Below are 72,089 nucleotides of genomic sequence, written 5' to 3' on the forward strand. Positions count from 1 at the left end.
TCCTTTTCTCTTTCAGAATGAAGTTAATCCCCTTCCTTGATGATATACAAAAATGAAAGGAAATATTAATAGATTTCTTAAAATCTTCCTTTAAGAAAAAACAAATGAATTGATCTACACTGCACTTTGGTTTGACATATTTGACATATGTTCTGTGAATTTGTACATGCTTCTTGAAGATATAACAATAAGCTGTTTACTTTTAAATGGTTTTTATATTGGGGAATTTTTGATATCTTATCTGTTGTATTTATATGTTACTATTATTTATCTGGTCATTTTGTTTCATATGTGACCATCTGGATGATTAGGGATTATGAATGGAAACAATATTAGCATTATCAAATCTACACTATTCAAATAATAGTGAAGACGAATAAAAGGAAATAGTTAATGGTCTACCCACATCCTTTTTCTTTATTCTGGAAATTTAGAAATGCTGAACTTTTCTTTCTCAATTTTGTGTTTAAAATGTATTAAGTTGAAGCACATTCTTAAAAAAGAAATTCTGTGCTTAAGAGGTAATTCAAGGACTTTAGTAATTTTCAGTAAATGTCCTAAAGTTGATCCCAGTCATCGTGGAATGCAATTTATCCTGAGAAAAGAATGACATATTTTAGGTTAAAAACACGGATATTAGAAACAGAATGCAGAAACGAAATGCAGATCCTGATTCCCATGTAAGTGTTTCAGGATCAAATCATGTTAAATATGTGCTCATGTATGTGTATTTGTGTTTTTGTCTTTGAGTTGTGTATGAGAGCGGAATGGCTCGTTTCAGTGTTTGGTGGGCAATGGAACCTTGAACTTTAATGTAACAAAGGGGACAGGAAGATATGGCTGCCCCTTCTTCTCTCTTTAATTCTTTTCAATGAATGGAGTAAGAGAGCTTTGTCTAAATTAGATAGAGAATAAAGCTTACTATATAATTAGAATGGTGAAGGGAAACATTATTCAAGAAGAGACTACTTTCAAGAACAATTAGGACAATTTGAGTGAGATAAAGTTTAATTGTCATTAATAAATTAAACCGCTAAGTTTAAAATATGCGGTTTTAATCTTCCTTTGTGAGCTAAACTGTGCATCTTATGATAGTAAATATATATTAAATCAGTTATGAGCTAGGACTCTGAGGTATGGACCGGCAAGTGAAACTAATCTAACCAAACGTAAATGGATGAAAAACAGAGAGAGTTTGGGATTCCTGCCAATTGCCCTATAAATATAATCTTGCAAGCAATAAGATCATTACTTTGTTCTCCTGATTACCCACAGTGATTCGTTCAGTATTATTTGAAGAGCTACTATATGTGGAAATTGTCTGTTATTTTAAAAGTCCAATTTGTAGAATTTGAATAAAATTACAAAAGAATAAAATATTACGATTGGATAAGCCATGATGTTTCCACACATTGAAAGACTTTTGGGTAATTTCCATCATTATTTTTGATATTTGCTTAATTGTATGAGGATGATAGATCTATCAGTAATTCATTTCAACCTCCATGGTAGTTTTTTTCCCAAGGAACATTTATTATTGTACCAGTTACTCATTTGTATTATGTTGGCTTGTGAATATCACTCACCTAATAAAATGAACTATGTTGAAAGAGGAAAACATCTAAATCGGAAAAAGCTTTAATTTTCTTAAGGATGCATGTCTCTATTTTATTAAGTGATTATATTGTGGGGCTTTTACCACAAAATGTTAACATTCAAGTCTGTAAAACAGTTACTGAAGAATAGATTTAGGCCTAATTGAATATATCATGAAAGATTCTTCCTCACACAGGTGTGTTTTTCTAATAGTGTAACAATTTATTTCCAATACCTGAAATCACTGATTCTTTAGTTAAAGGATCATAGGTGGTTTTCTCAAGTAGTGTGTTCACGGGAATAATGAAATGCATATTCACTTAACATGGGAATGTGGCTCAGAAAATAAGTTAGCAAGCTGTTTCAAATTTCGTAACACTTGATTCATCTTCAGACTTTTCCTACAGTGGTGCTTTAAAATTTGAAACAGAGGAAAATTCTATTTATTTGTGCTTTATTTCAACATTGTGTTACAGTGCTGGAATCTTTATTTTAAACTGATTTTTAGAATTATTTTCATTATATCCTTCATTTTGCCATACTTAGCATTGACTATTTCCTTTTTGATTCAAGAGAGAGAAAAAATAGACAAATTCTGTTTAAGGGTAGAAAGGGTCATGCTTAATTTCAAACCACAAGCTGTCAAAACCCTGGTTCTCTTTTAGCCTAGTCATTTTATACTTGATAAGTAAACCCACTAAAGGAATGTTTATATGCCCTGACGCTTTTGGACACGTTCGCTGACAGAACACATTCTTTGAAGAAATATATCACAACTGTTTATCTCCATGAGTGTTACCCTAAACCCTGCCAGTGCTAATGATACCAAGGCTGGATTAAATAAATCCTTTTGAGAGTGACTGTGGGTATTTCTGTATTCAAATCGTAAAGATAGGAACTTGGACTAAGTGGGCAACAGGTATTTCAACATATGAGCACAGCATTTTGTTTGTATGAAAAGTTTATTAATAGAGTAATGCTTCAGAAAATTATTCCTGCCATTCTTAGGTTTAACGTGCAACTTCTGTCTTCCATGAACAGTAAATTATGTACAGAATATACATGTGAGCATAGTGAGATTGTAGTAAAGAAGAAAAAATAATATGTTTTTTTAAAAATGATGAATATATAATAATATTGGTTCTCTAAGTCATAAAAATTACTGCAAATTGCAGATCTCTCCCACCTTATGCTTTCTCTCACCATAAATGAAGATACACTGTTGTTTACTCTTCTAATAATGGGATCAAGCCATTAGAATCTGTTTGAATTACACTGTGAATTCTAAGACTAATTCCAGCATCTTTGCTTTCAGCATAAGGATGTCCTTCACATTTCTTTCTGTGAAAATTGACTTTTCAGGGAACTGAAATTTTTCAACATCATTTTTCTTTTTTGTGTGTAATCATTTATTTTAAAAACAATGCCAAATAAATATTTTGGAATAAAATATACTGTTTTAACAATAATTTATGTGCCTTTCAAATCTAAATGCTTCCTGTGATAAAAATTATTATAAGAATCAAACGTTTATTTAGTTAGCAAAAACTGATTCTTATATGTTTATTGGTGGCAAAATATCAGCAGAAAATTGTTTTTATTATATTCCATGTGAAGATTAAATTTGAGAAGTAATGAAACGTATCATAGAGCTAGACAACGAATAACTTGCTTTAATTTCTGAAGGTTTTTGATATAAAAGTACCTTTTGACCTTTATTTCTCATATTTTATTTCAATTAAATATACCATGAAAACAAATTCTTAGGGCTGTTATATTTACTCTGAAAATAGTTCATTTATTTTTTAAAACCTTTCTGAAAATTGTAAAAAAATGTGTATTTCACCTAATTATTTTCAAGTTCACCACATATTTACTTGTGTTACCTACTTGAAGAGGTTTTTTTCTGAATAAAATTAACAGAATGACCAGGTTATCAATTTAAGGATTTTCTACTGTTTATTTGGTATTAACATTATAATTAAAAGTAATTTTTCATTGTTTTTCTACTCTCTGTATAAATTATTATGAAAAAATATATTTCTTTAATTCCCAAGAAAAATTTAGTATCTTTTTAATTTTAGAATTAACTTCACAACTAAGTTTCACTTTAAACTTGGAGTTATTCAGCACTGACAAATATTTTGTTTGCGGCAAAGTTTTAACTTGCAATAAACTGAATGAAATAATTATTCAAGTAATGGAAAAATGGATTCTTCTCTTTTAGCTTCTCTTTTACATTTGATCTTCTTAAACATAATGTGACCAAAGCTTCCCCTGTGGACTAGTTCACAATTGTTGTTAAATAAAAAACCAGATAATTTATTGGGATTACTTGCCACCCTGTGTCTAATACTATGAATAATCTTCCAGAATAGAATAATCCTGCAGAAAGATGGAAGACAGCTTGTGTGTGTGTGTGTGTGTGTGTGTGTGTATGTGTGTGTATACTCAAAATGTATGCAAACTACTTCAAAATTGTATTTTAGGTGTATTTGCTCAACATAGATACGACATAGAATTACAACTGTAAATTACTATTTTCATTCTCTTTCTAGCAGTTGCCATCATATTTATAAAATGGACAAGAAAAACCCATGGAAGATAGCTGCATAACAGACCATTAAACCAGAGCTGCCACATTGCTGTAACTGACTCTGTGAAAGTGATGTGACACAGACTGGCAGGCTTCAATTAAAAAAAAGGATTTCAGAAACAAACAGCATCATTAATTTTTTTTTTATTTATGCTACTCAGAACTAAGTTCTGAACAGAAGACAAAAAACTTGAACAGAAAGCTAATTTATTTTTGATTACCAACTTCAGTCCAAGCCATGCTAGCATCGACATATATGAGTTCACTTATTTTCAGACACGTAAATATGCCTTCTACTCTCTATATCCAGTATATGTTTTTATTAATGATTATTTTTATATTTCTAATAAGTATGAGTATCTACTACTTGCATATACCCAATAATGAACCAATAATAAGCAATAATGCATATATACATATCTTTACTCTGGTTAGTTCTACTTTAAATGGCTAGGCATTATCATATTTTTCTCACAATTTATTTCTCCTCTACTTGTTCCACTTGATGCCATTCTTAAGAAGAAAACTGCTAATAATAGTTTAGAAAACTATTTTCTATCACAAATAATTTCTTGACATGTAGTATAGTAAATGAAAATGAAAATAATCCTTTTTCTATATTTTTAAAAAGGAATTTTCTTTTCAGATGTTCTTTCTGTAGTTTAATTTTTAAATAGAATGTTGTATATTATTACTTTTATAAAAGATTCTTATGTTTTGAAAGTCATTGATATGGTAATATTGCTCATTGAGATTAGAAAAATAAACTTTATTGAATCAGAATTCAATTAATATTGAAGGCAAGAATAATATTGCATTTGCATTTCTGTATTGTTGGCATACTTAGAATTATTTTTAATGAATACTGTTTTTATACTCATTTTCTATTTTCATTGATCTCTTATGGTAAGATAGTAACACCAGTTTTCACACCTGATTTTTAGAAAGAGCTTCTTGGTAAATTTGCCACAGCATCTGATACAAATAAAGATTAACTGGCTAAAGTAGCAAGTCAAAAATATCCTGATTGTCTTAGTTTTGTCAGAGCTTCTATGAAAGATACCACACAGTGGGTTGGCTTAACAGAAACAATGTATTGGTTCACGGTTTTGAGGAGAAGTCTATAATCAAGGCATCTATCTGTAAGGCCGTGCTTTCTTTTGGAGTCTATCAAGTTGTGCTGACTTGCCACAATCCTTGGGGTTCTTTGACTATTTTCTCTACTTCTAGTTACATGGAGATCTCAGCCTCTGTACCTGCTCTTCAGGCTTCCACTTACTTCTGTGGCTCTTTCCTGTGGCTTTCTCTGACTTTTGGCTTCTACGTCTTCTTTCTCTGGGTTCTAGTTTCTAAGGACTGATTGTCTCCAAATTTCCTCTCTTTAAAAGGCCTCTAGTACTATTAAGACCCACTCTGATTCAGCTAGTCACACCTTAGTTAATAATACTATTTTCAAAAGGTCTTATTTACAAATGGGTTCACACCTACAGGAACGCAGAAAATTAAGAATATGTCTTTTCCTGGGATACGTGATTCAATCTACCACACAGATACAACTCCTAAAACACTAAAGAAGCCCAAATGTAAGATTAATCATCTCTGAAGTCCTAATTCAAAATTTCTTTTTTTCCAAAACAAAACAAAAAAGGAAAAGCTCTCATTGTTTTCATTATATTTAGTTACTTCCAATTTCTCTCTTAATAAGGCCCTTGAGTCCTGTAATAATGGTTACAGTTTAAACCAAGATAAATCTTGTGTACATATTTACACATTTCTGAATAGATAAGATGCTAATTGTACCTAGAGCATAAATATTCTAGATTAGCATTCTGGAATAATAAAGAAATTCCCCTTTCTTTTTAAAATAATAAGTAGTGGTTATAGATTTCTCAGTGAATCACAGAAGAGCTCTAGCTGATGATCTAAGTAGTTCTAATCACTGAAAACTAGTTAAGATAAGTTTTCTTCCCCATCTGATATGTTACTATAGCTTCCAGGTAGAGAATACATACGATACTACTGAAATAATTGGACTCAAAATATTTTATGCTACCAATTCCGTTTATTATTGGTGATTCAGATGTCATTTTCCATATAGAATCTGCCTGTTAATGGACTAACTTGTACTGAGTAGACTTCTCGACAATTTGATACATTTTAGGCTTCTCAGTAACTCCGTAGATTTTAAACTGTCAGTGTACAAATATTCCACCTCAAATGGGACTCAACTTCTTCCCACTAAAATGTGATTTGGTATACCATTCTTAAACAATGGAATGTAAGATTTCTCTTTCTTAATTTAAAAGTTCTATCCTTTTGCTTTCTCTGTGATTTATAATAGTTTTCCATATCAATATAAGTCTATGATGAACTATTCTGAAAGTGATTATGCATCCATGAATTACTTTTTAGAAATGTGTTGTACATTTATGTCAAGTAAACCAAGTTCATGTTTTTAAAATGTCCATGTCACAAAGTTGTGAATTTTTTAAAGTTTTCACTTAAAATATCTGACAACTGTCACAAGTTAGAAATAACACAAAATTCTGAAAGGGACATATATGCAAAAAAGTTTTAGTATAACTTGGCACATATCTGCATTTACTTTAATGATTACTCATGTAAATCATATGAGGATATTTAAATAAAGGCGTTCAGTGCTTTTAGGTTCCATGTCATCCACTCTAATGAATATCCATTCATTCAAAGGTTTGAGCAATCACATCATTCCCTTCCCTTCATTTTTCATGTGAAAAGCAAAGACTTTCTATTTGAAAATAACATTAATACAATGTCATGATGGAGTATTTAAATGAACAAATGTCAGGAAAATCATGTTTTAATTCTTCTAGAGTTGTAGCTTGACAACATAGTATGTATTTTGAAGAATAAGACTGGAAAAAAAGCATGAAACATTCTTAAATAAAAAACCCTTCATTTCATTTCCCTCATTAAACATTTTTGAAGAGAAAAAATGCAATTTCCAGTCATTGACTAATATTAATGGTGCAGCAAACCAAAAGAAAATCCTTAAATTCTTCTAGTAAATTAAATAAAGATTTGCCCAAGGCTTGTAAAAATATGGATGGTTGCAAATTGAAATAAGTAAGCCACATGGGTGCAAGGAAAATAATTGTAATCTAATGACCCACCTGGTCTTCCAAAGTGAATTATTTGTATTCAATATTTAGCAAAGATTGCCTGGTATTTTCCATGAACATTCAATATTTCTAAACTGAGCCCATAATTACACAAAATTAACACAATGATTGAAATAGCAAAATTCTTCAAGTTTTTCTATTCAGGTAATTATCCTCCTGATTTCCTTAAATCTTCTACAATGTAATTCAGAGTGACACCCCAAAATTGCACTGCTCCATAATTAGACATTTTACCTCATAACCTGGATTTCTTCAGAAAAGGAATAAAAGAAGGAACTCTAATTTTCATCAACTTAATGAATAAACATTTTTTATTTATTAAGAAAATATTTTTTTTTCTTAAAGGGTATGTGATTAGTTTTCTCCATAGAAGAGTTTAATGAAAAAGTTTGAAATTAGAACTTTGAATGACTTTAATTCTAGTGAAGATATATTAATGATGCAGTTGGCAATATAAACATATCCTGGTGATTTAGAAAGATTGCTTCAGGATTAACCAATCTTGCTATACTTTTGTGCCCTTTCTGTATGCAGATAGCCAAATCAAGAATGTGTGGCATAAGTATTTGAGATGAAACTATTTGGTCATAGAGTTTTGAAAAATGAGAAGAGATTGATAAAATGTTTGAAGCTGGATCATGCCAATCTATGCTGTATAAACACGTGGGTTCTGTGATAAAAAAGTTTGCTTATTAAATATTTTGTTTCATTTCTCTTAAAGACTAACAATATCCAGCATATTTTAGGCCCTCAACAATTGTGCAGAAATGAAAATAATTTAACATTGTTTAACCATCATATTCCATATTGCTTGGTCTTGAAAATCTTTATTTAAGGCAAAATTATAACTATCTCTTAGGATATTTTTGTTTTTTAGAAAGCATTTTGAGAAAAATAATCACAAAGTTGAGAGAGATTATCATTATTGAAGAATTGTATAGGTTGGTAAAGATGAGTTGTAGAATTGTTAGACCAATCATTGTGAGAGAAGAACCTTACAGAAGTAACTAAAATAAAGGGCCTTGAAAATTACTGGGTAAGAATTTATACATCATGCATAAGCTATGAGGAGTTGTTGAAGGTTTAAAACAGTCATTCAATATGATCAGATATACATTTTAGAAATATCTTTACCAAATACATCTAAAATTTAATTGGGAATGAGTTAGGACTGATAAAATGGAAATCAGAGAGGCCAGCTAAAAGTCTATTGCAAAAATCAGAGAAAAAGTAAAGGCCAAAAATATTGCTGGGATGTTGGGGCTGAAATGAGGATATTAGAAGTGGCAGAGATTAAAGGAGTAGAATCAACAGGATTAGGGACCAAATTGAATGTAGGAAATGAGTGAGATTTAGGAATCTTGGTGAAATCCCAATCATCATGGAAAGGTCAAAGTGGAATGGTAGCTTGTAGAACTTGGTAGAGTTGAAGCTAAACTTTTAAACTATTTTTGTGATTAATGTAAAAGGTAATTGACAAAAGAAATTAGTCGTTAGAAAGCTTGGTGCCCTATTTGAGGTCACTAGGGCATGATTTAATAGAGGTTATCATAGAGGAGTATGTTCTATCACTGTTCTGGCTAAGTAAGATAATTCAAGCTCCTTTTGTCTAGTTCTGTCTTGGAGAGAAATGAGGCTTTTCCTTATGCCACAGTCTTTCATCAACTTGTCCAACTCTTTAATTAGTGAGATTGGGCTCCTACATGGATTGCCCATATAAGAAAGGTTGCATCAAGCAGCCAGATGAAATCACTGGGTATGAGTGAGTGACACTGGGGGACCAGTGGGTTACAAGTTGACCTCTAGGGTTTGGTGGTTCTCAACAGATGGAGGGAGTGGGAAAACTAGGCACTGAGTTAGATTCTATGAGGCTTCCTTACATGGGTTGTACTTCCTCATAGCTTCTTAATCTCATCCTGTTGTGTTCTAGCTGTTCCCAACCTTCCAGATCTTTTCCCTGAATTAGGATGTGGTTTCAGGTGAATTTTAGGTAACAAATGGCCTCAGAAGGCAGGGGTGGGGAAGAGATTTAAATCTGTTCCATGCTTATCTTTAGTTCCTGTTAGCCTTGGGTTGAGACACATACGACTTACTTCAATTTGCGTATTGACATACCAATACTGTCCATGTGGCTGTTGAAAGTAACCCCATCTCAAACAGTTTTGGTCAGATCTACATTTTCTACCTCCCCACTTTTCCAACTAAATATCTATTCATGTCCACTCTCAGGTATTTCTCCCCTCTCACTGGGAAAGGGAAATTTTGTGTTATCCCCTTTGCTGCTCTTTGAAACCCAAGGGGACAGTGTCAGAAGCTCTCTGTGTGTACCCTAGTGGTCTCTAAACTATAGCCTATGGGTCAAATCTGACTCATGTATTCTTTGAGTATAATCTCTGCGCTAAGATTTTTTTTTTTTTTACATTTTAAAATGGTTGAAAAATACCAAGCAAAGGATAATAATTTATGATTTGTAAATTATGTAAAATTCAAATTTCAACATCCATAAATAAAGTTTTATTGGAACACAGACAAGCTCATTCCTTTATTGTCTATGTACATTTTCTCACTACAATGGTAGCACTGAATAGTTGTGACAGGTATTTTATGGCCCTCAGAGCCTAAAATATTTACTGTCTATCCCTTTATAGAAAAAGTTTGCTGACCCTTGGTCTAAAGCATTCTCCCTCCATTAATACTATATTATTACAGTTGTATTCTTGATGTGGAGCCTCTTTATAGGGATTATTCCTAAATTTATATTGCCCCTGGCACTCATTCTGAGAGAAAGCTGAGTGCAGCAACAAATTCAGCTGCCATCTTTAATCTCTCTTTTTTAATTTTTTCCCACTTTCTTCAAGTCTCTCCTAAAAGTCTAGGAAAAATTTTATATCTCCTCTCTTTCTGGACCACTGCTTTAAGTATTCTTGGTTGTTAGCCTTTTGAAGAAAATAAAACACCTTCCTCTGTCTCCAAAAACCTGGCTCTTACAATAGAAACTCTATATTCCAGGGCTATTATCTCTATTATGGATTTACAAATTCAGTTTAAAACCTCAAAACTTATCTTTATATAAACATAACCCTGAGCATAAGTTATTGTAGAAAACAATTGAATATGTGTGAAGTGTGGTTTAAGAATAAAAATTACACAGAAGTAGGGAGTGGGAAGGACAATCTAAATTTTCTCTTGCTGTAATTTATTGAGCACCTGCTTTTTTTTCAATGCACATTTTGATAAATGATTTTCCTGGGTTTTATTTGATTTGATTCTAATGACAATCCTACCAGTTAAGTTCCATTATTATATAACTTCAAAAATGAAGGAACTGCGACACAGTTCATAAATGAAGAATTGGAGACACGTTACTGTATTAATCCTGATTAAGAATTTAACCTGAATTGTTGTTTTAAAATGTATTCATGTTCTTTCAAAGTAGCCAATTTAAATTTGGGCGGGAGTGTAGGTTATGGATTGGATCATGACCCGCACAAAGACATGCTCAAGGTCTACTTCCTGATGTGAACTCATTGGTAACTAGGATAAGGCTAACTGAATCAAGGCTGGCCTTACTCCAATATAGCTGGAGTCCTCCTGATAAGCAGAGGGAATTTGGATACAGGAAGTAGGAGTGTGTTGGAGACAGGAGACAGATGGCAATCTAAGGGAAGCAGAGATTGAATTGTGTGTTGCCTACCAACTACCCCCAGAATCCAACAGGCTTCAGAGAAGACATGGTTCTGCTGACATCTTGATTTTGGATTTTTAGCCTCCAAAAAATGTGAGGCAATAAATTCATGTTGTTTAAGGCAACTAATCAGTGGTACTTTGTTTTAGCAAACTTGACAAACTAAGAACGTGCTTACAGGAAAGTATCTAAGTAGTATTTTAGAGAACAGTTTTCAGTGCTTCCATAGGCATTATAATAGTAAACTGTTTAAAGATTGTTAAAAGCTGTGATTATTCTAAAGCTGTTACTGACATGTGCAATACTGGATTGAATGGTTAAATAATTTAATTTAGAATATTCTGTAGAGTGTGTTTTTATGATGATGTGTTAGTGATGGCTGTGTGGGAAGAAATTGATTATCAGTTTGGTGAAATATATAACCAGAGAAAATTCCTGATAACTTCCATTTATTCATATACATTTAAATATTTTTGTTAAGCTGAGTATGTGATGCTTTCCCTTTATGTTGATGGCCTTTCAAAAATGTTTCCTTTTCATATCTGAATTTGATTTTTAAATAATATCTTAGTATTCTATAGGTCTTGATGAGGGAGTATTTTATAAATTGTTTTGATATTGAATGATGTCAGCTGCCTTCTAGGCTGAATCAGGCATAAAGTAAAATTTTTCCACAGCATGTTTTTGTTGAATTTGTAGTTCACAGTGTTCATGACTTCAGAGAAAATGTGAACAAAGCATTTTTAAATTTCAAAAAAAATTATATATAGCTGGTTGTAGATAAATAGAAAGATAGATAGATATAGATAGATGAAAATGTGATCTGCAAAGTCAAACATTATACAAATTATTCTTTTAAACATATATACATATAAGAAAAGAATAAATACATACATTAAAACAAAAAAAGAAGGGTTTTTTTCCCCACCATTTCCATTGAATACAGTATGGTAGTTTTAAGAACAGTTCCCTGTATTGTGTAACTGAAAAACAACTAGGGTTGCATATTATAGATGGAAAATAGCTGAGAAATGAAAACCAAAATTATTTAATGTGGATAATTTTGCTTCCTACATTGGTATAGAAGATTCTAGACCCACTGCATTTATGAGAATGCAGTAATACTTTAAGAATTTTTCAATCTAAAGCTATTAAAGTAATGATAGACATACAAAATTAGGTTGGTATTAGTAGCTACAAAGCAAATCTGTTCCATAGATGGGAGAGTCAGTTGTCTTATTTTTAAATTGACATTCTTATTGAGATAGTTGCAGTTTCACTTGCAGTTGCAAAAAATAATAAAGGATATCACAGAAGATGGTAGGAAGCTCCAGGCATCAGTCCCTCCACTAAAACAACTGTTGAGCTGGCAAGAATCTTGAGAATCAACTATTTCAGAACTCTGAATACTTGCAGCATCCAAGTCAGTGCTTGATGAAGAAAGAGGCTGGTAAATTTTGGTGTTTCACATAGTAGCTATCATCCTCCATCTTCCATACCCGTGGCAGGCAGCCATGGACACAGAGGACCATCTTTCTACTTCAGTTTGCTGGTGCCAGATTGGATGATAAGAACCTTGTCCTCCAAGATTCAAGGTTCTGTTTTGATTTGCCTAGTGTGTCACTAAGGGGCCCGTCCAAAGACTGGTAATTATTTTAGACTGTGTCTTGGTTTGACAGGGCTGTTGAAACAAAGAACCACAGACAGGTTTCAGTCCATAACAGTCTGCCTTATAGACCACAAAAAGCTATTTTCTCCTGACATGTAAACTGTATTCATCTCATCTAAACATTCCCAAACCCTTAAGCCATTTCAGTAACTTCTCTGCTAAATCTCACCTAAATCAGTTATGGGTATGGTTCATCCTGTAGCAAGATTCTTCTCCATCTGTGGACCTGTAAACCCTAGAGAGCAAGCCATCTGCTTCCAAAATGACAATGGTGGGACAGACATAAAATAGACATGCCCGTTCCAGATAGAAATGGGAACATTTGAAAGAAAAAAGTTAACAGGACCCCAAGTAAGTATGAAATCTAGCAGGGCAAACTCCATTGGATTTCAAGGTTTGAAAGTAATCTTTGACTCAATATTTTGTCCTCCAATCCTGCTGAAGTGGCAGTCCACTTTATCTGAACACTAGGTGAGACTACTGTCCACAAACATTGGGGCGGCAGCCCCTCTTTTTTGTCCCCAGGAATTCCCTTCAATCCAGACCTTTGCATCCATGGTTCTACCATTGGATTTAGTTTTCCTGCATTCTTCCTGCCTCTGGTCTTTTCAGGCAAGGCTGAAAGTGTTTCTGCTGATATAGAGTTCTCAAAAAATTTGTTCATTTTCCATTAAACTCATGAGGGTCCAACCCATAAGATAAAAGGGTCTTTTGTAACCTTCTCTGTATATTTGCATATGCATTCCTGATTTTCTAGGGCAAACCATATGGATAGGCTGAGAATTACCCAAATCAACAAATTCTGGTGCCTTTTTGCTTAACAGTTTAATTCTTCAATTTTTCTCTCCCTCCTGCATTTTGCTGTAACCAATAAGGAGAAGTCAGCTTGCATCTCCCAAGTTTTGCTTGGAAATCTCCTTAGCTAAATATCCAAGTTAATTGCTTACAAGTTCTGCCTTCTATCCAGCACGTGCACAGTTCAGTCAAGTCCTCTGCAACTTTACGATGAGGGTCATCTTTCCTCCAGTTTCCAATAACACATTTATTATTTCCTCCTTTATTCTCACAGAAGCACATTTAATCTCCATATTTCTATCAACATTCTCTTCAACGAAACCTAGACTATTTCTAACAAGTTTCTCAACATTCTTCCAGCCTCTATCCATTATCCAGTTCCAGCATCACTTTCACATTTTTATGTATTTGTTAAAGTAGCATCCCACTTTCTGGTACCAAAAACTGTCTTCATTTTCCATGGCTGCAGTGACAAAAACCACAGGCTAGTTTATTTAACCTTTTAAATGTGGGAATTTATTGCCCCACAAATCTGGAGGCGTGGAATATGAAATCAAGGTGTTGGCACGCTCATGCTTCCTCTACCTTTGTCCCATGGCCTTCTTTTTTAGTTTCTGCATCAGCCGCTGGCATCTGTCCGAATTTCCTCTCTTTTTAAGGGATCAAGTCATATTAGATTATGTCTCACCCTAATCCATTTTGGCTACATCTCAACTAATACCATTTCCAAAAATCTTACTTATAAATGAGTTCATATTCCAACGACTGCAAGCTGGGACTTAAACATATCTTTGTTAGGGACACAATTCAATCCATAGCAGTCCTCTGTGCCAAGGGGGTCTTATAAAGACCAAACACTTTAATTTCATTTTTAGTATTGAATCCAGGTATCCTGTCTCTTCACTAACCACACAAATAAAGGAGCAGAGACTTCAGTGATCACACACAATAAGGAATACAGAGAGACTGAAATGAATGGGCACAAATGGTAACTCAAAAAGCTCTATGAAGAAATGCACATCAGTGGTAACAGTAACCAGATAGATAAATATGAAAGTTAGTATTGTACATTGGTATGCAACTACTCTTATTCTTGCCTGTATAATTTAAGAGACAAATGCATAAAATAACAATTATAATTCTATGACAACAGACACAGAATATGAAAAGACATAATTTGTAACAGAAACAACATAAGGCAGGGGGAATGGAGTTGAAATGGACAGAGTTAATGTATGCTAATGAAGCTAAATTGGTATCATTTAAAGCTAGATTGTTATAAATTTTGGATGTTGACTGTAATTCCCATGGTACCCACTAAGAAAATCATTTAGAAATATATGGAAAAGAAAACGAAGAGGGAATCAAAATGTTATACAAGAAAGGAAAATAAAAGAAAGAAGCATTGGAGGAATTGCAAGACAAAGTTATAAGACATACGGAAAACAAATAGGGCACCACCAGAAGTAAGTCCTTCACAGTAATCATCTTAAATGTAAAATGGATTAAATTCACCAATTAAAAGATAGGGATTAACAGAATGGATTTAAAAGAAAGCAGTTTCAATCATATACTTCTTAAAAGAGTGTCTCTTTAGACCCAAATGCAAATAGATTGAAAGTGACAGGATGGAAAAAATATACTCTATGTATACAACAACCAAAAGAGAGCTGAAATAGTTATACTAACTAGAAAAAACAAAACAAAACTGCAAACCGAATATTGTTACAGGAAGGACAAAATGGTCTATTTATCAAGAAAATATAAAAATTTTAAACATGTATACACTTAATAAAAGAGCCCCAATATATATGAAGCAATTATTTACAGAATTGAAGGAACAAATAGACAGTTCTACAGTAGTAGTTGGTGTCTTATATTTGCTTGAGCTGCTATGACAAATACTACACAGTGGGTTGGCTTAAACAGAAGGAATTTATTATTTTATAGTTTTGGAGGCTAGAAAGCTTGCTTCCTGCTGGGTTTGGTAACATTCTTGTCTGTTTGTGGCAATCCTTGGGGTTTCTTGGCTTTCCTGTCATATATTTTTTTCCAGCTTTAATGGTTACTGTATTCCTTATTGGAGGGATATATAAACCTAGATATATTTAAGCCACAAATGTTAACTCTGGAAATGTTGAACAAAGTTTCTTCTGGTCCTAGGCTAGGGCAAATCATCTTTTGGTGGTAGCTTTTGTGCTCTTAAGCAAGGAATTCACTTTATCTGTAAGGCCGAGCATATGGGCCAGAGTGTTGGCCCTCGGAAGCTGTAGTTTTAGCTTGGCCCATTCCTTCAGAGCACTGGCTCAGTCTAAGGAATCGGTGTCTGTTCTGGACTACCGCTGGTGGGTAGACTTCAACTCTGCCATCTCAGCTTCTCCTTCACCAGGTATTCACAAGAACCATTTTGAAAGGTAGACAGTTCTCCTTCCTTGCTTTCTGAAGACTGAATTTTCAGCCTTGGAATCTACAGTGAGGCTGAGAATCTCCTTCATGCTACCATTCATCATGGTGTCAGTTTCCTTGTCTGTTACATTCTGCATCTTCCTTTCCAACAGAGCTGACTTCTATGATGACATTGCCTGGCACTTCTGGCTCTCTACAAAGATAGCAGAACTGCTAGTCAGAAACTCCACAGATTCAGCGCTTGTTTCCATTTCTACCTGGGCATTACTTCTTAAAGTATCTTTTGTACTCAGGGAGGAAATGAACTCTGAAAAAGAATTCCAGTCCACCTCTTTAGTTGCATTGGCTCCTATGTGCTCCAGACATCAAATAATCAGAAAAGGCTTGCTGCAAAGAAGAATCCTATAAGAAACCATTTCTTTACAGTCAATATCATTATCACTGGATGAATGAAATGGAAGACCTTGTAACAAGGTCTACTGTGCCGTGCTTGCTAGTTTCTTCTAAGGAGCTTGTACAGAATGTCTCATATCATTCCCTGAGTTCATCTGGATTATCTTTGATAAATTGCTGTACTAATGCACTGTTGACACTTTTATCAGTACTGTGCACAACACAGCTAACTCTTCTTGTGATGTGCCCCAGGTAAACATCCCATCTTCTTACCTCAGCCTGTTTCTTCTCATTCATTTCCCAGGCCTCAAGTATTCTATTAGTTGATATTTGAAAAAGATGTTTCAATACAAAATTGTCACCAGTGCAGTCTTGCTCAGTAATTGTGTCATTTTTTTTGTGTTTTCAAAAAGACACTCAAGAATTAGTGCAATATAAACTTCAGCTTGTGTATAGAAAATGTTATTCCATATATATTTTCAAAACATGTCCAATATGACTCCAATGCTACTCAGTTCAATAAGGTCCCCATTTACACTGCTAGTGTGTGTTTGAAGGAGATTGTATATCAAACTAATCACATTCAGTTGGGTGTTACCCACAGGAGGATCCAGTATACCCCATGTAGCCTTAATCATACTTTTCTTGGGTGGTTTAATCAGGAGTTCATGGAAAGATCCAAATCTTCCTCTCATGGCTTCTAAGACACTCTTGTTACCTGAACAAATTGAATGATTCATGCCCGGAGGGCAGATCTCTATATGACCTTCAAATATTGGTTGTCATGTCTCAAATAGAATCAGCAATATCTGGATTGCAATGAGTTTGGCTAATTCATTTTTATCCTTGTGGAAATTTTTGGAAGAAGCTGTTCCATAGCTTTTTGTTTTCTAGAGTGGCAAGTAGAAGATCTTGTTTCATACTGTTCTGAATTTTCAATATCTGTTTCCTGCACAGGCAAATAATTTCACAAAGTGTCTGTAATGCATTTGAATGTCAGTCTTCTTCTGGTGATTGGTGAGCTATTTATGCACACCTCTGTATGATATATCCTCATTTCACTACTGTAAAACACATTATTTAAGTAATCATAGCACAGAGTGGCTCTTACCCAAGCCCCAATGAAGATTTTTTTAGCTGTTAATATTGCTTTACTCCAAGTCAAATGTAGTTTACAAAGGGAGAGGACAAGCATCCATATACAAATGTAACATCACACCATGGACCCCGTGTGGGAGGTGGGAGAGACAACACTTTTCCCTGGGAACAGAAACTCTGATCCCAGGACTGGCCGTCAGTAGAAAACTGCTCAGCTAAGAGCACTCTCACCCAGTCCCAATCTTAGCTCCTGTTTCTGTTTAGTTCCCATTTACTGATCTCTACCTTCCCCAACTCCTCACAAAAATTCCATGAACTAAGACTCAGGAAAGGAGTATGTGTTCTAGTTTGCTGGTTGCCAGAATGCAACACACCAGAGATGGATTGGCTTTTAATAAAAGGGGATTTATTTTGTTGGTTCTTCAGAGGAAAGGCAGCTAACTTTTCACTGAGGTTCTTTCTTATGTGGAAGGCACAGGATGGTCTCTGCTGGTCTTCTCTCCAGGCCCCTGGGTTCCAACAACTTTCCCCAGGGTGACTTCTTTCTGTAGCTCCAAAGGCCTGGGCTGAGCTGCGAGTGCTGAGATGAGGAATGCCGAGCTGCTTAGGCTGTGCTATATTGCGCTCTCTCATTTAAGCACCAGCCAATTAAGTCAAACGTCACTCATTACAGCAGACACGCCTCCTAGCCGACTGCAGATGTAATTGGCAACAGATGAGGTTCACGTCCCTCATCTTATGTCCGCAGCAACAAGATTAGATATGCTCACCTGACCAAGTTGACAACTGAATCTAACTAACACAGCATGTTTACCATGTCTGGGAGAAGAAATATACACCACCGAATATTAAACACATGGGAAAGAGAAGGGGCACCAGAGAGAGAAGGAAGGGCAAGCATCCAAGAGGTGTGTGGACTGAGCTCCCAGCCAACCTTAATGGAGACACTGCTTCCAGGCATTCTTAGAAAACAAAACCATACAACTGAAAGGTGAGGAGAGGGGATAGAGGATGGGAAGTTGTCTTATTTGTACTCAATATTGTAAATATGCATAGTCTATATTAGATGTGCTTCAGTCCGGTGTTTGCATGTCTGTTTGTCAGTCTGCAGGATGGGTCTCAGGAGCCTTTCTCCCCTGCTTCCCCACCCCCACCCCTATCTCCCTACACCTACTCTGGGAACAGAGCCTGCAACAAGTATGATCCCCAAACTTGGTGGGAGCCAGTAGGTGGGGCCTGGATCACAGCCTCCATTCTGGCTCCACAGTCCTGTATGTCATACATGTTATAACAGTACTGTTCATAATAGCCCAAAGATGGAAATAACCTAAATACCCCTCAAAGGATGAATGAATAAACAAATTGTGTTATATACATAGAATGGATTATTAGTCAGTCATAAAAATGAATGAAGTACCAACAATACACTACATGGATGAACCTCAAAAAAACATTATGTTAAGTGAAAGAAGACAGACACAAAATGTCACATATCTATGTGTTATTTCATATGAAATAGCCAGAATAGGAAAACCCATAGAGACATAAAAGCAGATCATTGGTTCCCAATGGGTGGCAGGAGGGGAAAGGAGAGTAATTACTTTATGGTTATGAGTGCCCTTCTGGGGTGATGAAAAGTTTTGAAATCAGTTGTACACCTTAGAATGGTAAATTGCATGTTATCTGAATTTCACCTCAATTAAAAATAAAAACAGAGAGAATCCCTTGTACCCATTATGTGGTTTCACTCAGTGCTAAAATCTTACGAAAGAATAGTAAAATATCACAACTAGAACCTTGATGTTGATATGTTTGACTGCTAATCTTACTCAGTTTCCCTTTTTATTTTTACTCATTTGTTTGTATGTTTGTGCATGTGTGTGTATTACTTCTAAACCATTTTATTTTATCTATAGTCTCGTGTATGTACCACCATATTCACAATGCAAAACAACTCTCCGTCCCCAAAGAGCCTATGTGTTGCCTCCTTCCTATCCCCTCCTCTCTGAACCCTAAATCATGGCAAATGCAAATCCATGCTCCATTTCTAAAAGTTTGTCATTTAAAAAATGTTATATAAATGGAAACATGAAGTATGTCACCTCTGAGATCAGATTTTTTCCCACTCAGTGTAATTCCTTGGAGATCAATCCAAGTTAATGTGTAATTATAGTTTGTTCCTTTTTATTACTGAATACTATTTCATGGTATTCTTGTAAAAGAGTTTATTTAGCCATTCCAGGTGTCCTATTTTTTAATAGTGAAATTTGATATTAATTACTGTTTAAACGGAAATAACTAGGACCCTGAGTTTATTCCAAATGTTTTTGCCTGTCCTTTCCAAAGTTCCTCAGTCATTTTGTTTTAGAGTCTAGTGTGAGGATTTTGCTTTAGTGTTTAGTTTTGTGGGTGTGTGTCCAAGCGTGTGGTTTTGCTGAGGAGAATTAAAATCACTGATTGGTAAACCAAAGAAAGGGAGGAAGAGAACTTTTGATCCTCTTCAGTTCCTTTCTTCTTCATCTTGCAGTTTTTAAATGAATTATTAAGTAGGAAGAGTACAATGTTAAATTCCCTCCTCTTTTATAAAAATAGAAACATTGGAAATGGGCCACATGAAGATGTCTATCTTATTTATTACAAGTATGTGAAAAAACCTACGTTCACTATTAGTTAATATCATGATGAAGAAATAAGCTCACCAGGTAGAACTTTAAAAATTGCTAGTCCTCAGTCATGTTTTTCCCATATGCATAAAAGAGCTTGTATAATTAAAGCTGGGGGAAAACAAATAAAGGTTTTAACAAATCTCTCCAATACATAATTGTTCCTGTTATATTTCTTTCTTTTTTTTCCCCCTCTCTTAGATTATCTTTGGCACCAAACTTGATTTCCTTTTTAGGGGAAGATAAAAGGAGAAGTTTCAGTGGATTGGGTTAATTCTATGTCAGGACATTTTACCCATACTGTTGTCCCTTTCAGTTTTCATAAAATCATCTTGAGAAAGGCATTTTATGTTAATTTTTACAGATGTTAAAATGCCCATTCAGAGCAGGTACATAGCAGAGGTGTGAGTAAGAGCAGAGATTTTGGAGTTAGACTTATTTGAATTAAAGCTCAGCTAGTCTGCTCATTGACTATTAGGACTTAAGTAATTTACATAAACCCTTTTGATCTCCAATTTTCTCATCTGTAAAATAGAGTTAATAGTATCTATCTATCAAAGTTGTCAAAAACAATGTATTAACTAATATATATATAACACTCAAGATATTGCCTTGGATGGACTCAGTTAATAGAAAGTGAGATTATTTTTAAAAATTAATATTTTAAATTAAATTAAAATGGATTAATAATATTTAAAATACAAGAGTTAATGATGGAGAAGGATTTTAAATGTAGCTGTGTATCAGTTAACTTAGCTTGGCTAAGTTTTGCTGTAGTAATAAACCACTCTGAAATCTTTTTGGCTGGGAACAACAAAAGATTATCTCCTACTATTGCTCTGTTGGTGTCTCATGTGGTATAGCTTTCTTTGCATGGTATTATAAAGCTGTCCTTCCAAACTTTCTAGCCAGCCATGGCCATCTTGCCCCTGAGGGCCCCATGGGTTTTGGGAAGGCCCTGGGAGCATGACCTGCCAAGGGGCTGTGCTGGGCACCTGCCCCTGCTACTCTTTTCCTGGTCTTTCATTTGTGCTTGTTTCCAGCCGTAGCTGTACTTGGCCCTTCCCACAGCTAAGGGAGTTGTGTTGGCTGCACTTTTTAAGCTTGAAATAATAAAAAACTTAAGATTCCTTAAACAAAAAAACAAAACAACACCTGGGTCAGTACATGGTTTCTACTCACCCTAGTTACTCAGAGAGACAATTTGATAACAGCCCCAACACTTTGAATGTTATCAGTAACTAACCGAAGAACAGAGAATTTTATGAAGTACCCATGGCCTTTGTCTACAGATGATGCACCTTTCATTTTTGTTCATAATTCATTGGCCAAAGAAAATTACATGACCATATCTGAAAACAAGAAGATAGAGGACTGCCATCCTTTAATATACCCAAGATGTGAAATAGAATTGGTGTCATTGTGGGCAGTCCCAGTAGCCTCTCCCATTATACTGAAGTAGCTCCCAGGTTTGTGTATTCCTCTCTTTCTCAGGCCACTAATGAAAGAAAGAGGTGAAAAGTTATCAATTCCTTTATGAAGCATTCTGTGTATACTAAGAAAGTGGTGATTAAATGATTTTTAAAAATGAATGAAATGGCATTTTCCTTCCTCACCGTCATATACGTATGAACACACACACACACACACGCGCGCGCGCACACGTGTTCATTCATACATTCGTCCATTAAAGCCAACATTGTTTGAGTCCTTACTATGTGTTGGGCATTCACTACATAATTCATAATTTTCATGTTTTAAGCCAATGCAGACATTGTGCATTATGTCACCCGCATAGAACAGAAGGAAAACAAAACAAAAATCTCCAAATGTGTTTAGGCTTAGCTATCCCAAATGAAAAAGAAAAAAAAAATTGTTCACTGTTGTCTAGTCTTTTCAGCATTTTAAAATAACATATCCTTGTCAGGCTACCTGGCAATAAAATGTAGAAATTTTAAGTTGAATCTTACTGAACATTGGCAACTGAAAACTAATTAGTATGTTGGCAAAGATGTTAACTAGGACTTTTTTTTTTTTGTAGCAGTGGAAAATAAATGAGGTTAGATTGTAAAGATACATGAGTGCAATTTGGTGTCACATAAATATCCTTTATCTCACACGTTTGAGAAACTAATAAAAGTTGTTGTTTAATTTGTCATATGCATTTGATAAAAGGAGATAAAATGTGCTCATATGAAGGAATTCATTCCTTTAAATATATAATATATACCTAGTTATAGCAACCAAGCAACTAGTATAAGTAAGTATATAAAATATGAGATGTACTCAGAACACAAAGGCCGTTATTGATTACTTTACCTCAAAGTACTTAAATAAGAGATTTAAATCCTTTTATTGACAAACTTGCTGTACATAGAAGTGAAGATGAACAACGCAGAGTTGGGAGTATTGATATTTGCTAACTGATTGTTTTAGGTTTCAGCACACAGTCACTACAAATGAAAAAAAGGATACTGAGGATGCAACTAGGACCACTCTCAACTGATACTATAATCACAAGTATTTGTCTAGTGATAATAACTAGCCTTTCACTTTAAATATGATGGTTTCAGTGGTTTTGAAAGCTTTGTAAAGCATTGGCATTCCAGTATGAGGAAGAGCCACACACACACAGAAGTTAAGTAACATTAACAGATCACTGCAAATTTGGGCAATTACTCAAATTAAATTTGAGTGGAAATTAGCAAGGTTAGAATTTGAATTCAGGTTCTCACTATACATGCTTTAGTCACATTTATCTTTGTTTAGTTCTCGGGTTGTGTTGAGCTCTTTCCTCCCTCAGGACTCAGAACCTCTTTGATGTAGTACCCTTTTCCTTTCACTCTGTCCTGGAAAACTCCCATTTTTTCAAATTCCAGCTGAACAGGCATCCTAATTTTGTGCTCCACCCGTCACCACATGTGACTGTCTCTTATGAAATGTTTTGCTTCTTTCATACCACACATCAAGTTTGTAACTTTATGTTTGTGGCAAAAAATAGTATCTGATTTGTCCCACTGGGCTGTTGGCTCCAGGAGGGCAGAAAACATGTACACTTAGTTTCTAATTGGCACTCAGACCCTTAGTGGTTGATGGAACAATTAGCTGAATCTAGCCACATTCCTTTGTCTCTGTAGAATTAGCACCTTGAGGGTGAATTACTTAGTGAGAATGAAGTACCTCTTGATAATCTATAGAATGTCTTGGGGAAATAACTGATATATTATTTGGCTCATACCAGTTCTTCAGTTGCAATGTGTTTCTGGTTCTTTTCCAACAAATTAAACTTATATTGCCAGAATCAATTTCTTCCTTTCCCAGAAAGTCTTTTTTTATCCCATCAAAAATTTGTCTTCAATGCACTTACATTGTTTTCATCAATATAATAATTAATGAAACATGACCCTAGAAAAGCTATTTGATTTTTCTGAGCTTCATTTATCTCATTTATATGAGAAAAGTAATAGTATTTTCCCTTGCTCCCTCACAGAATCGTCCTGAGACCCTAATGCCATTATGTGTGTGTTGTGTACATGTTTGTGTGATAAATCACAAAGGCAAAGTAATGCCATTATATATATATTTGAAAATGTCACAAGTTGGTTTATATCATAGGAGACTCTTTGTATAGTAATTAAATTTTCATTTTTGGCTTGTCTTCCTGACTAGAATGAAGTGTCCTACATTTTTCCATGTTGTTGTGCCTTATCTTTGAAGCTGGACTACAAGATCTATTGGAGCAAAAACCATTTTTAGTTCTATTTTATCCCACATGGACAACAAATATTTAATGACTTGATTTTGATGAACAGTAGATTATCATGTATGCTTGTTCCTTTGAAAATAAAGATATTTCCAGCAAAATGTGCAAGTCAAATTAACAGCTTTTGGCAGTAGGGGAGAGAATGTCAAGGATTCTGAACTAAAAATAACCACAAACACATCCATCACCATAACACAACAAAGCAAAACAATGCCACAACAAAAGCGCTTTTATACAAACTCTGACAAAATCTATATGAAATGCAAGTGATAGTAAAAAAGATCGGAATAACTTATTCGTTGGCCAAAATACTAATCCGAGTTTCATAACTTATAATTTTGGGAGCTTTGACGGCTGCTGAATGTCTCTTGGCCCAGAATTTTCCAATCTTTTCATGGGGAAAGAGGCAGGATACTGTTGTATCTGTATAAAAATATCTCTTTAGCATTTGCCAACAATAATACCAGAGTGCTTCTCTGGGCATTGCCACAAAAGAAAACCATGAAATAAGAAATAAGAAATCTAATAAAAGGAAAGCTTCAGACCCAGGTATCTCCAAACTCTCTGTGCAGAAGAACCAAATTTTTGTTTTTCTGTTTTTTAAAATTTCTTTTGTTTTTCCAATCTGCTGCAGATTGATACTTTTATAAAACACTGTAAAAACAAAATTACTTTTAATATTTGCACTTATATAATTGTGAACTGGTATAAAAATGTTTACAGAGTGTTGCTAGCTTGCGGACCACAATTTCCATAGCATGGTTTCAGATGATGACCCACATAATGTAATTTTCATGGTCCATCTGTGTAACATGAATTAATGGGTGTCCCACATGGCTGCATCAATGTCTGATATACATTCAAAAGAACAGTACTTTGATACCTGATGTCTTGCTAAGCATCATTAATTACTGAAAATTACTGATGGGAGGGGAGGAGCACAAGGAGTTCTAAATAGAAAATTTCTGAACATTTCTGTCCAGATTTCTAGCCCACTCTTCAAATGTTCCAACTTATGGTAACTGCTGAAATAGCTTCCTTTTTGCCACATGCCCTTTGTCAATTATCTTTACATCACTCCTACTACCTCGCTCCCTGAAATGGCCCCACCACCTGACTATGTTAGGCCATTCCAGTTTAGCTGAAGAACTCAGTGATTTTTTTTTTTTGAATCTTTCAGTCAAATCTCATTCCTTTCCATGCCACAATCTCCTCATCTGAAAAAAAAATGAATAGTAAAAATATCTATCTTATAAGGTTATTACAAAAATTGAGTTCGTATGTTTAGTATACTTGGCAGAGGACAAACACAATGTGAGTGTTAGATGATACTATCTCTCACACAGAGAAGCCCAAGGAATTTTCTATGAAGTAAAGTTCTTTTTATTTAAAGTGGGTTTCTCATTTACAAAGTCTTTCTTTTTTTATATAACCTGAAAACATTTTAGTTGGAATATTTAGACCATCCCCCTTTAATATAATTGTTTATATATTTGTGTTTAAGTATACCACCTATCTCTTTGTTTTCTTTGTCTCACTCTGTTCCCTTGCTCTTCTTATTCTGGCTTCTTTTGATTAATTTAACATTTTTGCTGGTTGTGTTTTATCTCTTTTCTTGGCTTATAAACTATAACTCTTTGTTCTGACATTTTAGTGGATGCTTTAGAGTTTATTTTATATATCTTTAACTTATCATAATCCATTTTGAAAAACTTATAATTACCTGCTTCCATTTATCCCTTCCCAGTCTTTGTGCTACTGTTGTCATACATTTTACTTTCACATGTGTTGTAAATTCCCAAATAATTGCCATTATTTTTGTTTTAAACAATCAGTAATTCACTAAAGCCATAATAAATAGTAAGAAAAGTGTCTTTTATGTGGCTCTTCATAGTTATCATTTCTGGCGCTCTTCATTTATTGTGTCAATGCAGATTTTCCTGGGGTGTCATTCTCCCTCTGCCAGATAAATTTCCTTTAACATTTCATGTGGTGTAGGCATGCTGGTGCCTACGCTACATATTTTTCATCTTTGCATGTTTAAAAAGTCTTTAGTTTGCTTTTGCTTTTAAAAGATGTTACTGAGTACTGAATTATAGATTTTCTTCCAGTACTTTAAGGATACCAGTCTACTGTCTGCTGGCTTGCATTTTCCAAGGGGAAAAAAAAAGCTGTCATCCTTACTTTTGTTTCTCTGTACTAAATGAGTCTTTTTCTCTGGATACTTTTAAGATTTTCTCCTTTTCACTGAGAATTTTAGTATTCTGTGACTTGATGTCATTTTCTTCAGGCTTGTTGCACTTGGGGTATGTTGAGATCCTTGGGTCTGTGTTTAATGTTTTCATCAAATTATGAAAAAATATGTATATTATTTCTGTAAATAATTTTCTTAATCCTCCCCCACCCTCCTTCATGGTACACAGTTACACATATATTAAGCCACTTGAAGATGTTCTAAAACTCACTGATACCCTTACAATTTTTTTCAGTTTTTTTCTCTACATATTTCATTATGCATAATTCCTAATGCCGTGTCTTCAAGTTCACTATTTCTTCTTCTGCAATAAGTAATCTCCTCTTAATCCCATATAATATATTTTATCTCAGAAATGTATAGTTTTCACCTCTCAAAGTTCAATTTGGACTTCTTTTATATCTTCAGTATAACTATTTAACTTTCTGAACACACGAAATGCACATATAATCACTGTTTTAGTTTATGATATAAATACATAATGAGCCTTGTCTGCTAATTTTAACATCTATGCAGTCTGGGTTTTCATTGATTGCTTTGTCTACTCAGTAGGTGTTGTATTTTCTTGTTTCTTTGCATTCCTGCTAAATTTTTAGTTTCTGACAGAGTTTTTTAATTTTACCTTCTTGAGTGCTGGCTATTTTTGAATTCTTCTATATATTCCTGAACTCTGACATTCTCTCTTTCTCTGAGTGGTTCTTTCCACTCTGGTACTGTATCCTACAAGCCCTAACTGCCTTTTCCTCCCAGAACCACAGCTTTCCTCCTCATCTCAGGCAAAGTGCTGGGCTTGTTAGGTTTCCCCATGCTTAGTCACAGCCTAGGGAGTCTCTCTACGAAGAAAGATGGGGGACGCGTAAGGTTTATCTCATTTTTCTCTCATCTCTCACTGGGTTCTACTGTCCTTTGTTGCCTGATATATAATATTTTAAAATATATTCTGTTCATTTTTAAAAGTTGATGTAGGCAGGAGGGCAAAGCTGGCTTATTTCTCCATCTTGGTTTTGAGGAAAAACTCTGTCTAATAGAATTGTTATCTTACTGCTCTTCTCATGGAATTTATTATAAGATATTCCATTAAGTTATTCTAGATAAAGGAAAAATTTAAGAAAAACATTAAAATTTCTATCCTATGTCCCTAGACCTTGCAAAACATATATCCCATTTAAATAATCCAACTTTGGAAATTAAAGAGCAAGAGTAGTTATATTACAAATCCATCCATAACTTAAGACTGTTAAGACTGAATAACAGGTTGAGTGGTTATGCTTAATAACTTAATAATAGTTCTTACCTTTCATTTTGACCTTTCTTATGTAGACATGCTTGTATAATACAGGACCTAGACTCTGATATCAGAACACATTTTAAGAAATATGAGCAACATCCTAATCAGTAAGTTATGAACGCTTGTCAAAAACAATGAAGAGGATCAACACAAAATTGCTGTGCTGCCCAGTTTTGAAATCTCTAGCCATATGTAGCTACTGAGCACTTGAAAGAAGGCTAACACAGCTGAGGAACAAGATTCTTACATTTGTTTCATTTTAACAAATTTAAATTTAAACTTTAAAACTTAAGCATTTTTGAGTATAGTTGGAACCACTTGATATTTTGAACCTATTTTTTTCTGATGTAAATTGTGTGAAATATAAATATGTATTAAATATTTCTGATGAAAATTTAGGGTTCAAATGAGATGTATAAAATGCACACCATATTTTGAAGACTTTGTAGGAATAAGAACCAAAAATATCTTCCAAATAATTTTATATTGATTTCATGCTTACATGGTAACATTTTGGATATATTTGGCTAACTAAAATATGTTTTTAATATTATTTTCAAGGTTTTAAAATGTATTTAATGTGTCTACTAAGAAATTTGAAATTATATATGTAACTTTTATTTATATCAGACTACTGCTGATATAAATGATTAAGTTTTCAGGTATACTCCAGATGTTTAATTTATCAAGAATTGCTTTGAAAAGTCACTATTATTCTATAATTTATAATAAGCCAAGAGAATTGAAAGTGCTGTAGACTCTCTAATACAAGAGAAGTCTTGCATAATAAGAATTTTACTGGAATGGTATATCTGAAGCCTATTGCTGAGTTTTGTTCTTGTGCATGTACCCTTTAAACAATGTATTAATGAACATAGATTAAAAAATTTAAAACTGAGAAACCAAGCATGTCTTTTTGAAAGAGGCAGAGAAGTGCTAATGTATCATCAAGGCTCTAGACATTCCAAATCAATGGTTCAACTATCAATAATTTCTTTGGACCTTTAGACATTAAAGAATTTGTGCATATTTAAACTTTCTAGAAAAATTTCATAAATCTGAAAACACATAAATCATCAAATATATATTGAGTTCCACTATATGAAGAGGATGTTTTAAAAAATACAGTATGGTTGAGAAAGTAAAAGTTAAACAAAATAATTTGTGAACAAATAAATTAAATATGATAGAAATTGCTTGAGAGATAGTGAGATAGCCCTGTATTTGACTTTTGGGAAACATATTAAGGTAAAGATTAAATTTAACAAAGTAACCCAAAAATACATTGGATTAAATGAAATCAAAGTTTACCCCTTTCTCAGGGAAAGTAACATTCTGGCCTGCCCAGGCAGGGAAGTGTTACTATTAAATATTATCATTTAGCACCATAGGCTAACTCTATATTTCCTCATTATTTCTTTCGGTGTTGATTTTATCTATGTGGTTAAATCTAGGTTGATGCAGTTTTCATTCACTGGTTCAAGGAAGAAGAAAAAATGAATCCAGGAGAAGCCTCTTAAGTAGGTCTTATGGACGGTGCACATGTTACTTCTGCTAATATACCATGTGTGAGAATTTAAGGATGTGGTTATATAAGCAACAAGGGAGTCTAGAAAATATTTTCCCAATAAAGTGATCATAGGCACAGCTAAAATTATTGTATCATGTAATATTGTGACATAGTGAAACCTAGTAGAAGTTGAGAAACCTGGTTACAATGAATCATTTAAGGAAATGGAACTGTGCTCTATGATATGGCCACAATTGACCAGTGATAGCAATATTATATAAGCATGGAGAGTTCTATTGAGTATAAGACATTGTCAGAGAAATGCCTATAACCCTAAAAATGGCCTACTTTTAATAGCATGTGTATGTTTGATAGTGTAGGTCGAGTTGCTACACAACACATTGTGGGGACACAGGCTCAGGTAGAATAGAATCTTTCAGCAAATGACCACTTCAATATTTACACAACACAAGGCATCCTAAAGAGCAGGGGGAGAGATTCAATCATGGCTGGTCCCCCAGGGAGGCCAACTGCTTGGGTCAGGGTTGGTGGATGACAGCTCCACACACCCCTTTTCGCATTGAGAGAGAGAGATCCAGTGTTCTGTGAGTGTGAAGTATTTATCTACTGTAGGGCAGAGGGCCACACCGGTGAGAAGTTCTGCTCTGACAAGTATTGGGATTTACTTGCTGATGTAAATGATTATGTTTATATCAGCATATACAAAGCAATTTCTCTTATGAACATAGATAAACATCCCCAATGAAATACTTGCAAATTAAATCCAACCGTACATCAAAAGAATCATACACCACTATCAAGTGGGTTTTATCACAAGTATGCAAGAGTGGTTCGATATAAGAATATCAATTTGTGCAATAAACTATATTAACAAAATGAAGGAAAAAAACTACATGATCATCTCATTTGATACAGAAACAGTATTTGACAAAGCCCAGCATCGTGTCTTGATAAAAACTCTTAGAAATATAAGAATAGAAGGAAACTGCCTCAGCATGTTGAAGGGTATTTATGAAAAACACAGTCAACATTCTATTCAATGTTGAAAGCCTGAATGCATTCCCTCTAAGATTTGAAACAACAAGGATTTCCGTTGTCATCAGTTATTCAATATTGTACTGGAAGTTCTATTCAGAGCAGACAGGAAAAATAAATAAATAAATAAAAGAATTCCAGACTGGAAAGGAAGAAGTAGAACTTTCACTATTTGCAGATGGCATGATACTATATATATAGTTGGTCCCTATAAATGTGCAACAAAGCTATTAGAGGTAATAGAGGAATTCAGCAAAGTGGCATTGTCAAATACATCAATACACAAAAATAAGTAGTGTTTCTATACACTAGCAATGAGAAATCTGAGAAGGAAATGGAAAAATGTATTTAAATAAAAAATAACAGAACCAAATACTTAGGAACAAATCTAACTAGAGTTGTAAAGGACTTGTACATAGAAAACTATAAAACATTGCTAAAAGAAATCAAAGATCTAAATAAATGGAAGGAAATTCCATACTCAGGGATTGGAAGACTAAATATCCTTAGATGTCAGTTCTACCAAAAATTATTTACAGATTCAACACAATCACAACCAAAATTCCAACAGTCTATTTTATAGAAATGAAAAACCCAATAATCAAATTTATTTGGAGGGGTAAGGAACCCTAAATAAACAAAAACATCTTGAAAGAGAAGAACAAAATTGGAGAACTCATGCTTCCTGACTTTTAAACATATTACAAAGCTAGTGGTCAATACAGCATGACGTTGGCACAAAGACAGACATACAGACCAATGGAATCAAATTGAGGGTTCAGAAATGGACCCTCACATCTGTGACCAATTGATTTTGACAATGTTGTCAAGTCCACTTAAATGGGAAAGAAAAGTGTCTTCAATAAATGCCGCTGGGAGAAATGGATTTCCACAAGCAAAAATGAACTCAAAATGTATCAAAGACCTAAATATAAGAACCAGGACTATGAAATTCAGAGAAGAAAAGGGAGGGAAGCATCTTCATGATCTTATTGTAGGCAATAGTTGCTTAAACTTTATACCAGAAGCACAAGCACAGAAAAGATAAATGGGACCTCCTCAAAATTAAAAACTTTCGTGCATCAAAGGACTTTATCACGGAAGTGTAAAGAGAGCCTACTCAATGGGAGCAAATATTTGGAAAACATATATCTGACAAGGGTTTAATATCTATACTATAAAATGAGATACCACATCTCAACAATGAAAAAACAAACAACCCATTGAGTAGCCATTTCTCCAAAGACCATATACAAATAGTAAAAAAGCACATGAAAAGATGCTCAGCATCATTAGCTATTAAGGAAATTCAAGTCAAAATCATAGTGAGATACAATTTCACACCCACTATTGCTAAAAAAATGATGTGTTTTAGAGGATGTGGAGAAATAGGAACAATAACTAATTGCTGGTGGCAATGTGAAATGGTGCAGCCAGTTTGGCTGTTCCTCAGAAACTTAAGTTTAGAATTACCATATGACCCTGCAATCCCTCTGCTAGATGTATAACCCCCCAAAATTGAAAGCAGGCACTCAAGCAGATATTTGCACACCAGTGTTCATAGTGGCATTATTCATAATTGCCAAAAGGTGGAAGTAACCCAAGTATCCATCAGCTGAAAAATGGACAATCAAACTGTGGTATAGACATAAAATGGAATATCATTCTGCATTAAAAATGAATGAAATTCTTGTTCATATAACAACATGGATGAACCTTGAAAACATTATGTTGAGTGAGATAAGCCACACACAGAAAGACAAATAGTATATGATCTCACTGATATGAGATAATTAGAATAAGCAGACTTGCAGAGTTAGAATCCAGACTATAGGTTACCAGGCTAGTTTGGGGGTAGGGAATGGGGAATTAATGCTTAATTTGTACAGAATTTCCATTTGGGTTGGTTGTAAGGTTTTATTAATGAATGGTGGTGATAGTAGTACAACATTGTGAGTGTAATTAAATAACACTGAATTATATTCGCTGATGTGGCTAAAAAAGGAAAGTTAAGGACATATATATATTATTAAAATAAAAATTAAAAGATAAAACATAGAATTGTATAAGACTGTGAACCTTATAGTAAATGGTTACTATAATTAATACAATTATTAAAATATTCTTTTATGAATTATAATGTTTGTACTGCACTATTGCAATATGTTAAAATAGGGTGGCATATGGGAAAGAATATACCCTAACATAAACTATGGGATACAGTTATTATTATTATAACAATATTCTTCCATCAATTGTAAGAAAGTTACCACACTAAGCAAAGTGCTAATAATAGGCAGGTGTATGGGAATGATGTTTTTTTACATTATCTTTCTGTATATCTACAATTTTTCTAATTTTTAAAAAGTAGACTGGATTAATTGAGGAGGAAGGTGTTGAGAGCTAGATGTCAATTAACAAACAGGCAATAGTGAAGATGTGAGGGACATTTGACTTTGAAAGTAAAATATAGAACTTTTGTATATCAAATGACATCATAAAATGAAGACATAAGCTGCAGGGTGAGTGAAGATATTTGCAATACTGACAAATCAACAAGAAAAAGGCAGAAACTGTCTTTTATTGTCCAGCTAGTCAATAAATATGTGCATCATCATTAGATATCAGTCAAATGAAAATTAAAACCAGAATATACCATGACATACCACCTGCATGTCTAATGTTATAAGGATTTATGTTATTGATCAGAGACGATGTGGAACAATTGAAACTCTTATAAGCTGCAGGTGATTGTGTAAATTACTGCAACCCACTTTGGAATATTATTTAACTTTGTAATGCTGTTTAACATTATTTACTAAAGTTGATCATATAAAAACTCTATAACCCAACAGTCTCATTTTTTAGTACTTTCCCCACTGAAATATATGTACATATACACCAAAAGACCTGCGTAAAGGAGTTCATAGAATATTCAGAACAATTCCTAAGTGGAAATTATTCAAATGGCCATAAATACTAGAATGAATAAATTTTGAAAAATTTCTATAATGGAATACCAAAAAATAAAAATGTGAACAAACTACAGCTATATGCCATAGCACAGATGAATCTCACAAATATACAATGGAAGGAAAGAAGCTGGACTCATAGGAACACATCCCAGACAGGTCCATTGAAAGAAAGTTCCAAACCATTCTATGGCAATAGATTTAGGGAGAGTGCTAATCTTTTGGGAAAAGATCTAGGACATTGATTGGGAAGAATCACAAGGGGAGTTTCTAAGGTATTTATATTGTGTTTCCTGACCTTGCAGGTAGTTTCCTGGGTTTGTATGTTTTATGATGATTCCCAGATATTTACTCTTAGGATATTACACTTCCATGAAAAATAAGAAATATGTATAACACAGAGTCTTGGTTCTTATTTTGCTCTCTCCTGTGTTATTCAAATTGAAAATGTTTTTTTTAAACTTTTATTCTTGATTATAACCTGAGAATTCATCCTTCAAATTTAGAATATGACTATAGGCTGCATGGGGTGAATATCTGTAAGTGAGAGATGCATGCTGACATCAAGGTCACAGTATAAGAGAATTATAAATGAACTAGATGGTGTTATGTGTAAATAGGAAAATGTACTACTTTAACTTTCAGGGAATCTGGAAAATGTGGCATCAGAGGAAATTTAAGGTATATAGGGTATTACTTACCACAGTCATATTTCCGTTTCCACTACAATAATTTTTTTGAAAATTATGAATTTATATCATTTCTTTGAAAAAAGAATATAATTGTAATGAAATAAGTAATGTTGGAATTCATGTACATATGTGAATATTTGATATAGACACAGGTTTTCACTGAGGATTTAAAATGTGATATTTGCAGGAATTTTAAGTGCAGTTAATAAAATCAAGATTTACTAGCAAGATTAAGTTTTTCTTTGTCTGTATAATATATTAAGCAGTGTTAGTATTCCTTTCTTATGGTTAAAAAAAATCTTCACAAAAGCTTGATAATGCATCTCAGCATAGTCAATCTAAAGTTGATGCTTAGGTAAAGTGTAGCTATGTATCTTCTAATGACTCAATTCATGGGAAAATAATCATTCTCTAAAGTTTCTTGACACAGTATCAATTCCATCTTGTTATGGGGAGGAAGAAGTCTATGCAAGACCCATAGCAGGAGAATAAAGGGACTCTTGACAATTTTTACCTCTGTAGAAAATGTCTATTTATTGTTTGACATTTTCTTGACAGTAGGTTATTAAGATATAACATGGAAACTTGGCATAGGATGCATGTGTTTCTTTGGCTAAATTATTTTTCATTGAACTTCACACTTTGTGTTAAACAGCTGGAGGCTGGAGGAAGGATAGGCAGCCTTAAAGAACACTGGCTTTGCTGTGACCTTTATTTTAGGCTCTATCCAATAACAAAGCAATGAATTATTGTGGGCAGTAGAGAAGAGTATTGGTTATTAAAAGAGATTCATTTATCCTGGTCCAAGAGAGGTTTTTATTCACTGAAAGGACCATTTATTAATCTTAACATTTAGCTTTAGCTGAGGAGTTGTTTTTTACCATAAATTTCAATTCCCAATAAAATATAAGGAGCTCCCTTTAATTTATTAACAATTCATTTAATTCTGAAAAGCATTTGGTCATGTACAGTAAGAAGTTCTATGGAGAATCAAATTACAGAACTTGGTCATATTTATTAAGATATAGTTTGAAGATACGTCCATAGGGTGAAGCAAAATAAATGGTGACAATAAATTTGCAAGAACCTCTCATTTTCCCACAGTTTTCTCTGTTCACAATATTTCTGGGATGCTCTTATAGCTTCCACTAGGGGTAGTAGTATTCAGCCGTTATGATCAACCATAGTCCACCTACATGTAAAATCCATGGAGCAGGAAATTAGATGCTTTTGTTCCCACCAAAGTTTCTTTCCAAACCTTTGCTATTGTTTTAATTTTCCAACTGTCATTTACTGTCATGACCCTAACTAAATACAGTATCAACATGCAGACATGATTTTAAACATTATTTGGGCTAATATAAAATTATACAAACTGAATTTTCCCTTGCTAAGGAAATTGAAGATCATATGTAACATATTTGGATTAAAATTACATTGGACAAAGCAAGATTTGTAGTAAGGTTTATCTGATTTCATAGCCGATGTTTATTCATTTCTTGAGGAAGAAAAACAAACCAAACTTCAACACATCTCTCTATGGCCAAAAGGACACAGGAGTTGTGTTTCTTTTTGTGACCAATGGCATCTCTCTGTAACATGGTTAATTTTAGGAGTGCCATGTAACCCAAGGAATGGATTAAACTAAGTACTTTGGTCACAGATATGAGAGTAAGTCCATACTTCATGTTTACGAATGGATTAATGAATAAAGTAATCATTCCAGGCATGTAGAAGAAATATTTAATCAGTACCTCACAAAGTATTTATTAATTGAAAGGTACTTTCTGTCTTTAAGCCTTGATTTTTTTTTTTTTATGAATCACGCTAAATCTGACATAATATTCAGCCTTCATTTAACAAATGATTGATGGATCCTGTGGTAATTAGGTTCAGGTGTCAACTTGGCCAGGTAATGGTGCCTAGTTTTGCTGCTGTGGACTTGAATTATTAGCATGTGAAATTCATCTACAGTTGGTTATATCTGCAGTCGGCTAAGGGAAGTGTCTTCTGCAATAAATGATGTTTAATTCAATTAGCTGGAAGCTTAAAAGAGAGAAATCAGAAGAGAACTCAATGCAGCCCAGCCTAAGCAGCCCAGCATACCTCATCTCAGCACTTGTAGCTCAGCCCAGACTCTTGGCGATGCAGAAAGAAATCACCCTGGGGAAAGCTGTTGGAATCCAGAAGCCAGGTGAGAAGGCCAGCAGACATCACCCTGTGCCTTCCCATGTAAGAGAGAACCTCAGATGACAGCTGCCTTTCTTCCAAAGAACTGTAAGTTTTTAACTAGATAAATCCCCTTTTATTAAAAGCCAATCTGTCTTTGGTGTGTTGCATTATGGCAGCTGTGGCAGACTAATATAAATCCTGATTAATTCCATGGGTTTATTAAAAAATCCATAATCCTGCCCTTGCAGTGATTACAGTTTATTGAACATGTGAACTCAACAAGAAATTATAGTATCACATAATTACATATATAGTAAAAGTCATACAAAAGGAAATGAAAATATGTGGTTCAGGCAACTAATGCAAGCCTGATGAATAAGAAAAGCACTTAACCATAGGAAAAATACATAAATGAATCAATTAAGAACAATGTTAGAAGATATAATCTTCATAAGAAAAGCAAAAAAATAGGGTACAGGAATGGTTGAAATTCAAATATTCAGCTCATCAAGAATATGTTGCCAGTGCAAAGACTTGAACGGGGGACAGGCGTTATCCAAGAAGTTATTTGGCTGAAGAACATTTCAAGTTAGATGGAACACCAACTCAAAGGCCTCTGGGTGGAGCATATCTTAGCAGAGTGGGCAGGAATGAGAACAGTAGCTGATGGACTCAGAGAACTCATGGAGGGCAGATCTTAGGCCATTCAAAGAATTTGGTTTCTGCCGTGAATCAAATGGAAGCTTATTACAAGGTATTGAGCAGAGGAATGATATGCTCTCTGGCAGTGTTTTTGAAAATGGGGTGGTGTGGGGTAAAGGCCCAAACAAGAAAGTCAGTTAGAAAGCTTTGCAGTCATTCAGGGGCAAGGAATGATGGTGACCCAGACTCTAGGGCAGCAGTGGAGGTAGTGAGAAGTGACTGTTTCTGGAAACATTCTATACGTAAGAAAGTGCTTTGTGATTTTACACATTGATGACCAGAAAAACCAACTTCCTCTTGTTGTTTATCTTCAAAATTTCAGCACATTCATCACTGGTGTCAACAAAATAACTTAAGCCCTTTGAATGTATTTCAATTAAGGGATAGTACAAGATTGGAATAGCATGAACTATGGTTGCAAGGAGCGGTTTGTGAGCCACTGCTGGGAACTTAAAGAAATAATTAAGATGTGAGGCACCCTGAAGAACATAGAAGTGCCACAGTAGCATATAACACAGAGAAGGGGTTGCTTTTGTATTCCTGTTCTCTAGTGAGATGCACTCAATATCTGTTGAATAAATAGCAGATTGAATGAGTGAATGAGTCATTCAGTCAGAGGAGATAGTAAACCAATGTGCTATTTGCCAGATAACTTTTTTTTTTAAACAACAGTGTATTTGCTCATGATTTGGCAAATTGGCAATTTGGGCTGGGCTGTCCTTCTGCTGGTCATGGGTGGGTGAACCCACGGGTCTGCAGTCAGCTGTTGGTCAGCTAGGGGCCTCTGCTTCCTGGGGACTTGGCTGTTGATGAGATGACAGTGGCAATGGACAGGCTAGTCTGGGCCTGTTCACATGATGGCTGGGTTCCAAGAACAAAAGAGAGCAAACCCCTAGGCACAAGCATTTTTCAAGTCTATTTTTTTTTCTACAGTTGAGGTGAAATTCACACAGCATAAAATTTACCATTTTAAAGTGAGGAATTCAGTGGCATCTAGTACACCCACAGTTCTGGGAAACCACGACCACTAAGCAGTTTCAAAACGATTTCATCATCCCCCAGATGAATACCCATTCAACAGTTTCTCTTTCCTTTAGTTTCCTAGCAACTACAAATCTACCAATATTTAAATGTAAGTATTGCAAAATATTTATTTAACACAATTTTATTTTATTCAATTATAACATTTATTTTTCACTGTTTCCATCCATTTATTAGAAACGTAATTTATAAAGATTATTTGTTTTTAAACTCTGTATAACTTATTTACTTAAAGGACAAAACACATCATTTGGTTATGTCTATCTTAACATAAGGCTGTGGTGATCATGACTTTTAAGGTACAAAAGATGTCAGAACATTCCTTAGCTAGGTTTTGCATGAGCGGTTTATCACTACTTATTCATAGCAACTCTGTGGGCCTGGTAGTAGTAGAATATTTAAATAGGAAGTGCAAACCATACAAGTTTTATGATGGGTTTAAAATTTTTACCGATCAGTTGTTGTCTGATTTTTAAAATTAGAAACCCTCGACTTATTGTAATTTTTATTTTATGAATTCATATATCTATTTTTTCAAATATTTTTGAATGTTTAAAATTGCATAGTAGTGATTTTTCTAGTTAAATAATTTGAAATGGAACAACAACTTTTTTTCCCCTTTTTCTTTTTGTATTTGGCATTCTAAATAAACTAAAATAAAATAGTCCATTATTTTTACACTAAATATTATTAACAATTAAAACAGGGAAGCTGTGAATTTTTAGCACGGTGAAAGTGCTGAAAAATGCAAAGGAGCCTCTGTGTCAATCTTGATATGATGGACAAGCAACACTTTCCAGTATGAGAAAAACATTTACGTTGTGCAAATGTGCAATTTCAAGGCTATACCACATTTTCTACATTTCAACTGTGTCCCACGTAATGATACAACCAAAGGAAGCTATTCGTTTGTTTAATTGCAGAGATACAGGAGGATTAGCGACTCAAATACGCTTATATTATATTCAGAAATTTTATTTGGATGTTTAATAAATGTTCATTTATATTTGCATAAACTTTTACTTATTAGAGACTAAGATATTATATTTGGCAATGAGATTTTTGCTCCTTTTAAGAACAAATATGAAGTTTTAATAGCACAAGGAATTCCTTTTGTAAAAATAATGAGTTACAGTATTTTCAAATGTATCAGCAAAGATCTAACTGAGAAAACAAAACCAATATTAATTATTTCTGGAATTTCTTTAGAAGTTTTTGATACTTTGAAACAAAACATAAGTTGTTCCAACAACTTGAACTCAACCAAGATGTAAGAAAATTGTTGGTTTGGTGGTAGTGTTTCAAAAGGTTCTTGAAGTTGTAGAAAACAGAAACAAAATGAGTTGTGGTAATACATGCAACAAGCTATAAATAAGTAATTCTATTTTTCACATTTCCATCTACAAAATTTTGCTTTCTTTTTCTTAGCTAGAGCATACTTTATGTCTTGGTGCATTTTATACTGATTTTGAGTAGTTTTTCTGGTGAATTTATACTTTAAAAAGCACATGTGCTTTACTACTGTTTTTTCCAGACCTATTAATCAATAAAATTCAAAGCAAAGACAGAGCTATTGGTCATCTAAACAAGAAGATAAATTTAAAAACTGAAATAATGTCATGTGTCTGAAAGAATTATACTTCAGAATATCTATCCTCTTACAAATCCATTCAGATACGTGTACACCAAGACATTTGAAACACTAACAATCAGTCCTTCTGTGAAGACTGCTTGTAGGGCTTATTTTCTTCTCAGAATCAATTTATGTTCTTCAGGACAAAAACTGAGCAGCAATGAACCCTCGAGAAAGGAAAATAGGCATTTTGTGACCCAAGCTGCATTTCAATAAGCCTAAACTATAAGTGACAGATGAGGAATCTAAGCTGCTCACTATAATTCTACAAATGAGGTGTGTGAGAGGCTTTCATTCAAATGAATCTTACTTCACACAGGATTATGCTTGTTCCTGATTGTCTTCTCTGACTTTCATTAAAGGACCTGCAAAGTTTAAAACTTCTCAACATAGTTTTTCACACTCAATCTTTATGTGTTTACATATATATATATATATATGATATATGAATTTCACCAGGAAGACATCTTGAAAGAGTATTTAAACTGAAAAGAATGTTCATAACATGAATTAAACAAGAGTTCTGTTTGATTTCTTTGAGAGAAGTGCATTTACATTTTCAAATGTGATCATTTATTTAAGTGCCATAGTTTGTGTTAGACATTGCAGGAAAGATCTTGCTTATTTTCCAAGGTGGGAGCATTCCCTACAAGTGAAGAGAATCATAAATGAGTTTGAGGTTTTATTTTTATTATGCAATGAATCTTTTAATTTTTTGATAAATGTTATAATTATTAGAAACATGCTTTTGATGATATCCTAAGGGCTTATAATAAGGTAAGTGAAAATCAGCATTTAGAAAATCTAGGTAAATCCTGTCATCATGTTGATTAAAGCATTTTGAATGGAATATCCATGATTAGATTACTCATTGTGGCTTCTTTTATTGCTATTATTTTCAAAAATTTGTATAATTCTTTGTAAATAGCATACATGTGTATAAGCTACTTTTACAACAGCAAAATGTGTCTAATGTCTGGGTATTTAAATTTCAAAGAAAAGAATGAGAATTCCTAAGAGAAAACTGAAACCTGGAGGACTTAGTATTAAGAGAAAATTGTCTTCTGTTGTGGCAAATTAACAGAGTTTGTTGTTTCATGTTTGCATAATGAAATAATTACTTACTCTTGCATAGCTATTTGTATGTGAATGAACTCTACATACCTTTTTAAAAATTCAATTTATATAACAGAAAAATAAATGACACTGAGATTGCCATGACTTACCTTGGTGACTTTTACAAGCTCAAAGTTTTAGTCCTGTGATTTATATTTAATAATTTAACACATTAATAATATTTTGGATGTGGATTGTTGAACATAAGCATAGAGATTATTTAAATGAATATTTAATTTTTATTCACCTTGCTGGAAGACAGAACATGTGTTTAATTGCCTGATATGAAAAATGAAAGAAGATATAGTAAAAATGTTGAGGTAAAAAGAAATTTTAAATAAAAGAGATAGGCATATCTTACTTTTGGGCTAAAAATAAATATAAATTGACATAGAATTTGATTTCATATACTGCAAATTATAACACAATTTCAACTTTGTCTAGAAGACTAAGACTAACTAGAAGAAAGTAGGTGTATATGAGATACCTATTTAAAATGTACATTTTAAATTGAACCTAATTTTTAAAATTCTGAATCTCTTAAATGAGATCGTGGGTATTTTTTATAGTGACTCTAGCACCATGCGCAGAATAGATACCTGACAGATAAGAAGTCTCTTGTACTTCTCTTCAGAGCCAAGAAAAACACTATAGAGAAAACTGTCATTAAGTCAGGATGTTTGTGATGTTATGTTCATATGTCAACTTGGCCAGGTTATGATGTCCAGTTGTTTGGTCAAGCAAGCATTGACCTTATTATTATTGTGAGGACAATTAGTGGGTTTAACTCATCAGTAAGTTGATTGTGTCTATGGCTGATTACATCTACAATCAACCAAGGAAATTGGCTTCATCACTGAGAGACATCTCATTCAATCAGTTGAAGGCTTTACAGGAGAACTGATGATCTCAGTAGTCAGAATAGAGAATTCATATGTGCTTTAGCCAGTCAATTTCTCCTAGGGAACTCTTCATAGAGTTATTAGCTTTTGGCCTGCCCTATGGAATTTGGAATTGCCCATTCCCATAGTTCCATGAGAAAACTCCTATAAGGTTCTCATAACATATCTTATTGGTTCTCTTTTCCTAGAGAACCCTGGCTAAAACAACTTTAGTACTGGGAATGGTTCTTCAGAAATAGAATATTAAGCACCAAACTACTAAACTGGTTCTGGGATTTTGGAATTGGTTCTCTAACCTGATTATTCAGATTCAGGGGCTCTAAAGACTCTATTTCCAACAGTCAAGTTGGCACTGATGGTCCATGGTGTGAGTTAGCAATAGAGATAAGCAAGATGTCACCACTGAATGTGGTTATTTACATGCTTACAAAATGCACGGCTCTGGATGAATGTTTTCAACACCTTAACAGAGTTTTGTTGAGTTAAAAAGTACAGTAATGGTTACCACTTGTTCTTAAGTACACTGGACACTGTAAAACAAAGGGATGAGCTCAAGGCTTCAAATTCCCAACTTCAGTGCTGCATGAAAGACTTGACAATTTCTATGTGTGCCCTGAAAGAAAATCTTATTTTGAGAAGCCATGCTGTGAAATTTCTAAAAACAAGACTCAGAGTCTCATTGTACAAATGGCAGAATTACAACTTATAGTAAATTCACAACCTTTCATGGTGTCTGATGTTAAAGTGAGGGCGTTGATTAGAAAGAAATATGATTCTGAAAATTGGAATGGGGATATAAGGATTGAAAAGATAGCAATGTGGACATTGAAACCCTAGATTCTGCTGTTTTTTACAAAATAAACCTGAGGAATTAGCCTGCACCCACCTCTAGTCTACCCTGAGGAATCTGCCATACAATCTCCTTCTGAAAAGATTAACCCTTCTGTGCCTGATAAACCTGTAACTACCGCCCCTGAGTTACTAGCCCCACTCCTCCGTTTGAAGACATTAATCCCATTTCAATAGATGAAATTGCAGTGGAATGCCTTGAGGCAGTTGGTTTGCAAGACACTTCTATTTCTTCTAATGACCACCCCCCCCACATACACACTTACATACACACACACACACACACACACACACACACGTCTCTTTTCTTCCAGACCTATAACTAGACTGAAGCCTAAAAGAAGCCTGAAAAGGTAATGTACAAAGTGTGACCCCTGAAGGCGTGCTACTCTCCAAAGAACTGCATGTTTTTTTCAATTTATATAGGCAGAAATCAGGGAAATATGTGTGGCAATCTATATTAAGGATGTGGGTTAATGGTAGAAGGAGCATAAAGTTGCTTCAGGCTAAATTTATCGATATGCACCCACTAAGCAGAGATTCTGGATTCAGTGTTGTAACTCAAGGGTTAGAAAGGCATTAACAGTTTGTTCAGATAATTGTCTGAAGTATAGACCAAAAGGGGGTCTACATCGCTGGAGGTCAAAATGCCAGAACTGCCCTACAATGCATATGATGAGATCCAACGGCTTAGAGAAATTGAAAGTTTGGAGAGGATTTATGGTGGAAGAACTGCTCACCCACCCCAGGAATGTCCAAAGGGTACGACTTTCAACAAGACTCTGAGGAATAAATTTGCAAGACTAACTTCATAACTTCGTACTTCCTTCATAAGAGCTATGTGGTTGCTACAGGTCAGATATGACTGTGGGAGCTGCTGTCATTGCATTTGGATCCTTAAACACAATGGGGTGAACAGATCCTAGGTTGACAGAAGCCAGGTGGCAGCACTTCATTGTCAATGACAAGGTGGTTGTGGCTACTATAATGGACAGCAGAGTCAAAGCAGTATTTAAAATAGTCTGACTTACAGAGACCTATGGCACTGGCTAGTTGATCGTGGTGTATATAGAAGTAAAATATATGAGCATTCTACTAAATTCTTACTTTATCTGTATGAGTAAATTTCTAGGTCAAGTGAACAGAAGTCTAACTTCAATTATGAAAGCAGAGAGTCATGGCCCCTTAATTAATTCCTAGACTTGAGACAGTTTATAGACTGAGAACCCTTTGAATGAAGGGAAGGCTGGATCCCCATGGGGAAAGGCTCTACTGCACTGCCAAAATTTTATACTGTTAATTTTCCTCCCAGCCTTCCTCAAAGAGACCCACAGCCTTTTACCAGGGTAACTGTGCATTCAGGGAAAAAGAAATGATCAAATATTTTGTAGATTATTAGACACCAGCTTTGATGTGACATTGATTCCAGAAGAGCCAAAACATCACTGTGGTCCACCAGAGTAAGGGTTTACGGAGGTCATGTGATCAGTGGAATTTTAGTTCAAGTCAATCTCATAGGAGGTCCAGCGCATTCCTGGACTCATTGTCTGGTTATTTCCCAAGATCCAGAGTGCACAATTGCAGTAGACACACTCAGTAACTGGCAGAATCCCCACATTGGTTCCCTGACTTGTGAAGTGAGGGCTATCGGTAGGGAAATTCAAGTGGAAGTCACCAGAACTGCTCTTATCTAGCAAAATAATAAATCAAAAGTTATATTGGATTCCTGGAGAGAGGGATTGTAGAGATTAGTACCACCACCAAGTATTTGAATGTTGTAGGGGTGGTGAGTCCCCCCCCATATCCCCATTTACCTCTCCTATTTGGCCTGTGCAGAGAACAGATGGATCTTAGAAGATGACATAGATTATTGTCTTCTTAACCAAGTGTGACTCCAATTGCAGCTACTGTTCCAGTGCTTGAGCAAATCAGCACATGCCCTGTACCTCGTGTATAGCTTTCGTCTAGAAAATGCTTTTTTTCCCTCAATACTGTTAAGAAATACCAACAGAAACAGTTTATTTTTAGCTGATAAGGGCAGCAATATGCCTTCACTGTCCTACTTCATGAGTATATCAACCCTCTAGCCTTATGTTCTAAACTAGTCAATAGGGACTGTAATTGTCTGTCCTTCCCACAAGACATCTCACTGGTCAATTATATTGATGATATCATGTGATTGGATCTAATGAGCAAGAAGTTGCAACTACTCTGGACTTATTGATAAGACATTTGTGCGTCAGAGGGTGGGACACAAATACAAGAAAAATGATAAGTTCTTCTACTTCAGTGAATTTTCTAGATGTCCAATGGTGTAAGGCATGTTGAGATATCCCTTCTGAGACACCTGAGTTGCCTATCATGAATTGAGTTTCATTGGACTCACCAAGACATAAAGTTGGGCATGCACAGTAGTATTCAATCATGCAATGAAAGTGGTATATTTGAGTGTTATGGTTTGGAGGCTTGTGTACTCCAGAAAAGCATGTTGTTAAATTTATTCCAATCCTGTAGGTGTAGACCTATTGTAAGTGGGAATTTTTGATTGGGTCATTTCAATTCAGATGTGCTTTTGAAAACTAAAATTCTTTAACTATGGTTTAAAATGTGTCCTGTATTATAGGAGATTTCTTCAGGTGTTTCTTTGTACTATCATTCGCTGTGTTTAAAGTCAATGGAAAACTGCAGCAACCCAATCCAGGCAGGACTACCAATGGCCCTGAAGTTTCAGAAATAAAGGCTTGGCTCATCCTACTAGTTGAAGAACCATGTTCAGCTGAGGTGTTTGCTGAGTGTAAAGGGAATATAGAATGGGTAGTAGAAGAAATTAGATTATAAATACAACTATGACCATATGACCAGTTACAGAAATAAGGACTATAATGGTAGGGAAAATTCTTCCTTTTTTGATGATGTTTCTGTATATACATATAACAAATATTTTTGTTTTCTGCCCTCCTATCCCCTTATGATATAACATAAATTTTATTAATTTCCTGTCATAATATTTAGTTATAGGATATCAAGTGAATATTACACAGGGACTTGCACCCTATTCTGAGGAAAGTTAGTGCATTTCTGGTTGTACACAGGACAGTTGAGTAGTGTTAGGTGAAAAGAATGTTGCTGTTTTTGTAGTTGTTTTATTGAGAAATATAACATATATACAAAGAAAGCAATAATTTTCAAAGTATATTTTAACAAGTAGTCACAGAATAGATTTCAAAGTTTGGTATGGGTTACCATTCTACAATTTCAGGTTTTTCCTCCTAGCTGCTCCAAAATACTGGAAGCTAAAAGAAATATTATGGTGACTCAGCAGTCATACTCATTTGTTAAATCCTGTCTTCTGTGCCATAATTCTCCTTCTCCTTTGATCCAACTCGTAATCTATAGGGGTTCTTGGGCTATACCCATTCTAACTTTTTACATGGAAAAGGGATGCCAACAACATAGGATAGGGGGATGGAATTAGTTGATATTCTTGGAGAGGCAGTCTCCTTTGGGTTTCAGGACTTATTTTGCCTAGGAACTCTCTGGAAGTTATAGGTTTCAGGAAAGAACACTTAGTACATGAAACTTTTGAAGAGTCTCAGTTAAAGCCCTAAGTGTTCTTTAGGGTTACCAGGAATGATGTTAATTGTGGTATGGAAAACCATGGTTATTAACAATATCTAGCTGAAGCTTGCATGAGAGTAGCCTCAAGAATAGCCTCTTGATTCCCTTTGGACTCTCTTAGCTACTGATAACTTACTTTGTTACATTTCTTTCCCCTTTTTTAGTATGGAATGCATTATCAATCCTATGGTGCCAGGTCTACGCTCAACCCCGGGACTCATGTACCCCATTGTCAGGGAGACTTTCACCCCTGAATGTCATGTCTTATATATAGGGGAGGGTAATTAGTAATTTTCTTTGCTGAGTTGGGCTCTGAGAAAGAAAGAGGCCACATTTGAGCAACCAAAGAGGTTTCCTGGAAGCAAGTCTAGGCATTCTTATAAGTAGTCTTAGCTTCTCTGTAACAGAAATATGTTTCACAAGGTCAAGCTTTAAAATCAAGGGCTTGGTCTATTTTCTTGGGAGTCCCTAAAGTTTGAAAGAGTACCAGGGTTTTCCCAGATGGGAAAATTTAATATTTCTGTATTTTTTCTCAAGTCCCACTAGAGACTCTATCAATACTTCTTTTTTGGCATGGGCAGGCTCTGAAACTCTTCAACACAGCAGGTGAGAATTCTTCCAGTGAGCCACTATTGCCCACCCTCTACCAATACTTTTTAAATGATCAGCTCATAGTCTGTGATGTCACTAGGTATTACATTAAGCTATATAGAATCACAAGGTCTTGATCCCATGCTGGACTCCATGTGTTTGGGTTGTTAATGAGCTATTCAGGCAGCTTGATTTAGACTTTGTGTTACAGAAAATTTAGGTTCTAGACACAATAAACCTCTCTGCCTTTGGTCTCATACAGTAAGTGAAACTCTAGAGTATATACACTACATCTTTTTGCCCTTTGTCCTGATTTACCTTAGACCCAACCAGATTGGCTTTGTTTTTTTAACTGTAATCGAAACCTGATGTTTTTTTTGGTTACTTTAACTGTTATTTTATGTAGTAATGCTGACTCTCAGAGCTTCAGAACTCCAGCTCTGAGTCTTAGGTGTCACAGAAGTACTCCAAGTTCCAGGGAAATACCAGCTTATACACATACAACTCTGTGTCTCAGAATCTAGAAATACACTTTTACAACTCGGACTAAGTATGGATGCTATAAAAGCTTACAATTTAGGTTCAAATTTTCTTATTAGTATTTTCTGAAAGAGACCATAGCATACTTATTCTTTTGTTTCTGGCTTTTGCACAACACATTGCCCCCAAGGTTCATTCAGTTCGTAGCATGCCGCATATATACCTTCCTTTTTTCTAGCCTCATCATATTCTGTCATATATGTCTATATCTATACCTATCTGTCTATCTATCCATCTATTTATCTGTATCTATTTACCTATCTATTCTTTCTATCTATACATCAGGTTAAATATGGTAGAGGCTTGGTATTTACTGCGAAGATACTTCCTTGATTTAAATCATCAGTAAGTTGATTGCATCTATTGCTGATTATACCTACAATCAACTGAGGATATTGCCTTCAACAATGAGGAAAGTTTGATCTAATCACTTCAAGGCCTTGAAAGGAGAAATGATGATTTCATTAGTCAAACGGCATCATTTCCATCTCTTCTTCAGCCAGCCTGCTTCTCCTGGGAAAATCATTAAAAATCTTCATCAGTGTCCCCAGTTTGCAGCCTGACCCATGGAATTTGGACTTGCTCATTCCCAAAGTCATGTGAGATAATTTCTATTAAAAAAATCTCACAAGATTTATATATATAAGTGTATATATTTTAAAATGTACACACATGCACGCACACGCACACACGCATACACGGTTGGTTCTGTTTCCCTTGAGAACCCTGACCAATACATAATATATTGGGACCCATTTGTAGACATTCAGAATGTTGCTATATGCAGCTCCCTTTGAAAATTGTAGAAATGAATATTTTAGTACCAATATGGAAAAATGGGTGAAATTAATGTTGGAATAGAATGTAATCCACATTCATATATGCTGGATATTTTTCCATCTTCCTTAAAGCAAATCAGCATGTAAAGAACAAAACATGTGTGCATGTGTGTGTGTGTGAATATTTATCTTTGTCTTAACTATATTCTATTAACTGAGTGAGTTATAATGATGTACTTTTGCAAATTAAAATTGTTTAATATGGCTATGTTCTATAGCAAATACCAAGAACTTTCCAGTGTACTTATGGTAGTTAATGTGGCAGGCAGTGGTGAGAGTTGACCCCTGAACATCTAGTCTTAAGAATTCACAAATCAAGCTGCAGCATTTCCCTTAATGTCCATTTTCATTCAATTTATCCTTTAACTTTTTTTTCCTTTATGTTCTTTTTCCTCTCTGGTCTCTTTAGCTTTAAAGCTCCAAATTGTAGATGAGGACATAATCAAGATTAAAGAACACTGCTGCCATTTCCAACACTTCCTTTCTCTGTCTGACCCAAACCTTACCACTCCAATCTTGTCCTGCCCCAATTTGCAACATCTATTCTTTTTTTATGTATGACTAAATTTAAATTGCTCAAATTTTGAAGACACACACTATATAAAGAAAGAAAAGTCTGCCCTTCTACAATGGACTGCAATTTGAAAGAAGAGAGGAACACTCAATATAAAGCCTTTTCTTTTTTTGGTGTGTGGAAATGGGGATAAATTCTTTCATTATTGAGCTGAAATTATCCCGGTAGCCTCATCCACAATTTTCTCTGATTGGGGAAATTTGTTTCTATCTCATTTAGCTCGGCCCCAGGCAAATTTAGTTTCAGGAACTGAAATTTGAGAATATTGGATAGTTTTAGGTACTAAACTCTAAAGTTGACTGTCTTATGAATGGACAGTGTATTTAATTAAGGTGAATAGAACTGTGCTCATAAAAAGGGTAGTAAATAGCTATCTTTACATAGCTTGATTAACTCATTAATGCAACCAAGTTTTTTCTTGAAAATGCATGATATATTATCCTTCAGTTTAAGAGTAAAAGCTTGAATTTTTTTGAAGAAAAAAGAAGTGCACATAACTCTAAGGAAGAAAATATAAAGAAAAACTGCACATAATGCATGCATAGTCATATGCATTAATTCAGTGGTGGAGAATCTTTTTCCTGGTCTCCTCCTTGTCTGAAACTCCCCTGAAGCTTTCACAGCAATATGTCATGTCACATTTGCATTAGCTCTTTAAGGCACTAACTACTTAGAGATTTTTTTACTTGGTATTTATACACAAGTGCAGGAGACTAGTTCTCACTTTCAGAAACTTAATGAAAAAACAGGAAATATTAGTGGTTTGTTCGATTTTGTTCTTAAATTAAAGAACAAAGTCTGGTGCCATGATGAGAGGCTGTGTTGAGTTTTACAATCAGGTCACTGGGTGATATTTTTATTTAAACAAATATGCAAACTATTAGTTAGTGAGCCAGGAGCTTCTGAGTTCTGATTCCAGAGCTGTCATTAGTTTCCTATGCTGTAATGGATATGTCATCTGAGCCCTGCCTGCCTCCAGCTTCTTATCAGTAATTTCAGAATAAGCCTATACTACTTTCTGACCTCAGAAGGGTAAAATAACAAGTAATTTAATGTAAGAAACATACATTTAAAGTGTTTGGGAAAATTGCCTAGCCTTTTCTACATACTAGAAAAATATGCTATGTATATTCATCATTAAAAAAATAGTCTCTTGTTCTTATCACAAAATAAAAGACTTGAATTTGGGATAAAAAAAAGAAATAAAACATTTTCTTTCTTTGAGAATTCTTTGGCTTCCAGCACAAAGAGTTATGACTGCAACCTAACTCCCACACTGTTAAATGATTCCTGATATTTGTGAGCTTTCATTCCATAAAATAAATTGCTGCTATCATTCTCAAATGATGTGTATGTATGTGAATTGAAGAATGATTGTTATATTAGCTAAAAATCTGTTTAAATGTAAAGCAAAGTAAATAATTTTAACAAAGTTACAAGTAGGAAAGACACCAGAAGACAACACTTCAAACCACGAATTGCATAAGGGGCCTCAAAATTCATTAGGTGATACCACTTTCTCTTCTTAAGTGGTACTGGTCCTTTAGAAACGTAACTTATCCAATATCTTCTATAATAACTCCTCTTAGGTATTGTGAGAATTCAAGCCTTTTCTCCTGCGGCTTTCACTCCTTTATAGCTTAGGGCCAAATTGAATTAATTCTTCCCACACAAAGAAAATATCAAATTTCAAAGTATACAAGTTTAGTGTTTATATATATCATATAAAACACACTTTGAGTTAAAAAAAATACTTGCTGTGTTTAAATAATACCTTGTTTTAATCAGAGACTTAACCCTTTAAGTGTCATCCTTAAACCTTTAGATCTATATTTTGTAAAGAAATATTTTAATTTTTTTACTCGATAGGACTCATGTTACTATAGATGAACTAAATGTCTCTTCAACTTGAAATTGGTCTATTAATTACAGTGAACCAAGACTTGAAAGTTCCTCTATATATAAGGGAGAATAAATGTGACATATTGATTGAGATTGGCAAGGTTTAAAAGATTTTATGAATTTTCTGTGGATGCATAAATTCTTTATTTTTATGAGATGGTATTAATGTATATGAAATAAACATTTTTAAGCATTTATACTTCTAAACAACATAAAGTCTGAATTAATGGCAATGAACCCATTGAAGTAAGAGACCATGGTTTATTCATTCTTTTTAGCTGTAGCATCAGCTATTTTATGGTATTATTAAGTGTGTATAATACCTTTGTTGAATGAATGAATTATTCATTTTGGATTATGTATACCTGTTAATACTGGAAACTTTAAACTACGTATGAATTCAATATGGGTTCCATAAAATAGAAGAAGACCCACATAGATAATTCAAAAGCCTAAAATATATTTAAAAATTAATATTCAGGAAAAATGTCAACCTCCACAGAAATTAGACTTCGTCCAGAGTGAAAGGTAGCTGATGTTTAATAGCACAAAGCAAAACTGCCCAACATAGAAGGTCAGAAATCTTTAAATCCTTACTTGTACTTTGTCACCTACTTGTTGTATGACCTCAGGCAAGACAGGTAACTACATTTTACTCAATTGTGGGATAATACTCCTACTTTAGGTGCTTCAAAGGTGTGTATTCAGTAAATTATGACTGGCTCTCTGGAGACTACAGAATATATTATAAATTCTGGGCATATTCTCCCATACACTATTTTCCATTTGATTACGATGCAGCAAAACTCTAGCCATGTTAGAAAAGAGTATGAAAAATAACTCTTAAGGAGACTTTTGGAGAATCTTGTAAGCAGAATTTTGATGCACAGTTAAGAAGATTTTGTTTGGCCTGGAATTCAGAACTATTATTTCTAAGTGGCAGAGACAAGCCATGGGACTTCTAATAATGGTTAAGTAATCCAGTTTCAATATTGTATTTTGTAGTAAAGAACTGATATATGTAGAATGAATTTGAAATATATTTATCAATAGTATTCATACATTGTCTTACTGGTTAGGATTGGACTTTATTGTGATTTGCAGACAAATCATAGTGTCTTAAATAAAATAACAGTATTTCTCTCCAATGACTCCATGGAAGTCATCATGCAAGGGTTGGTATGGATTTCCAAAGCATCACATCCTTTCTTTTATCTTATTGTTTGCCCATTCTCGACATGCGGTTTCCACATCCTAATCTAAAATGGTTTCTCCAGCACCAAGCCGCATCTTCTATTTCTAGATAGCAAGAAAAAGAAAGGGATAAAGGACGTTTATCATCTTAGTTTAAAGAAATTTTACAGAAGCTTCCATATGATTTTATTTATATCCCATTGACCAGAACTTAGTCACATGACTATATTTACCTGCAAGGGGAGCTGGGAAATACATTCTTTATTCTAAGTGCAATGTGCTCAAATAAAAATTCTAGTATTCTGAAAGGTTACATTAGATATTGTGGTACAACTAACATCCCTGTGGTATAGCTCTAATTAACAGGCTCTTACTGATTGTTAAAATATTGCTATATCTCAAAATGTAGAGTCACTGAATACATACAAAAAGAGGAAAATCACAGATAGAGATTCTTTTGAACAGTGCTAAGTATTTGCCAATTTTTTAAATTAAAATATTAATTAAAAAATCATAAACTAGTTTGTTTATTCTTACTTAATTTCTTACCCAAAGTGTTATATATGTAAGGAGATGAAGACACAGATCTAGGACAGAAAATTACTGAAAATAGAACCCTAATTTATGTTCATTTAAGTGTTAAAATTAGTTAGTTTACTTGGATGATGTATTATGTTCTTGAGGAAAAATAGATGTGTTATTCTTGCTTCAGGAAACTAACTGTATTAGGTTCCATGGGTCTACATAGCACTTTGGGCTTTAGCAGTTTGTCTTAGAAATACTTTGTTTTTTGTCTTAAATGAAATAACTAATGAGAGACACTTGATGGCTCAATAAAAATTTCATTATCTCCACTGGGAAAAGAATACAATGCCTTTTTAAAGTTAGGTGAATCCAGGGCATGAAGAAAAGTTTTGTTTCTGAGCTGCTACTATGTGCTACACATACTGGGCACCATTTCACATATATTATTTGTTCATGACTGCACACTACTAAGTAGTGTAATATCATTTCCAGCAGAATCCTTGGAAGTGCAGCAAATTTTAATTACCTCGTTAAAATCTGGGTGCCACATTAAGTCACAAACCCAGCAATAAAAGCTAGGCGCATTATATCCCCAAGTGAGTGTTCCTTCTAGTACTAGTATACATTCATAAAAAGGCCCAGTAATGTCATCTTTGAATCTTAAGACACCTCATAGGCATCAATATATATCATCTATATTTTGCAAATCAAAATATAATATTTTGTATGTTCATTGTTATATTTAACCATGTGTAATTAATGATCACAAGTGGTTTGAGAGTAATCCATTTTTTTGACCAAAAGTTATAATTTTTTCAGTGTTTACTTTGGTCTGATTCAGAGTGGTTCTCTAAAGGAGAAATAAGAAGAGGTCTTAAACATTTATTAAAACATCCATAGTCAATCATATCCTAACCAATGATATATGTGATAGTTACATTCGTGTGTCAACTTGGGTGGGTTATGGTGCTCAGTTGTTAGGTTATTCAAGCACTGGCCTGATTGTTACTGTGAAGGTATTTCATAGATTTAAATCCTTAAATTTATGCCTGATTATATCTATAATCAACGAAGGTGATTACCTTCAGCAGTGACATAAGTTTTATCTAAGCAGTTGAAGGCCTTTTAGGGAAAACTGATGATTTCTTTCTCTACCATAGCCCCCTGGCTTTTCCAGGAGAACCCATCGAAACTTTCACCAGAGTTCCCAACTAGCGTCCTGCCCTGCAGAATTCGGATTTGTCCATCCCCATGGTTACGTAAGCCAATTCCTATAATAAATCTCACAGTATTTGCATAATATTAACATATGAAAAAATATGTATCCAGTTGGCTCTGTTTCTCTGGAGAACTTTGACTAATACAAAATATAAATGTTTACATTTAAAATTATTAAATGTTTATATTCAGCTTTGGAGAATTGTCCTTCAAAGCAGATCCTTTCATGCAATTGATGGGAAGGTAAATTGATACTGACTTTTAGGAGAGAAAATAAGCAGTGTAGCAAGAGGGTTCACAATTCCCTTACTGTTGGAATTAACTTATTCTTTAAATTAATTCTTTTCTAGGAATTTATTACATGATAAATAATTGGAGTTTATAAAATAGATTTAGATGCAAGGATGTTCTTTGCAGCAGTATTTAAATAAGATCCAAGTTAAATATCCAGCGAAAGTTGAATAATCGTCTAAATTATAGCATAGCCATATTGTGGGATATTATATTATTAAATTTATGTTTTCATATATTTGATAACATGAAAAAATTCCTCACAGAAAATCGGAAAGCAAACCTCGGACTTATAATGTGATTACTCTCTTTATAATGCCGACTAATCATTAGGGTTTTATACCAGGAGAAGGAATTTCCAGATTAGTTTTACTTTCACCAACCCTAGGCATATCTTGATGTATCAAATTGTAAAAGACCCTTAAAATCACACTAGTGATTTCTTCACCTGAAAATGATTTGTGTACTGCAGTATATTGTTCTGCATATACATAACTATAACAAGAATTGTTGTCAAGTTTATAATTTTGGTTTCTAGTCTTTTGCAATTGATACCTGTTTAGATTATCTTGCCCAAATAATTTCATCTTTCCCTGTGTGTCGGTTTCCGCATTAGAAGACAAAGACGTCAAAGATAAACTACCTCCCAGGGATGTTTTTTGAGCATTACTTAATGTTTGTAAAGCCTCCACAGAGAGCAGGGATGAATAATGAAACAGAATCTCAAAGTAGTATTATCATGCTCGACTTTCTCATTAGTCTCTGAGAGGCTCCATGCCAACTGTTAGCATTTCAGCTGCCAGAATGAGGGGTTTCTATTTTTAATTTTGCCTAGAAAAATGAGTGTTTCTTGAACATCTGGGGTTTACCTCGGCATAATTCCAACAATGCTTCTATGGGATCAGGTATGTGAAGTGCGATGGTCAGGAGCATAGAGGAGTTCGTGTCTAATTTTAGGCCTGCTGTTTCAATTTATAATTTAGCTTACATTTTAAACCCATTAGGAAAAACAGTATCCAAGTGACTCATCTGAGATTTATTTGAAGTTTTTCTATGAGAAAATTTTGTTTTAAATTAAATTACATTAAACTATGTCTATAGAGAGTGGGCAGACATTGGGATAGGTTTTTGGATAACCCCTTTCAACTTATTTTTCTAAAGATAGTGTCATGGCCAGGTAATGCAAAAGATTTATGAAAATTGAAAAAAATTCATTTATTTATTCATTAAAATAGATTGAGAGGATGCTTATTGTGTGCCAGGTAGCGCTGGGGATACAGCAGTACACAAAGCTGCTGAATATTACCCCCCTGAAGTGTACATTCTTTTAGTACTTCTAAAATTCAGTATGACTTGACAATATTTTTAAATAGTCCCTGTTCCTGTCACATTGTCTGTCACTAGTACGTACTCAATGCAAATCTAATGAAAGAAAATATGAGTGAGAGACTCAAGTATACCAAGGGTTGTTTAGACTTAATCTTTCTGGTCAAGATTAAAAAACTTATTTAAATCTTTTAAATATTAACTAATTAATTAATTAATTAATTAAAATTTAATTTTATAAATTAAATATATAAAATATTGACACTGGACCATTATCAACAATCAGAATTAAAAACATCTTTACTCAAATTTAGGAAGAATTTTCTTTTGAGACTTAGGAGCCACCCACAAAAGAATGCATGCTAAGCACTGAAATATAGATTGATGAGCATAGTTGTGTTTTTCTCTGAATTTGGAAATTAATTTTCATGATTGGTGGCTAAGGGACCTGAGAGTGAATAAAATAGAATCAAGTCCTACATTGGTTCAAAGGATACAGACAATTGTTAAAATGAAGTGGTGTCTGTGAGTCAAAATGCTTTTCAGTGCAACCTGTAAGGAATTATACCTGGGTTTTCAGGTAAGCTAAAGCCCAGCACACTGATGTTCAGTAGAACTTTCAAAAAGTGACAGAGATGCTCTGCCTCTGTACTGTCCAGTATGCCCCAAACCACCTCTGACTGTTGAGCATTTGAAATTCAGGTAGCACAGATGAAAAACTGAACTTTTATTTTTCCTTAATTTATGTAAATAATTTAAATATCCACATGTGTCTAGTGGCTAAAAAAAAATTAGTAACACTAAAGGAAGTATTTTGCTAAAATTTTCCTGTGGCATTTGGAGCACTTGTGTCCATGGTGGTAACTTTGGAAATGATGGATTATAACTTGGCAGCTGGGAGTTGAGGAGGATGAGGGCATGGGGCTGCAAAATTTCCTGTGGCTAAAGCTCCAACTAAGGAATGAGACAAATCTGGGTTTAAATCTCGATCTCAAAACTCTTGGTAGTGTGACCTTTGGTAAATGAACATGCCCTAACTCAACTGTGGGACAGGAATAATATCCATATCCATATCATAGGGTTGTCATTAAGACTTGAATGAGATGATGCATATGCAGTGCCTGGCATTCCGAAAGCGTGCAATATGTAATTGCTGTTATTATCATCGATGCCATTATCGCGCTATTATTTTCAATCTGCATTCTTCTTGAAATATATGCGTATAGAGGGAGAAAGCTGATAATGTGTTCTCATATTTATTTTGTCTGAAACAGCCACCCCTCTGCCTCCTCTCTCTAGTGAAATCTTATAGTTTCATCAAGCTCTGATGAAAATAACTTGTACTGAAGGTTTACTTGAAAGTAGTATAGAAAAATAATCATTACATTTTTTTCCATTGCATGGATACTCTTTGTGATACTTTGTTCATATTGTTGTTAGGCTCTTTAGGATGTTTTCTTTAGTATATTTAGATGGTTTTCTTGAGAAGGGAAAAGATCCTGTGTCAGATTTTTTTTTTTTTTTAACATGGGCAGGCACCAGGAATCGAACCCAGGTCCTCTGGCATGGCAGGCAAGCATTCTTGCCTGCTGAGCCACCGTGGCCCACCCCTGTGTCAGTTTTACTCTTATTTTTTAAACCAGTAGAATCAAGTTCAGAGAGCTCTTCATCCCAAAATTATTACTACTTTGGCTATAATTAACCCCTTGTGGATAGAACATAACCCAGTAATTTGACATTCCAATTCTTGAATGTGGAACTCTCTAGTCTGTCCTAGAGTTGTTGATTCTGTAGCCACCTTATCATGTCCAAGAGCAGTGGCTTAAGTAATGTCAGGTCGGAAAATTTCTCAGGTAGCCAGCTGGTAGTACCAGCAGAAGGCATCGGGCAGTGTTCCCCCACTTAAGTTAATGTTCTAAAATGTCCAATGACCAGAGTGAGTTCCTATCGAGCAGAGTGTTGTAAAGTAAATTCAGCTGTTTGTGACCAGTCGTTTACAAATGAAATACATACAATTTGATCACATACAGTGAAGATAAACTATTTTTTACAAAGTGTTTTTTCTGTTTCATGGGTGTGTGCCTGTGAATGTAAGTCTGCCCTAAGTCATGTGTAAGACATTTTTTACTGAGTCACAGTAAAAGGGTTTGAAGACTCATCCTTGAGAACCTTTGTCCTGAGATGTACTTTTAGGGGACATGTAGTCAAAGAGAGAATGCAGCCTTTAAATGGTAACATTAAGAACATTATCAGATGGTAGATGAAATTAAGGGCAGCACTGCATGTATATGGCATGGAGTTTCAGAGAGATTGAAGTGATAATTTAAGAGGGAGGAAAGGAAATTAGAAAGAAATGATAGAAAAGAAGGAAAGAAGAAAGAGAAAGAAATAAAGAAACAAAGTCATTCTATTAACAAAGAGAAGCATTCCATTATCATCCTCAAATCTTTACATTATAACTGGACCAAGAATTTTCTTCAGAAAATATCTCAGTTTCTGCAGGAGATACACTACTTAACCTTGCACCAGACCATTCTTATTTCTTAAACCATTTCCTACCTCTCCTCCTTTACCTACCATACTCCTTCACCCATACCCACCTAAGCCTTCTGGAAACTGCTCCATAGAATTCTGCAAGTACCTCCTTCCCAAGAAATCCATTATTTTATGTGACAGTCTCTTCAGAAACTCTTGATTAATGCAGGTTCAAGCATATGACTAAATAAAGTGGAATTTTGGATTTGAAACTGAGACAAGGATTCACTCAGATATAAAATCAAAGTTTTCCAACATATTTGGGTAGCTGTTCTATGGATACAGAATAAATCTGACACCTACAGAGTTACAGACAGGGTGGCCCTTGGGCTCTGGGTTGCATTTGTTCCTGGGGCCAAGTTCTATCTCTGCCTTTTGCCTTGCAAGGTTTAAGTATCTAATCCTTTTCAGCTACCAAACTACAATACATCTCTTTTTCATATAAAGTTTGAGCTGAGGTACTATAAGTTCAGCTAATATAACTATTGTGGAAAACACCACTAAGAGGCCAGTCAGAATAGGGAAGACATTGCAAGACACATAAAAAATGGAAAAGTGAAGCCAAGATCATCATAGGGTACAAAGATACACAAAAACGAGAGGGAAATAAAGAAGCAACATGGATAGACTAATATTGTTAATATTTGCGATGAAAAGTAGTGAAAATGAGAAATATATCTGTAGAATATATTTTTGGAATAACTTTTGTTCTATACTCTCTCTCTCTTTCTCTCTCTCTCTCTCTCTCTCTCTCTCTCTCTCTCTATATATATATATATATATATGTATATAAATAGATGTGTTTGTACAATACGTTTACCTAAGTTAAATATTTAACAAACCTGTTGTTCATTATGGCCATAACTGAAAGAATGCTGAGTTTGTCAAACTCATATCCTTTTTCTTCCAGTTCCAGAATTCAGCTACATTTCCCAAGCCTCCTTGAAGTTTGGGATTGCCATGTTATTGAGTTCTGACTATGGAATATGAGCATCGTGATGGATGCAACTTAGAATCCTAGTCCTTAGAAATTTCTTTCAAGTGATTCTTGCTCTCTTTCCCCACTCACTGGCTCAATATAGTAAGCTCTGATGATGTGGAGAAGGAAAGAGCCACATATGGAAAAAGCTTAGTCACTAAATTGCATATAGAAGGCTCCCCAAACAGGAGCACTGTTTAAACTAGGATGTGGGCTAGAAATAAACCCAATATCCGTGTACTAATTGGGGGTAAGGAAGGGATTTCTGGTACGGAAACCAATGTTAGCTTAATAAATAGAATATTTATCAATTGTGTTCAAATAATTCATTTGAACATAATCTTCAATTTAAAACCTTCTTAAGCTAATGCTAAAGTAGCAAAAGCTAAATGAATGAATCTTAACCATTAGCAAGAGCCTGACAACTGATAATGTAGGTGAAACCATGCTTAGATCTTTGGCTTCATTTGCTCAGCTTCAGTAAACTAAAAAGGACAGCTCTTATTCTCAAATGGTCCAGGAAAAGCTAAATCTAAGTAGGATACTTTTCCATATCTGCAAGGAATTTCTGAATATATTCCACATTTGTAACACAATTTTATTGATTCTCATACATCATGTTATTGGCAGACAAGAGCACCAGAGGGATTATTATAGTGTGATAGCCGGAACCATGAATGAATATGAAAGAGCTGATGAGAATTTCATGGTTATACTTAAACAGATGCAAGCATATCCTAAGAACTTTGTGCTTCTTATTAAAATTACCTGCAAAGATGATCTTAGAAGAATATAAGAATCTTAAAGAATTTCTAAATTTTGATTCTAAATTTCTAATTTCTCCTTGTTGAGGAAAAAATCTAATCTATCTACTACTTTTGTGTTTATTTTATTCATTACAATTGCTATGCTCTAAGACAGTCTGCCGAAGGGAATGATTTAGGAAGTATACTTGGGTTTCCATATAATTCATTGTAGAAAAAAAATATCGTAGTGGTTTAATAGAAGGACAGAAAGCCATAATTTTACTTTAGACTCGGACCTTCTATGGTTGATGAGAGTGATGTCAAATGAAAGAATAAAGCTATTTCCTTTGCCTTGTGTGTTTTAGATAAGGTAATATTTTCCTATAAGTGTAAGTAATTTTCTCAATTTTCCAATCTTCTTCAGCTTTAGTGAACTATCTCTGTTTCCTTATTTTTCTTTGTCAACCCTAAACTCCACACCTCAGCAAGTAACAGGTAATGGATGTCATTCATGATGTCTCTGGAATTGTATCGTCTTTATCTACTAGACCCACGAAATTGTATTAGGCTGGATTCTGTGATCTGCACACTCCCCCTATTTTATCATAAATGATTACACCAAATCATCTTTCTCTTGTGTAAATCAGTGATTTACAATATTAATTTGATAAATACTAATGTTTTCACTTAGTGGGCTGGTATAGCATAATGGCTATAAGAGAATGACCAAAGTCAGATTAAGTGGGTTCCAACCCACAAAGTACTACCTGTGGACACTTGGATAAGCTACTTTGCATAACTGGGCCTCAATCCCTTCATCTATAAAATGGCAATTATAAGAATATATACCTCTAGTGGTATAGTAAGGATGATGTGAGTAAGTGTACGCTATGTGCTTAGAACGTTAATTAATTGACACTAGAACTTGCTGGTGTTTTTTTATGGTTATCGTTGATGTTACTGGGTATAATGTATTTTATTGACCAGTGTGATTGGGCAAAAGAAGAGATTAAGTTCATGCCTTTAAATACTTCGCATTGTAGTGGGAAAGATACACATTTAAACAAATGATTGTTATAGATGTGATATATGATATTGAAATTTAGAAAGTGTTCTAACAGTATAGAAGAGAGTGACATTATTTCAGGTGTCACAAATTTCACAGGGGTTTACCTTTAGTTTGACTTTAAAAATAAGAAGTGTGCTAAATAGGGAAATGTAGGAAACCATTAAGGGCATAGAAAACAGAACAGTCAAAACACAGAATAGTAAACTGTCATGCACATTGAAGAAATTAAAAGTAATTTTAGTTCAAAAGAAGTTCAATAGTCCACTGAGATCAGAGGAAGTGGTTCTCTACTGGCAACGGTTTGACACACACCCTCAGGGGACATTTAGCAGTATCTAGAGACATTTTTGAGTGCTATTATCTAGTGTAGAAGTAGGGGATGCTGCTAACATCTTATATTATACAGTATAGCTCCACAGCAGACTTAACTGATCCAAACTATCAATCATGCTGAAATTGAGAAATCCTAGACTAGATTACAGGGTATGTTGGGAAAGCGGTGAACTATTCAGATGGAAAGTGTGTTGGAATTCACTTAAAAAGGGCCTGCTATGCAATTATAAGGGTGCATATGATGACTATAGGGAGCTCTAGTCTATTAACTCCCTAAGCTTCCAGAAAACCTATCATTTGACTTTATATTAAATAGTTACCATCAACTTAATTTAGTGTATCTTCATTCCAGTCAAACAGTTGAAGAAAACCCCTTTTGTCTTTTCTTCTGAAATCTGTTTTCCTTAATCAACATCGACCTTCTCATCCTTTTAGGTAAAAATTGGCACTTTTCTTCTCAAAAGTGCCAATTCATGTCCCTGTCAGGCCTTAGGATGCATTTCAAAACCACTTTCTCCATGAAACATTTCCCTTCCTCACAGTTATTTCACTCGGTTTTTACTTTGGCTTTTCCCAACTTGTCCCCTTCCAGCAAATGCTCTGAATATTTTGTAGTATTCCAGTTCTTTGATTCCTATTAGTCTTGGGAAAACAAAGAAAGGAGAGTCTTTTTTGTACACTTCTGTTTGCTTTTTTTAGGCAATCAAAGGCACAGAGAGAAGGATATAAAGAATAGAAGAAATGTGAAAGGATCACAGTAAACAGTCACTTTGAAGACTTTAGCCTTTTAGTGAAAATGTTTCTCTAACAACGCACTGCACTATGACTAAAGGAATTCAGGAACATTTAGATAACAGGAACAACAAAACAACACTGTTTGCTGCTTTTCCGGGAGAAAATCAAAGTGTTGCTGATGGTCTTCTACTTCCTGCTGATTTTGTGTTTCTAAAAATGTGTATTGATTTCTCCCACTTCAGAGATTCATAAATGTTATTAAAAATGAATGGCAGGTCTGATTTAAATTAAATGTCAGGTGGTTGATAGGTTTCATAATACTTCTTTAAAATTTTAATGACATCCTTACTTGATTTTGTATTAGAGGCATGCAAAACACAGAATACCAAAATCCACAATAGTATGTGCCAAATGAATGCATGAATAATGGCGCTCTTGTTCCTTAAAAGTAAAAAGGAACAGTATATGTGTATTTGTTGTGGTTTATTCCAAAGCTACACAGCCTAAATAACCTCAAGTTTCTACTCATTAGACAAGACATAAATATCACCTTGGACTTCTTTCCTCCTATTTTTGTCTTTTAAACATGATTATGTGAGTAATATCAAATCCTTTGCAGATTTGGAAAGCACTACCTGATATCAGGTCATAAAAAGTAGGATGAGGAGTTACATTTTATTATAGTTTATTATAATCTCTTTTGGGTGAACATCACCCTTTTAAATACCACATTGTATGATAATCTATGAAAAGGTATTGTGACTGCTCAAAATGTCTTGTCATAAGTTTTAAAGGTCTAGAAGAGTAAAATTACATTATACGCATGCTAAGGTAATTCATTTCTACTTTTTTCTTTCGCCCCATAACCACTTTTTTATTATACTTTTCCAAATGTTTTATCATTTGATAACACTTGATTCCTCTAAGTACAACCTATATACTCAATCACTGCACTCTCCCATCCCCACCCCACATTGAGAAGTATTCAGTTGACTGGAAGAAAGATGTGAGGTTGTTCTGAAAATACTACTCCAGAAACTTGCCTAGTTTATCACAGGTAGACAATTTGTCTTATTTTCTCTTTTTTGCAGAGTTCACCCCATGCTGCTCCTTACAATCCAAAGTAACACTTTCATTTTTTTCTGACAGTGCTCCTGGTGGATGCTGAAACACTCTGCTACCTCCACTTTTCTGATATGTGGATTTTGCCCCCCTGTGATGTGCCAGTGTTGAATTTACTTTTGCTTTTTTTCAGGCTCCTGCTGACAAAACCTGCAGACAGCAATGTACATCCTTAACAGAGCACCCTGTTCCCAGCTGGGCGACCTAGGTGTTCATGGCTCACACACTTTACTTATTGAGTGCTCCATAGAGAAAGCTGTCTGTGTTGTCACAGTCAGAGAGTGAAAAAACTTTGCTGATTCTCACAGGATCCACCTCCCATCCCCTGCCATTTTTTTTTCAACGTATAAAAGAGAGCATAAAGTCCATATATATTGTATGTAAAAATCTCTCCATATTTCTTGATTCCCTGGTCTGAAATGATTTCAGTTCTAGGATCAGTGTCTTATTTTAACAAGCTGCTATAACAAATCAGTGGGTTGACTTATACAGTAGCAATTTATTGGTTGATGGTTTCAGAGCCCAGAAATTCAGATCAAAGTATTGGCTAAAAGGCTTGCTTCCTCCCAGAGTTGGTAGTTTTCATTCTTGTTGGTAAACCTTGGGTTTTTTGGTTTTCTTGCCATACAATGAAGTTCCCTTTTCTCGTTCCCAGAAACTGTTGACTTCCAGCTTCTCCCCATGACTTTCTTTAACTTTGAGTTTCAGTTTATTTCTTTTTATAAGGCACCCAGTAATCAAGATTAAGACCCAACCTCATTTAGTTGGCCCACACCTTAACTAAAAATAATACCTTCAAGAGATCCTTTATACAATGAGCTCATGCATGTAGGTATACAGACTAAGATTATGGATCTGTCTAAATTGAAGTACATAATTCAATCCACTACAGTCACTCAAGATGAAATGACAAGTCCTAGGAGAGTGTGCATGTGAGTTTATACTTAATTGAATCTCTAATTGCCATTCATTCATACAACAAATATTTTAGAATCCCTACTATCTGTCAGATATTGATTCTATTACCTTGGTGTTGATTTTTTTCCCTATTAGTATTAATATCTCCAAACAAAAGCAAATGTAATGGCCACAGGTAACATTTGCTATGGCATGATGCCTCATATTATGTGACATTGAGCTTTCTGAGGATTGCAGCAGGAGTTTTAAAATTGAAAGTTCCACAAGGAATTGTGGCTCAACTAAACTTGACATAAATATTTGTCAACCATTGTGTCTTATTTTAGCATCATCTTAACTCAAATGCCTATAACAATGGTGCAGAAAATATCTAATAGATCTTACAGAAACAGAAATAATTTATTGTTTTGTCCAAAGATTGTTTATATAGATATTTTGAAGATTACTGCATTTTAAAACAAAGACTAAAACATTCTTAAGTTGGAAGAAATTATGATTGCAATTTATAATACTATAACTGCTTTTTTTTGGGAGGGGGTGCATGGTTTGGGAATCAAACCCAGGTTTGATTCTGTGGCATTCTGCCACTGAACCACTGGTGCACCCCCTATAATTGCTTTTTAAAGCTTAGTTCAGATGCTAGAAAATTTTCATTACATTTTTTCTAATGCAGCCTGTGTTTATCATAATGGTTCTGTTTATGCATGTTTATTTTCCTAGCTGCTTAGACAAGTACCATATAATGGATTGGCTTAAAAAATGGGAAATTTCTTGGCTCATAGATTTGAGGATCAGAGAAGTTCAAAATTGAGACATCAACAAGCCAATGCTTCCTCCAAGAAGACTGTGGTGTTCTGGGCTGGCTGTTGGTGATCCTTGGTCCTTGGTTTTTCTGTCACATTAAAATAGACCTGCTGGCATCTTCTTTATTTTTCTTCCTTTTCTTCTCAGTTCCATCTTCTTGCTGCTCCCTTGGCTTCTGTCAGACTTTTCTATGTTTCATGGTTAGGTTCCGGTGTCAACTTGGCCAAGTGATGAGGCCCAGCTGTCTGGTCAGGCAAGTGCTGGCCTGACTGTTGCTGCCAGGACATTTTGTGGCTGGTTGATAAACTGGAAGTCTGGTATATAAGTAGTCAGTCAGTTGACCTCATCTGTGGGTGATTACATCTGTGATCAACTAAGGCACGCCTCCCACAATATAATCCAATCAGTTGAAGGTTTTTAAGGAAAAAGAGAAACTCTTTCGCTGCTTCTTCAGCCAGTGAGCCTCTCCTGTAGATTTCATTTAGACTCTTCATTGGAGCTGCAAGCTTCACAGCCTGCCATGCAGGTTTTGGACTCTTTCATTTCCACAATTGTATGAGACACCTTTATAAATCTCATATTTACAGATCTCTCCTGTGTTTCTCTAGAGAACCTTGACTAACACAGCTTGGTACCAGGTGTGGTTCTTGAGAAACAGGGTCTTAAAAATCAGTTTTTACAATTGGTTTTATATTCTGATTAGATTCAGAGGCACTAATGACTCTTTTTCCAATAGTCATCATGCAGCCCATGGGGTGTGTTGGTGTTCTAGTTTGCTAGCTGCCAGAATACAATGCACCAGAAACAGAATGGCTTTTAAAAATGGGAATTTAATAAGTTGCTAGTTTACAGTTCTAAGGCCGAGAAAATGTTCCAATTGAAACAAGTCTATAGAAATGTTCAATTTAACCATCCAGTGAACGATACCTTGGTTCAAGAAGGCCGATGACGTTCAATGTTTCTCTGTCAGCTGGAAGGGTACATAGCAAATATGGCGGTGTCTACTGGCTTTCTCGTGGCTCTACCAAAGGGACTCTCTCCAAAATGTTTCCTCTTTTAAAGGATTCTAGTAAGCAACTCCACCTTCAATGGGTGGAAACACACCTCCATGGAAATCATCTAATCTAAAGTTACCACCCACAATTGGGTGGGTCACATCTCCATGAGAATAATCAAAATTCTCATACCCAGCAATATTGAATGAGGATTAAAGGACATGGCTTTTCTGGGGTCCACCACAGATTCAAACTGGAACAGTTTGCAAAAGAGTTACTCAAAATATCACCATTAGGTTTTGGCAGTTGTATGCTTATGCAAGGCAAGGCTCTGGGCGATAATGTTTTTGACAACTTTATGGAGTTTTCTGGAATTAAGAGGTATAATGATATTGGTTGGTTGATACGCTGGATACAGTGATACACTGGATACAGTGATGAGGAAAAGGGGTGAACTGAAGGCTTCAAATTGGCACCTTAAGTGCTGTATGAATGTTGTAAAAGTTTCCATGTATGCCCTGAAAGAAAATCTTATTTCCTGTGGTTGTAGACATGAGATCTCTGAAAACAAGACATAAAGCCTCACTGTATGAGTAGCAGATTCACAATATAAACTAAAATCTTGAACTTGCACAGTGTTTGCTGTTAAAATAAGGGCTATGATTGGAAAAGCATGGGATCCTGAAATGTGGGATGATGATGTATGCCTTGATAATGATGGTGATGGGGAAACAGGATCCCTGGAATCTGCTGAGCCTTTGCTAGATAGACCAGTAATGGACTTCCCTCAGGAAAGAACTTCCTGACCTCCAGCTTATCTTGAGGAAATAGTTTCCCAGCCTCCAGTCTCCTTAGAGGCATCTGCCATCCAACCTTCACCTAGTGAGATTAACCCTTCACTGTCTGCTAATGCTGTAACCTCCCCTGGAGAAACAGCCCTCACTCCTCTGTCTGGAGCAACTAAACTTGTTTCACCAGATGAAACTGCAATGGAATGCCCTGAGGTAATTGGCTTGAATGAAACTTCTATTTCTTTTCATGATTCACCTCCATCACTCCTCTTTCCTTCAAGACCTATTAGTAGACTCAAGTCCCAACGGGCCCTGAAAGGTAAGGTACAGAGTGTGACCAATGAGGAGGTATGGTATACTCCAAAAGAACTGCATCAACTTTCCAATCTATAGAGACAGAAACCAAGGGGAATGTGTGGGAATATATATTAAGAGTGTGAGACAATGATGGAAGGAATGTAAAGTTGGATCAAGCTGAATTTATTAATATGGGCCCACTAAACAGAGATTATGCATTCAGTATTGTAGCTTGAGGGGTTAGAAAGGGCATTAACAGTTTGTTTGGATGGTTGGCTGAAATATGGATCAAAAGGTGACTGACATTATCTAAGGTCGAAATGCCAGAATTGCCCTCATATAATGTAGATGAAGGAATCCAGAGGCTTAGAGAGATAGGAGTGTCAGGGTGGATTTATTATGGAACACCTACTCATACACCCCAGGAATGTCCAGAGGACACTCTTTCACCAGAACCTTGAGAAATAAATGTGAGACTAGCTCCATCATCTCTGAATAGCTCTGTATTCAACCTTCTCTGTAGGTCAGATGTTACTGTGGGAACTGTTGTCACTAGCTAGGATCCTTAAACACAACGGTGATGATCATATCCCGAGCTGGCAAAAGCCATATGGTGACCATTAATCATCATAGACAAGGTGGGTGTGGCCTCAAAGCATCAATTAAATAATCTGACTCTCAAAGACTTGTACTATTGGCTAGTAGATCATGGAGTACCTAGAAGTAAAATAGATGAGCAGTCTACTAAATTTTTGTTTGAGCTGTATAAGCAGAAGAATTCTAGCAAGTGAACAGAGAATCACAGCCCCTTAATCAATTCCCAGATTTGAGAGAGTTTAATAGACCCAGAGCCCCTCGAATGAGGGGAGGGCCAGGTATACTTGGGGAAGGACCCTTTTACCCTGGCCAAAATTTACACTGTTAACCTTCCTTTCTGCCTTCCTCAAGGAGAACTACAGAGTTTTACCATGGTGACTGTGCACTGGGGAAAAAAGAAATGATCAGATATTTCGGGGATTATTAGACACTGGCTCAGAAGTGGCACTAATTCCAGGAGACACAAAATACACTCTGGTCCACAAGTCAGAGTAATGGTTTATGGAAGTCAGGTGATTGATGGAGTTTTAGCTCAGAATTTTCTCACAGGGGGCCCAATGGGTCTCCAGACTCACTGAGTGGCCCTTTCCCCAGTTCCAGAATGCGTAATTGGAATTGACATGCTCAGCAACTGGCAGAATCCCCACATCGGTTCTCTGGCTCATGGAGTGAGGGCTACTATGGTAAGAAACCCAAGTGGAAGCTACTAGAATTGCCCCTACCTAGCAAATACTGAATCAGAAGCAGTACCATATTCTTGGAGGAATTGCAGAGATTAGTGCCACTCTGAAAGACTTGGAGGATGCACAGGTGTTGATTCCCACCACATCCCCATTCAACTTTCCCATTTGGCCTGTGCAGAAAACAGATGGGACTTGGAGGATGACAATGGATTATTGTAAACTTAACCAGGTGATGACTTCAATTGCAGCTGCTATTCTAAATGTGGTATCATTGCTTGAGCAAATCAACAAATCGACAGGTACCTGTATGCACCTATTGATCTGGCAAATGCTTTTTTCACAGTAGTTGCCAGTAAGGACCACCAGAAACAGTTTGCATTCAGCCAGCAAGGCCAAGAGTATATCTTTACTCTCTTGCCTCAGGGACACATTAACTCTCCATCCCTATGCCACAATCTTGTCCACAGGGACTTTGATTGTTTCTCCTTCCCACAAGGCAGCACACTGGTCAATTATATTGATAATATCATGCTAATTGGACCTAGTGAGCAAGAAGTAGCAAGTACTCTAGACTTATTGTAAGGCATTTGCATGACAGAGGATGGGAGAAAAATCCAACAAAAATACAGGGGCCTTCCATGTCAGTGAAATGTCTAGGTTCCAGTAGTGTGGGGCATGTCGATATATCCCTTCAAAAATGAGGGGTAGACTGTTGCATCTGGCCCCTCCTATGACCAAAAAAGAGGCCTCTTTGGATTTTGGAGACAACATATTCCTCATTGGGGTGTGCTACTCCATCCCTCTTACTGAATGATCAGAAAAGCTGCTAGTTTTGAGTGGGGACTGGAACAAGTAGAGGCTCTGTGGCATGTCCAGGCTGCTGTGCTAGTTGCTCTGCCACTTGAGACCTATGATCCAGCAGATCCAATGGTGCTTCAAGTGTCAGGGGCAAATAAGGATGCTGTCTGGAGTCTTTGGCAGGCCCTTATAGGAGAATCACAATGCAGAGTCTTAGGATTTTGGAACAAAGCCTTGCTATCTGCTCTAGATAACTATTTTCCTTTTAAGCAACAGCTTTTTGCCTGCTTCTGGACCTTAGTAGAGTCTGAGCACTTAACCATGGGCCACCAAGTTACCATGAGAGCTGAGTTGCCTGTCATGAGCTGGTTATTGTCTTACCCACCAAGCCACAAAGTTGGGCATACCTGGCAGCACTCCATCATAAAACGGCAATGGTATATCAGAGATAAGGCCAGAGCAGGTCCTGAAGGCTTGAGCCTTCAGACAGTTTGAGGAAGTGGCCCAAATGTCCATGGCCCCCCTTCCTGCCACATTACCCTCTCTTTCCCAGACCAGAACTACGTCCTGTTAGGGAGTTCCTTACAGTCAGTTGACTGAGTTATAGAATACGTGGGCCTAATTTACAGATGGCTCTGCATGATACGCAACGACCACATGGAAGTGGACAGCTCAGCACTATAGTCCCTTACTGGAATGTCCTTTACACAGTGATGAGGGGTTATGCAGTGGGCAGAATTTCGAGCAGTGTACCTGGTTGCTCATTTTGCTTGGAAAGAGAACTGGCCAAAGATTTGCTTGAATACTGACTGACTCATGGACTGTTGCTAATGGTTTGGCTGCACAGTCAAGGACTTGGAAGGAGCATGATTGGAAAATTGGTGACAAAGAGGTCTGTGGTAAAGGTATGTGGATAGACTTTTCTGAGTGGGCAAAGAACATGAGGATATTTGTGTACCATGTGAATGCTCACAGAGGGTGACTTTGACAGAGGAAGGTTTTAATAGTCAAGTGGATAAGACCTATCCTGTGGATACAAGTCATCCTCTTTCCTCAGTCACTCTTGCCATTGCCCAAGAACAAACTGGGAATGGTGGTAGGGATGGAGGTTATGCATGGGCTGGCAACGTGGACTTCCACTCATCAAGGGTGAACTGGCTATGGCCACTGCTGAGTGACCCATCTACCAGCAGCAGAGACCCACACTTAGCCCCCATTATGGCACCATTCGCCATGTTGATCAGCCTGCTATGTGGCGGCAGATTGATTACATTGGACCACTTCTATCATGGAAGGGGCACTGTTTTTTTTTTTTTTTTTTAACTAGAATAGACACATATTCTGGATGTGGGTTTGCATTTCCTGCACACAATGCTTCCACAAAATCTACCATATGGAAGATGCCTTATGGAATGCCTTATCCACCATCATAGTATTCTGCACAACATTGCTTCTGATCAAGGAACTCACTTTACAGGACAGGACTGTGAGAATGGGCACGTGTTCATGATTTCTCTGCTCTTACCACGTTCCCCATCATGCAGAGGCAGCTGTGTTGATAGAATGGTGGAATGGCCTTTTGAAGACCCAATTATGGTGCCAACTAGGTGGCAATTCCTTGCAGGACTGGTGTAATGTTTTCCAGGGAGCTGTTTATGCTCTGAATCAGTGTCCACTGTATGGTACTGTTTCTCTCATAGCCAGAATTTATGGGTTCTGGAATCAAGGGATGGAAATGGGTGTGGCACCACTCACTATCACCGCTAGCAATCCACTAGGAAAATTTTTGCTTCCTGTCCCTGAAGCTTTAACTTCTTCTAGTCTACATGTCTCAGTTCCAAAAGGAGGAAGGCTCCTACCAGGAGACACAATGATTCCACTGAACTGGAAATTAAAACTGCCACCTGGCCCGTTTTTTTTTTTTTTGGTTTCTCATGTCACTAAATCAGCAGGCATAAACAGGTATTACTATTCTGTCTTGGGTTATTGATCCTGACTCTCAGGAGAAATAAGACTGCAGCTACACAATGGAGACAGAGAAGAGGCTTCCTGGAATACAGGGGATCCCCTAGGGCATCTCTTAGTACTACCATGCCCTGTGATTAAAACCAATAGAAAACTGCAACAACTCAATTCAGGCAGAATTACTAATGGCAAAGAAACTTCAGGAATGAAGGTCTGGGTCACCCCACCTGGCAAAGAACCATGACCAGCTGAAGTGCTTGCTGAGGGTAAAGAGAACATGGAATGGGTAGTAGAAGAAGGTAGTGATACATATGAGTATGACCACGTGACAAGTTACAGAAATGAGAAGTGTGATTATATGAGTATTTCCTCCCTGTTTTGTTATGAATATATTTGCATTTCTATATAAGCAAATATCTTGTTTTCCTCTTATCATGTGACATAAGTTTATTGTTCATGTTGTAGTATTTAAGTCATAGGGTATGACGTTAAAGAGTGAATGTTACCTAAGGACTTGCTACCTATTCTGGAGAGATGTAGTGGGTTTCTCTGGCTGTATGCAGGACAGTTGATATTGTTAGGTGAAACGTATGTCTGTTATTGTATTCTATTTGGAAATTAAAGCTTATTTCAAGGTGATATGTATAGCTACCAAGTTGACAGGGGTGAACTGTGATTGTTAGTTCTGGTATCAATCTGGCCAAATGATGAGGCCCAGTTTTGTGGTCAGGCAAGCCCTGGCCTGACCATTGCTGCAAGGGTATTTTGTGACTAGAAGGCTGGTATATAAAGTCCTCAGTCAGTTGATTGCATCTGTAGATGATTACATCTGCACTCAACTAAGGCGTGTCTCCCACAATGATATAATCCAGTTGAAGGTTTTTAAAGTAGAAGAGAGACCCTTTCACTGCTTCTTCACCAAACAGCTTCACTTGTGGAGTCATCCAGACTGCTCATCAGAGCCGCCAGTTTCACAGACTGCTCTATGAGTTTAGAGTCTGCCATTCCAGTTGTGTGAGACACTTTTATAAATTTAATTTTTACAAATTTCTTCTATTGGTTCTGTTTCTCTAGAGAACCCTGGCTAAAAAAAAAAAAAAAAAAACTCTGCTAATAAAGGACTCCAGTAATCTGGATTAAAGCACAAGCAAACTCAATTGGGCCACACCTGAAGTAACATCTTGAAAAGACCTTATTCAAAATGGGTCCACAACCCCTAGGATGTAGACCAAGAGCAGGAACATGTCCAGACTGGGGTACAAAAATCAATCCATGAACATAACACCAAAGCTGCCAATTAATTCATTGGGAAAAAGAGAAATAGGCAAAATAATTCTTTATCACATTTCTTTTAAAAGAGCTCTTTGTTTTCAAGTAGAATTTTGTAAAACATACAAATATTACAACAAAAGAACCAACTTATAACAAATATCTCAATTCAGAATTTTTCTAGGATACTGTAGAAGGAACCAAAATGTAGACTTTGAAATCACACAGCACTGGAATAAAAAATCCAAGTTCTACATATTATTAGTCTTAGTTTCCTTATTTTACATGCACATTTATATATCTCCTGCCAGATTGACATGAGATTTACAGGATATGACAGATGAAATAAGCAAATCATAGGTTCAATTACAGTGTGGGACTGGAAGAGGAAGATGAAGGTTAAACAGGAGTGAAGGTGAAGCAGAAACACGTGGGGAGGCATTAGCCTTCGCCACCCTGACCCCATATGATCCTGTATGGAGAAACACAGAAAGATTTTGATACCTGGATATTTGGGGTAACGCGTAAAGATTTCAATACCTGGATATTTGAGGTAAGAAATATTGAAAATATGACAGCAAAATAGAGAAGAAATAAGTAAGTCCATGTCCTAGCAGCTGTACAAAATGGAAGAGTTGCTGCAGATTTGGCCATTGGGAAAGCCACTGAACAGATGTACGCTTTCAGAGCAAAAAAGAATAAAGTAGTTCACTACTTGCCTTACACAGAATGCTATGAAGAACACACAGTCTTATGATATTTCTTTAACATTTAAAAAGATGCATACAAAGTGAAGAAATAACCTAGAGGTTACTGCTTCTGC

The 72,089-nt window shown here is 35.3% G+C and overlaps 2 pseudogenes; one reads left to right on the top strand and one right to left on the bottom strand.

The window, feature by feature from the left end:
• Window positions 1–16,346: 16,346 nt before the first annotated feature.
• LOC143649117 (serine/threonine-protein phosphatase 6 regulatory subunit 3 pseudogene) lies at window positions 16,347–54,237 on the bottom strand (annotated as a pseudogene).
• A 12,297-nt stretch (window positions 54,238–66,534) lies between these two features.
• Window positions 66,535–72,089, top strand: part of LOC143649118 (small ribosomal subunit protein uS5m-like) — a 5,894-nt pseudogene continuing 339 nt past the window's right edge.

The sequence above is a fragment of the Tamandua tetradactyla genome, chromosome 11, assembly GCF_023851605.1.
Source record: "Tamandua tetradactyla isolate mTamTet1 chromosome 11, mTamTet1.pri, whole genome shotgun sequence".
Taxonomy (NCBI): Eukaryota; Metazoa; Chordata; class Mammalia; order Pilosa; family Myrmecophagidae; genus Tamandua; species Tamandua tetradactyla.